Source organism: Scardinius erythrophthalmus (assembly GCF_964197995.2).
Source record: "Scardinius erythrophthalmus genome assembly, chromosome: 10".
In the NCBI taxonomy this organism is placed as follows: Eukaryota; Metazoa; Chordata; class Actinopteri; order Cypriniformes; family Leuciscidae; genus Scardinius; species Scardinius erythrophthalmus.
In genome coordinates, this window is record NC_138230.1 from 28,334,234 (window position 1) to 28,406,322 (window position 72,089).

At 38.8% G+C, this 72,089-nt stretch overlaps 4 protein-coding genes across 6 annotated transcripts; all 4 read left to right on the forward strand.

Annotated features, from left to right (window-relative positions):
* The first annotated feature begins 72 nt into the window (after positions 1-72).
* Positions 73-6,050, forward strand: paqr7a (progestin and adipoQ receptor family member VII, a). 2 transcript variants are annotated; one of them, XR_014030962.1, is made up of 3 exons: positions 100-189; positions 2,186-4,326; positions 4,852-6,050. XR_014030962.1 is itself a non-coding variant. In XM_081376987.1 (2 exons), exon 2 carries the CDS (start codon positions 2,281-2,283, stop codon positions 3,361-3,363), a length of 1,083 nt encoding a protein of 360 aa, XP_081233113.1. In that variant the 5' UTR covers positions 73-189; positions 2,186-2,280; the 3' UTR covers positions 3,364-3,500. The 2 variants fall into 2 exon arrangements, 1 of the variants encoding a protein (XP_081233113.1); XM_081376987.1 differs by lacking the exon at positions 4,852-6,050 and having other exon boundaries at positions 73-189; positions 2,186-3,500.
* Positions 6,051-6,780: 730 nt separating this feature from the next.
* On the forward strand, positions 6,781-13,238 carry sh3bgrl3 (SH3 domain binding glutamate-rich protein like 3). The gene is made up of 3 exons (XM_081376988.1): positions 6,781-7,217; positions 9,506-9,673; positions 10,510-13,238. Exons 1-3 carry the CDS (start codon positions 7,173-7,175, stop codon positions 10,573-10,575), a joined length of 279 nt encoding a protein of 92 aa, XP_081233114.1. The 5' UTR covers positions 6,781-7,172; the 3' UTR covers positions 10,576-13,238.
* Positions 13,239-22,156: 8,918 nt separating this feature from the next.
* trnau1apa (tRNA selenocysteine 1 associated protein 1a) lies at positions 22,157-25,948 on the forward strand. 2 transcript variants are annotated; one of them, XM_081377125.1, is made up of 9 exons: positions 22,157-22,625; positions 22,751-22,848; positions 23,012-23,111; positions 23,253-23,305; positions 23,871-24,002; positions 24,078-24,197; positions 24,905-25,076; positions 25,251-25,281; positions 25,484-25,948. In XM_081377125.1, the coding sequence occupies exons 1-9, from the start codon at positions 22,602-22,604 to the stop codon at positions 25,660-25,662; spliced, it is 909 nt and encodes a 302-aa protein (XP_081233251.1). In that variant the 5' UTR covers positions 22,157-22,601; the 3' UTR covers positions 25,663-25,948. The 2 variants fall into 2 exon arrangements, with proteins under 2 accessions (XP_081233251.1, XP_081233252.1); XM_081377126.1 differs by having other exon boundaries at positions 25,579-25,719.
* Positions 25,598-40,773, forward strand: stx12 (syntaxin 12). The gene is made up of 11 exons (XM_081377127.1): positions 25,598-25,669; positions 26,403-26,498; positions 28,160-28,348; positions 33,038-33,107; positions 33,198-33,297; positions 33,462-33,599; positions 34,285-34,328; positions 34,455-34,560; positions 34,816-34,888; positions 37,163-37,245; positions 39,794-40,773. The coding sequence occupies exons 3-11, from the start codon at positions 28,252-28,254 to the stop codon at positions 39,884-39,886; spliced, it is 804 nt and encodes a 267-aa protein (XP_081233253.1). The 5' UTR covers positions 25,598-25,669; positions 26,403-26,498; positions 28,160-28,251; the 3' UTR covers positions 39,887-40,773.
* The last annotated feature ends 31,316 nt before the right edge of the window (positions 40,774-72,089 follow it).

Here is a 72,089-nt window from a genome sequence, read left to right on the forward strand (position 1 = left end):
CAATGTGAAGAAATATGTTCTCGGACTGACAGCGTTTTTGTTACGTCCCATTGCTCGCAGTACCGCCGACACAAAAGGCGTGGCTAGCGAGAAACATATGAGGAAGAGAACAGCTAGTCACTTAATATCCAGTCAGTTTCCACTCGGGAATTATTTGCGCTGCCAGATTTGCGGAAGACACCAAAGAAGGTAATTACAGACATGTGTGCTTTTCTATTCTCTGTTCGTGTTAGGAGCTGCTCTGTGGCGCATCTCATGTGCTTGTTTGTGACTCACCGACACTCACCGAGTTATCTTAAGATTTCATTTGATTGTAAATTAGTAAGTTCGGCCTCTTTTTCACGCATGAATGAAATGCTGGAATACACTATTTACGGGTGTCAAATCGTTTCGTTTTTTTACCGCAAGAACCTATGATTATAGCCTAGAACTAAATGATTTCCATCAATATGAAGAGACTTGACTACCTGTTGCTAATGTCTAGAAAATGGCATGCCAGGCCTTATCTAATGGGTATGTCATTTATCTCCAAATGTTTTTTTTTTTTTTTCTCCAAACGGTTGTCATTTTCTTAGTAACACTTTACAATAAGATGCATACACATTAGTTGATGAAAACTTAAAGTTTGGATCTACTCTTTAGGATTTTCTTCAGCAGAAGTGAAGAGCTGGAAATGTGTTCAATGACAAGTTACAGACAAGACCATGACTCTGTCTGTGGACTTATTATTCATTTTAGTTTGGCCTTGATGGCAATTTTCTTTTAGGTTCAATACCATTTACTGCAAATCACAGACTCTATTTTAAATGAATCCATGGGTTCTGTAAAGTTGCTACAATACTACACATAAAATGTCCACGCATGAGGTATTATGAACTAGCATTTATTAATTTTTCATTGTTAGTTCATTATACCTAATGTATAACTAATATTAATTAATTTAATCGTATTGTAAAGTGTTCAGTCTATGTTTATTCTTTTTTAAGTGGAACAGAAAATATGTTTAGTATAGCTCTTTTCCACACAGAGAAAAAAATGTAAGTTCATATTACTCATGTGCTATATAAGAACGAGTATTCTGAATACATATATGGGCAAACACACGTGTGTGTGTGTGTGTGTGTGTGTGTGTGTGTGTGTGTGTTGTGTGTGTGAATGAAATTTAGAAAAGTTGTGGTAGATGAAATAACAATTTTTCGGTAAATAACAATTTTTGTTGTCAGTCAAATTGTTACAATGCTGACATCAAAAGACTTGGAATAAAGTACCCGAATCAAATGTGCTACCTTTTCACAGCTTAACAGTCTGTGGTTTTATTTTATAGAAAGATTAGCCTGAACAAACTTCCTCTTGTTTTGTTCGGTTTGAACAATTTGATGGTGAGCAAACGGCAGTATATTCAGTTTTGGATGAATTTGAACCGTCATTAACTCATGATAAGAGCTTTAAACACTAATTAAAGTAAACAATTATGTAGGTGACTTAAATGAGATGTTTCCTTTCACCAAACCCCTTAGCTCTTTTACTACAGAAACTGGGAGGGATTGAGTGTCACAAATGTGGTTTCCTGTTTGTTTTTATTTCACCATGACAACTCTCAAAATATTTGTATCACGTTAATGAATATGACATTGTTAATGTATTTGGTCTTGGTGGACTATCTACTTTGCAGGCTGCAGCTGCAGAGCAAGTATGGACTTACTGCCATTAGATGACATGCTGCTGTGAGCATGTAAAATATGCTGCTGCTGGATGAATAATATAAATTCCACAGCAGATCTAGACAGGCGGAGCTGGAGGAGGTCGAGGAGTTCAGAAGACTAGCGAAAATGATTATATTATTGGAGATATTATTGGTCTACTATCCATTTAATATACTTTCCAAGGTCTGTTATTACCCAATAATGACCGTCGTCAGTAACAACACTGTATAACAGACTGCTCATCCATGTATTTGAAGCCAGCAATTCTTTCATGTTTTTCTCATCAAAAAGATTTTTCTTGCAAACTCGTGCTCTCTTGTTTCATTCGAATGCAGCTGGTGCCATCTCGCATTTCTGTTATTATTGGTACTGTGTAATATTGCAGGTTTTATATTTTTGGCAGATCAATTGTTTTAAACACTGTAATGGTGTAAATATTTTTTCCCCTTCACAGATAATTTTTTTTTTGATTGATTTCCCAGATACGCAAGTGTGTCGTCAGTTCTGGCCTGGACTATTGTGTGGTTGTCGGTATCTGGAATGTAAATTTCTATTCCCCGGTTCTCCAGAGATTACCATGGCAACAATCGTTATGGAGCAGATTGGCCGGCTCTTCATTAATCTGCAGCAGTTGAGGCGAGTTCCCCAGATGCTCTCCGAGGCCCTGCCTTCCAAGACCGACACCCTGTGTGACACGGAGGTGCCCCAATTTTTCCGTGAGCGCTACATTTACTCTGGCTACAGGCAGCTCCACCGGAACTGGCGCTTCTACTTTCTGTCGCTCTTACAGCGGCACAACGAGACTATAAATGTTTGGACGCACCTAGTCGGAGCACTAGTGGTCCTCATAAAAACTGCCCAGTTATCGGAGACCGTAGATTTCATGAACGATCCTCATTCCTGGCCACTTCTCATCCTTCTCTTGTCGTCAACAGTCTACATGACCTTTAGCGCCGTGGCCCACCTGTTGGCAGGAAAATCGGAACTCTGCAATTACGCCTTCTTTTACCTGGATTATGTAGGTGTGTCGCTGTATCAGTATGGAAGCGCAGTGGCACACTACTACTATGCTATTGAAGAAAGTTGGCATGCATGTGTCCGAGGATTTTTCATGCCTATTGCTAGCTTCTTATGTTGCCTGTCTTGCTTCGGCTGCTGTTACGGGAAGTATCGCAATTACAGCCTTCCTCCCTGGGTTCGTAAGGTAGGCCAAGTGGTGCCTTCAGCCGTAGCCTACAGTTGGGATACCAGCCCTGTGTTCCATCGTTTTATCACCTGGTTTCCTTCCTGGAGGAGAGGCGATTCCAGAAGCAGCCCTGCTCTGCTCTTTCACTTTGGCCAAGTGGCTTTCTTTCTTTCCAGTGCTTTTTTCTTCACTCAGCCTGTTCCCGAGCGCTGGTTCCCAGGTCACTGTGACTTCTTAGGTCAGGGTCATCAATTGTTTCATGTGCTGCTTGCTCTGTGTACAATCTGCCAGATCCACGCTTCATTTTTGGACTACCTGAACCGCAGAGACTTCTATGTGAATCTCCATGCTGATGGCGAGGCATTGTTCTTTTTTTTGCTCTTTATTTTAACATTCGTCATGTCTGCTCTTATCGCCTTGTTTATGCTGGTGAAAGTAAAAAGATTGGTTGACTACAGGGGAAAAACTAAGTAAAGAATAGGAATAGTTAGGTTTAGAATAGGCCATCTTTTGGGCGCTGTCAAGGAGCATTACTGTTATGATGGAAACAAGGACATTTTCTGAATGCAAGGTTTATGTAAGAAAGAACATATAGCTATTAGCTAACAGTGATTCTGCACATGCCTGGATCAATATTTTTGTTGGTTCTGTTAAAGTTAGGGATCATGCTTTCATGACCGATGCCAAACAGTGCGGACAATCGCCAGATTACAGTATGTCCTTGAACTAACCCTTTAATAACGATTTTGTAGTGTACCTTACTTCTTTTACACACCAGCCAGCAAGTAAACGCCAACAAAGCCAGCATACAGTATTTGAAGAAATGATGTAATATTTGTTGTATAATTGTAGACTTGGTATTGGTTTGATTTGCTTGATGTGTTATTTTACTTGAGGTATTCTAAACTGGAGATTTTGAGTAAGGTCTTTAACAACAGCGTCATATTTGTTATCGGGTGGTATAAAAATAACAATTTGTCTAAATTTTGATATCAGTGATAATGAGATTTTTCTACAGTAAATGTTCTATAAATATGGACAGTATTCCCAATGCATTCCCAATGCTGTGCCTTAATGAGCATTTTAGAAGAACCTCAGTGATTCTTATCACACACGTCTATAGTAGATAATAGTAGTACTGTATTATTGAGATTGCTTGTATTTGTTTTGAATGGCCAGTGCACTGATTTTCTTGATAGCGTTAATGCACTTACTGGCCCCTTATTTTATTGCATTTAAGTCAAACAAACCAGAGTCTAATTACAGCATAAACCAGTATACTTAAGGGGTTAGTTCACCCAAAAATGAAAATTCTGTCAGTAATTACTCACCCTCATGTTGTTCCAACCCCGTAGGACTTTCGTTCATCTTCGGAACACAAATTAAGATACTTTTGATGCAACCTGAGAGCTGGCTCGCTCCTTCATAGGCTGCTAGGTAATTGCATCTGCCAGCCCAGAAAAGTTTATCAAGCGACAAGAATACTCTTTGTGCGCAAAAAACAACAAAAATAACGACTTTATTCAACTATTCATTTTCTTCCGTGTGGGCCTCTGACGTGAGTTCACGAGAGCGCCACGACGCATGCGCGAGAACTGAGAAGATGACACAGATGGCTCTCAATGTAGTGTTTAAAATGGTTCTAAAGTGTGCATTTCCTGGATGTCCGAATCGTGAGAAACCAACGAGAAAACGTAAAAGTGCCTTACCAATGCCGCAAAATGAATGGCTTACCTTTCACACTTTCCCATCAAATGTTGGTGAGCGTCATCTTCTCAGTTCTCGCGAATGCGTCTTGTGAACTCATGTCAGAGGCCCACACAGAGGAAAAGAATAGTTGAATAAAGTCGTAATTTTTGCGCACAAAAAGTATTCTCGTCGCTTGATAAGATTTAAGGTTGAGCCACTGTAGTCATCTGGACTATTTTAACAATGTTTTTACTAACTTTTCTGGGCTGGCAGATTCAATTACCATGCAGCCTATGAAGGAGTAAGACAGCTCTCAGACTTCATCAAAAATATCTTAATTTGCTTTCCGAAGATGAACAAAAGTCTTACGTGGTTGGAACAACATGAGGGTGAGTAATTACTGGCAGAATTTTCATTTTTGGGTGAACTAACCCTTTAATTTGGATGTTAAAGGGAAAACAAAACAGAAGCACATTTATGTTTTCACCAGATCAGCATTTCTAACTTTTGTTCTCTTCTCCCAATTATTGTTCTCTTCTCCCAATTATCCTCACCCAGTGATTTGGCTGTCCCGATTGGGATCCTTAATTAAAGCACTGAATAATGTTCCACTGTGTAATACTGCCTACTGTTTTAACCAGAGGTGTAAAGAGTACCTGAAAACCATACATAAAAGTACAGGTACCTCACAATGTAACAAGATACAAGTCACCAATTACAGTAAAAGTTATAAGTCTGGATTCACAGACATGGCTTAGATTAAGCCAGGATTAGGCCTTAGTTCAATTAGGACATTTAAGTAGCTTTTATAAGCGTGCCTTAGAAAAACATTACTGTGTGCATCTTGAGGCAAAACAATGGCATATTTTAAGATATCTCAGTGCAAGTTGCTTTCAGCTAAAACAGCTCAAACATGCATTTTAGTCTGGGACTAGCTTAAACCTTGTCTGTGAAACCGGGCGGGGGCTAGAGTATCTGATTTTCTACCTGAGTTCAATAACTGTGAACATGAAAATGTATTGTTAAATGATTGAATTACTATTAAATACAGAATTATTTGGGAATCTGTGCACTCTAGAAAAATGGGCCCTATGTACTGTGTTAATATGAGGAGATTTTCTTTCTATATTGATTTTTCACCAGTGTTTTACTTGTAAATTGTATTATGTATTGTATTGTGTTAAGTTGTGTATAGGGTTAAAGGAAACTTAAACTTAACGGAACGTGTCCTGTTTTCTTACAGCATGGCATACACTTTTGCTGTTACTGTTTAAAAAAATATATATGTATTATGAAACAATGCACATTTTAAATAGAAGTATGCTACATACTACTGCACATTCTTAACCTATTTCTATCAAAAGTTCTGTAAAGGCTTTCATATTTTCCAAACTCTTTGGGCCTGACTAGAACATTTTATGAAAGCAAGGCCACCTTTTTTAGAGATGGTCATGTGGTTTGATTAAACATTCAAAGTGATGCTGTACTGCCCTCTTGTGTTTTCATTTGAACTGTCATCTTTATGTTAGTTTAAAATAGTTTTGTTAGCAAAAATGTGGAAAGATCAGAACTTGCAGAACTTGAATGTCCCATGTGGACTGTAAAACAGGAAACTGTTGACAGTTTCCTGGAAAATTTCTGCAGGGCTGCATCTGGATTGGAGCAAACTCCACTGCAAACACACTGATAAACTTTATCTGAGGGAGGAACTTCCTCTTTAAGAATTGTTACTTGGGGTATTTGGGTCATTGTACCATACTGTGGGATTTGCATAAAATTAAACTATAATCACACATTAATGTACTATTATGAATTATTTTATCTATTTTTACTCAATTTCATACAAGGCCATTCTAAATATCTGCAAGCTGCTCACCTACTACATAAGTTGATTGTTCACCTTTTTTATTGATTATTTATAATGTATTTCGACAGATTATATCTAGGAATTTTGTAGTTTTCAATGATCAGTTGTTTTTCGGATGGCTATTTAAAATTGCTACCCATTGACAAAACTAACAACATATAAGATGAAGTGATAAATAAGAGAAGACTTTAACTTCACATCCATTATAACAGATATGTTGTTTATGGAATTGGAATGGAATTAATTGTAATAAGGGGGGGGGGGGGGGGGGATATAACAGAGAATATTGTAAATTACAAAATACAAGTCTTTATTGTCCATAATACAGCAAAGTTGGAAACATAGGGTTTGAGAACAGAATTATCTCTCATACACTCTAAAAAAAGGTGTATGATAAAAAAAAATTCACAGCGATGACATTTTTGATTCCCTAAAGAACTAAGTTAAAAGAAATCTTATTGTAAAAAAAACCCAAATCATTCTAATAATATAAAGAAACATTATCCACTATAAAGAACCTTTTGTTCAATTGAAAGGTTACGCATTATGTTCATGAGGAAGCCAAAATGAGACAGCATTTCCTTGTGTAAAATAAGGCGCTGTCTCTTTAAATGAGTGAATAGCGGGTGTCAGTGGTGAAACCTGGGTGAAACGGCGACTGTAGAGCAAGAGAACGGGAACTGATCGCCTCCAGAAACACAAAGGGACATTACGATTCAGCATCATCATGGGCATCAAACTGTATTACACCACCGTCACTGCATCAAGAGAGGTGAGAATAAACTTGTGACCATGTGGATTCAGAAAGTAAGCACTGTATCTGGAGAATGCAGAGTTAACGTTAAATACATTTGAAATGGAGGATTAGGCTTCTAGACACACCCAACTGCTACGTTTACATACATCTAGCCACATTTAAAGGCTATTGCGACATAATAACGCTTATAAATGCCTTACTAAGACATTGTTGTTGCACTCAAACGTTTTAAGTGATTGCAAACCGTAGTTATTTGTAGATTCCGGATGTGAAGCGATGAAGGAAAGATGTGCATTGCATTGAGAGCGGAAGTCATGTTGTCTGTCTGTGTTGAATGTAGTTGGTCTCGCACTAATGGTGTATGAAGTAGTAACTTGTTTTGCACGAGCGCCCGTTAGATGTTGCACATAAAAGATAAACAAACAAAAAACGTTCGCTCTAAATTGTTCACGTCATTATGGCAAATCAGATTGAAACGATGCATTGAGCTTCTGCAAGTTACATTTCTGCTTCGTTGAGTGCGCACATCTGTTATGAATAAAGAAAGAATGCCAATGATTTATGGCTGATTTTGCTGCATTTTCATAATCGCGGGCCTTCAAATCACGTGAAAAGCAGAACATATTGATACTCTGTCATTGTTTTGCTTAATAAAGTTTTACAATCTTTTAAATGAACAGTACTTTTGAGAAATGTTATTAAAATGAATTAGTCTACATGGAGTGGGTCGCCCCTCATGGGTGCCACCATGTTGGGATCACATGACCTGCCATGTCAAACAAATTACTTGCTTATTACACATGCAATATACTGCTACTAATAAAAAACAATAAAAATAATGACATGTTAGCACTTGCAGCCTGCAAGAGTGTTCTATACCAATTGTAAATGGGGGTTCAGTGAAAGGATTGAAACATGTTTAATGTATGAGATATGCATTAAAGTCCCTTAATCAGCACTAATAGTATTTTTCCATTTTAATGTAGGTTCATGTTTAATTTTTAACTAGTGAATTGCCTAAGGTGTGGTTTCTGCAGATAATACCCAACTTCCTTAATACAGCCTCGTTACATAGTGTTTCATTATTAATAATCAACTCAGCATTTTGTAGTGAAACCACTGGCTGTTAAAAGCAAAGTACACTCTACACCTATTCATGCAATGTATGATTTGATTTGGTTGGTAAAAAGACCAGATGAGAAGAGTTTCTACTGTACCATTTTAATGCATTTCCTGAATTGGTGCAGTAAATTAACTTCCCCATTGTTCTCACATGATCATGTGACTTTTCAGGAAGTGTCAAGATGCATTCACATTTTTATCACTGTTGGCCTTTTTACGTTTTAATGGGCTTGTAATTATTTTATCGAAGAGACACTTGCATTATATTAGACTGTGAATCTTGTATATATTTTGTAATTTGTTCTCTTAAAACCTTACTTGAACCTTGAGCTAAATTTGAATAATTCTAGTGGTGGCTTGAAAAATGCAAATTAGATGACAGCCTGGTTCAGTTATTTAAAGGAACACTCCACCGTTTTTTGAAATAGGGCTTATTCACCTTCTTTCCTATATTTAGATAGGTGGGCAAATGCATTTTTGTCTCAGTGCATGCATTGTTTTTGTTTGACAGGGTCGGCGCTAGCTTAGCTTAGCATAATGAATGGAATCCTTTGTTGCCAGCTAGCATGTCCTGAGTAAAAGTAATATAAAAAAAACAAAAAAACCCCACCTAATTACTTCTTGTGGCCTGCGTATTCACAATGAGTACAAATAGTGATGCAGATTAACACTTTTTCCTAAGCAGATATTGACTTGGGACTATATTAGGGGGAAGCACAGGCGAAGCACTGCTACTTGGGCGCAGAGATATCACGCCCAAGTAGCAGTGCTTCGCCTGTGCTTCCCCCTAATATAGTCCTTAATATATAAGTCAATATCTGCCTAGGAAATCGCCTAGTGTTAATCTGCATCGCTATTTGTACTCGTTGTGAATACGCAGGCCACAAGAAGTAATTAGGTGGGTTTTTTTATGTTTTTTTATATTACTTTTACTCAGGACATGCTAGCTGGCAACAAAGGATTCCATTCATTATGCTAAGCTAAGCTAGCGCCGACCCTGTCAAACTAAAACAATGCATGCACTGAGACAAAAATGCATTGCCCACCTATCTAAATGTAGGAAAGTAGATGAATAAGCCTTATTTCAAAAAACGGTGGAGTGTTCCTTTAACAAATAGGCCCAGGAAAGAGACTGCACAGTTATTTACTGCTTGGCCTTGATAGTTCTCCTTGTTTCTCAGGTCAAGTCTCAGCAGGCGGAGGTTATGCGTATTCTGGACAGTAAGAGCATCAAGTATGAGTTAATTGACATCTCGGTGGGCGGTGCCGTTCGGGATGAGATGAGGAGTAAATCAGGCAACCCCACAGCAATCCCACCTCAGATATTCAATGAAGACCAGTACTGTGGGGTAAGGAGGACTGGCAACGCAACGGGGTGTTTTATGGTTTGAATTTAGGATTTGAAAGGAATAGTTCCCTGAAAATAAAAATTCCTCACCCTCTTGTCAAACCCTCATGACTCTCTGCTGTGGAAATGAGGTGCGTCTTTGAACAATATTTTGGCCGTTTTTCCCCACATTAAAATAAATGGGAAATGGAAACAGAAGTACCATAAAACTAGTCTTTTGAAGTCATATGATAGGTTTGTGTGACTAACTGACCAAAATTCAAGTCATTATTTACTGAAATTCTGCCACATCACATTTTAGTGAATAATGTCAGAATTCAAATTTTTAGACGAACTCTTCCTTTAATGTTGCCTTTCTTCCTTTAATTTGTCTACCCAAAAATGTCTGTCATCATTTGCTCACCCTTATGTCGTTCCAAACCTGTATGACTTTTTTCCTCTGAACACAAAAGAAGATATTTTGAAGAATGTTGATAACCAAATAGTTTTGGTTCCCATTGACTTCCTTTCTTTTTTTAAAATCCGTGCAATGGATGTCAATGGGAACTGAAACTATTTCGTTTTTATAAAGAGTTCTTTAAAATATCTTCATTTAATGTTCCACCGAAGAAAGAAAATCATACATGTTTGGAAACAACGTAAGAGTGAGTAAGTGATGACAGAATTTTCATTCTTGGGTGAACTTTCCCTTTAAATATAATTCATTCATTTTATACAATATGTCTTATTGAGAATGAATGTAATTCAATAAATAAAATAAATAATTATTTTAATCAGATTAATTTAATTTCAGAACTACATAGACACTCATACTGTGTGTGTTTCTCTTTCTTTCAGAACTACGAGATGTTTTCTGAGGCAGTGGAGGCAGATACAGTGGATCAGTTTCTGAAGATTGCATGAGAGCCAAACCTGGTAGCATCCATCATCCTCTTCTCTTCCCTGGTCCATGTCCACATTCCCAAAGGGAGGCCTGCCTGTTCCCCTCTGCTCCGCTGGCGGTGCCTGCCTTATATGTCTCAATGCCATGCCACATGCCAAAAACAATCAACAGAAAAGCACATATTCACTCTGATAATTTACCCTCAATCTGAGACACGGTCACTCATTTACACCTTTGTGCTTTTGTTTTGATTATCTTGTTTATTTCCTGTCTTGTGTCCTCTTTGGTTCTGACGCTTAAACACCACTAATTTGTCTTAATCTTGTTTGGATCAGAGCGCTTGGATGTATAGTAATTAGGTCAACTAATCTGGGCTGCAACCCCATGTTTATTCCAGATTACACTAATTCACAGTCCAAGAAATACAAGAATCCCTTTGGGTCCAGTAATTGAATCACTTTGCCAATTTGCATATATTCCCATCTATTGTACTGATAAATCATTTGGAAATGTTTAACTATTCGTAGGCTGAAATGTTATTGTGTTGGTACCTTAAAAACACGCCCTAATTTCCAACATGATGTGAACTGGCTCTATTGGATTCTATATTAAGCAACACACTGCTTTGGTTTAGCAAAGCCACATGCATGCTCTCAGATTTCCATTTAACATTCCCAAATTCAGGGATCGAAAAATGTTCCATTGCGTTAAACTGTGCCAATATATTTCTGTATGTGTTTTTCCATTTAAGCATATTCCTCTATCCTCTGACAACAGAACTTGAGCTGTGGGTACAAACATCGGTCCAGAGACTGAAATATCGAAGAATCGTAAAATCCACCAATTTACAGCAAAAGGATGAATCGCACGATAACATGTCTAGGTCATAAGAAATCATATTTTGCATTAGGAATATGAAGCGTTTTTTTTTTTTTTTGGCTTTGTGATATTACTTTCATCACAGTTAAACTTATTTTATATAATGCATTTCTATAATGATAATTGTGCTAAATTGCTGTGAAAATGATGTCAAAATGGAAGAACAAGTAGGCTTCATGATGCAAAATAATTAGCTCCTTTTGATTTTTCAGTGAAATATAACGCAGACACATTCTTGACAGATTCCGAGATGCAAAGATACTAGCAGAAAAAGGAATAATGAGAACAGTCTGCTTAATTCCAACACATTCCTGTTATACCACAGAATTTCATCTCATTTTATACTGGTAATGCACTAAATGTTGGTGTTTCTGTGATCAGCAATGCAAACATTCCCTAAGCTTTTAATTAGCTCAGTACTTCAGCTGCAACCACGAAATTCATCATCTAGTAGCCGAATCAGTCCCCACGGCATAGTTCACATGTACATGCTCTTCCATCAAGTGTCTATCAAATGAGTTCATTGGAGGTTGTAGCATTGACATTTCCAGCAAGTTAGGCTCTAGCGTGTTATGTTGGTCATATTGGTACTTAATTTATACTGTATACTTGTCACAGTCTTACAATCTTGATGAGTCGTGGTCCCACATCTTACTAATTAATTTCATCTGGCATCCGTAATGTCTGCTGCTTCCAGTTAGTCTTACAAACCTATTTACAGTGTATGCCACTATTGTTCTTTGCGGGCAAGACAGAGGATGTGGGACCTGCTCGCACAGATGATTGTGAATCTTCCTCTGTCGTTATTGTTTGTAACGATTTCTTGTGGTCTCTTTGTGCTGTACTGCTTTGCTATTGGACCAACGCCCTTTTTGGCCAAAATAAAAGAATGATAATTAGGGAAAGAAATGTTGTTGTCTTCCAAGAAGATGGTGAAATTGTGATGTATGGGTCAAATAAAAAGTGCAAAAAAGAAAAAAGAAAAAAACTTTTTAATATATTTTTTTTCCCCATATTGCTGGCATTTTTACATTTCTCTATTTGGCAGACATTTGTATCTAAAACTGCAGGAAAAGAAGCAATTTTCATAATTCATGGTAATCAAATTGACGTACAGTAGGTTAGATGAGTGATAATTGTAATTTAGATTTAGTGTTTATGTCAGTCTTTTAGGAGATGCTGTGTTATGTGAAGAGAACAGATTATGGAACAATCATCATTTTATTTGTTTTAAATATACAGTGAATATATAATTGGGAGACAAAACAAAACCCTTTAACAAAACAAACACTTATAGGAATTTTTTATTTTTTTTTTAATTGTAAAACAATTTCTAGGTCACTAATAGAAGGACACTGTAGGCATTGATCAGGTGAACTCTGTCAGATGTTCTTGCTTCCACTTGCTCTTTGAATCATTTTAAATCATGCATGATTATCAGGACTGAAGACATGAATGAAGAAATACTAGCATTGCTCAGTGTAGTGTATGTACCGTACCTGATAATAACTCATTAGAAAGACTGACTTACAATGAAGACTGACATTAAAGAGTCTTATACTGCTGCACTCTACGTGATTTGTTTGTACTTTTTGATATAATCTTTGAACCTGAGCCTGAAGGGAGGATATTGACACATGATCAGGGAGCTGTAGTTAATTATTCATCTGCACTATCAGCTCTGCACTCTCACTACATGAAGTCGCCTGAGAAGGCCTATAAGAATAGTTAGATTCACATATTTGTGGATATTAAATGTAACTTTGTGATGTAAAATCTGTTACAAAATAAATGTCTTAAATTGAGCAAGGTTTATATATATATATATACATATATATATGGTTCCTTTGTAGTTCCATAATCTGTCAACATGAAAGATGCAACTTCTAGTTATCTATAAACAGTTAGGCCTATCCAAAGCTATCTAGTTACTTAAAGCTCCACTGCCTTTCTTCTGCTGTGTTGCTTCCTCCAGAAAATTAGATGTCAAAACGTAAACTCGCGAAATTTAGCCACGTTGTTTAATTTCAACATGTAAAAGTAAAAGTAATTTGTTGTTTGTTTTACCACTTACAACTTTACAGGCCCTTTATTTTAACATGATAATATCCATGTATTTCCAGCATGTTTTGACCCAAATAACTAACATATACAGTTAAGTAGCCATTGTAATTTCCGAAACGTAGGTTGATAAGGGGGGTGTAGCTACATTCATCTGAATTTAAAATGAAAGCGGTGTCTGTCGCCCTCATGTGGTTTTGAAAGGAAACACAACCACTTTTCCACTTTCTTCATGCGAATTACCATCCAATGGCCAGTGAGCAAATTGTATTAATGAGCCAAACAAAGAGAGAGAGATAGATTATAGAATAGGACATTTTAAAGCTGAAACATGATCACATACTTCTGAAAATTGTCAGAAACATTATGTGGTGTTGTAGGATGTAAAAGAATGAAAACAAAAAGCTAACTCCGAACGTCTATTTAATGTAGCAAACATCAGTCAACAGGGCATTATCTTCAACCACTTCACTTCTTCATCGTCTCACTCACTCACTCACTCACTCACTCACTCACTCACTCACTCATAGATATCATATAAAGGCTCTTAAGGCGGAGTCACTTCCGGCATCACCGGCGGCCATCTTACTACAGGGCTTACTACTGAGGGGGGAATCTCACCTAATGCTGTAAACATACAGAGAACCTTATCAGCTGGTAAAATTATTTAAGGTCAAAAATAACTTTATTTAACAAATTAAATATAATGCATTTTTTTATTATAATAACAACTTTATTTAGCCTAATGATAAGTAAATATAATAAATATGTAATATTATGTAAAAATACTCTCTATAGCTCTTTTTTTTCTAGCTAACTAACGTGCTATAGCCTATTATGGTCATCAAATGGTTTTCCTGAGGTAAATGTTATGTGACAATTGTTCTCCAGCTGTTTTATTGACCCTTTCCGCGGTTGAAAAACACTGATTGATCGATATTATGTATGATGAATTTCGGTAAGTTGTACGTTTTATTTTAACATTGTTCATTCGTGTTTATTTACTATTAGCTAGAGGCGATCAGTTCACGTGCCGCTAGGGATCTTTCACGTCACATTTACAAACGCCAAAACGGTGTTTATTGTTTGAATTTCGTAATAAAATTGACAGAATCTGAGAGCTGAGATTTTTTTTAGCGCAATTTTCCACCGGACAAAATTGTGCTTGTTAACTCATGATTTCTGTTCTGTCTGTGCGCACCAATCTTGCACTTCTATCTACTCCTCAACCAGACCACCTGACTTCGGGTTTTCGGCATTATGTTAAGGAAGGTCTAATCTCGGGAACGCACAAAAAAAATCCAGGAAAAGATTTACTATCTCTTAGTGCTGTGATCCCGTGAGGTGAGAAAATTGCGCTAAAACACTCACTGAGTTTTTATTACTTGTTTATATCATAAGTAACCTGCTCTGTCTAGTCTGTCGGTGTCCGTGTCCTCTGTGCTTCGCGATTTTTCTGTGCCTGAGAAGGGTTAATTGCGCATGGCAGCTCTGCAGTAACAGAAGGAAACGGTTTGAAACCAGGAAATTCTACTTTAAAAGTACATTTTAACAAAAAACGGGACAATTCGTGTCCCGGGAAAGAATATAAATTTTCTGGGACTGTCGCTCAAAAAAGAGAACAATCCCTGGAAAACCGGGACGGGTGGCAACCCTAGATGGCCACCGTGTGCGGTCGTCGACCTCCAATGGCCAGCAGCGCGGACGAGACATCTAGCCTTTATATGATATCTATGCACTCACTCACTCAGTTCCTTTATTAGGATTTCACTGCCCCCTAGCGAACATACTCAGTATCATACTCACAATAATTCACAGAACACAACATATTCCCTCTCTTTTAAGAACACTGCTTCAGTAAATAACCACTTTTCATATTATGAGATTATTGCAATAAAGGCGGCAACAGTAGTTACATAAGAAGGTGCCTTTTGAATTAACATAACTAACATCTGGCAGTCAAAAGTCTTTAACAAAATTCCTTACCATTCAAATTAAATGATTCCACCTTCATGAACTCAAAACATTTTTAAAGATTATTTCTTTCACAGTTTGGTTCAACCAAAAACTTAACCCTACCAATCTCGATCAGTTACATTACATAGTCTTTGTGCCACTTAGGTTTGGATCCAAGACGTGGCTGTTTTGAAGTACCCTGAACGGGTTGTGTGTACGTTGGTGTACCATCTTGACCTCTACTCTCAGGCACAGAATGAGAGTGAGCCAAGTGTGTGGCATTCCATCTCTTCCCATCACTTAGCAGAAAGGTGTTTGGACTCACACGCTTTTCCACTGTTAACGGACCAGAGAACCTGGGGTGTGTTTTAGGGACTAAGCAAGGAATTCTGACCCTCACTCTCTCCCCTTGAGCAAAAGACGGAATACATGCATGCCGCTTAATGTCTGTGTACTGTTTCATCTTGGCTTGTTTCCTCTCCACAGTGTCATGGACAGAATGTTGATAACTTGAACCCAAAAATACCTTACAACAGGGTTAGAAATTAACAGGGACTCAGGGCAAAAAATGTCAACAAAATGAACAAGACTAGGTACATTTATTAAGGTAATCATAAAAATTACCTCACAAAGGTAAAAAATGGCCCTAGAAATCAGTAGAGCAGTTCGTAGTGTAAGGTTGAGGTAGTGGCATGGGGTGTCGCGCGATACACTTGAAGCCAGTTGGTCACAGCGTCCTTCCACGGCTGTAACTGCAGAATGGCTGTCTGTATGCAGCCCTTCAGAGCACGGTGAAACCTCTCAATAGCTCCATTGGCTGCAGGGTAGTACACAGGTGTCTTGTTATGGTGTATACCCCGGGTCTTAAGAAATTCAGCGAAGGCGGCTGATTTGAACTGTGTCCCATTATCAGTGACAATGCTTTCAGAATTGCCATGATGGCTGAAAACGGTGTTCAGAAAAACTAAGACACTGTCCGTTGTGGCAGATGGACAAAAGGCAAGTTCAGGCCACTTTGAAAAGTAGTCATCAATGTCACAGCATACCGACAGGCAGGAAAGGCCTAATTTTTTCCAGGGTCCGTCAGGGAGTGGAACAGGTTGTAAGGGAGCCAGATGAGTGCGAGCTGTTTTGTCGTTAGACTGACAAGGGGCACAGGCAGATATGTAGGTCTGAACCGGAGCGTCCATACCAGGCCACCAGTAAAGGTCACGCAGACGCTGTTTAGTGCGTACAATCCCCTGGTGGCTTTCATGGGCCAGGGTGATCAGTGTGTGACGCAGTGAAACAGGCACCAGCAATCTGCCAGGACACTTCACCAGCAGAGGAAGAGAAATAAGTGGCAAACTTCTCTCTCACAGCCAGGGCATCTCTGGAGGTGTGGTTGCTGCCAACCTGGGTGATACTTTGCATCCCAGCTGATGGCTCAGAGCACAAGGCTGTGCTGCTTGGGTCCTCTTTATCAGCAGAGTGCCAGCAAATGAAGTTGTGCAAAATGCATGTTGCCTTCACCACGACTTCAGCAAGAGGTGCATCTGGTGGGAGGTCGAAAGAGTCACTCATGACGGAGTGCTTGGCCAAAGACTGATGAGGAAAGCGTACCTCCATCACTGCTCTTGCCATATGCTCCCACATCAATCATCCTGAAGCGATTTCTGGCATCCACCACAGATCAAAATGGAGAAGGAGCCTTTGTAGTTGTGGAACTGTGAGCCACTTTTTGCTGGGGCTTGGATTGTGACGCGTTTCCCGTCAATTGCTCCAACACAATTTGGAAAATTCCACAATTTCTGGAAGTCCTCCGCAATGGCCTTCCACTCCTCCGTTCCAGGAAATGGCATGTATTCTCCAACCATACATGACCAGATTGCTTCACACACCTCTTTTACAATGCCCACCACGGTAGAGAATCAAACCCTGTAGCTGAATGCAATTGTTCTGTACGAATCTCCAGTAGCTACAAATCTGTAATATAAAAGGGAGTAACAGTGGGTAGTGCAAGAGCCTACACACTTCATTTTCAGAATTTCCAGATATCGGTTTATACATAGCACCAGCCCTGGGTAGACTAATAATTGCACATAATTGCAGTCTGCCTTGAGGTCTAGGTCTGTCTATGCATAATTTCAGAGATAAATACTGTGCTTTTTACTTTTACTACATTTGTCTGATACTTTTAATTAGTTACTTTTCAGATTTTGAGTACTGATACAAAATATATTACTAAATATTAACTAATAAATTATGCTGTACTATCACAGGATTTACCCAGCAGGATTTAGACTAGTAATTAAAATGAACTAATGTTGCATCTTTACAACCAACAACATTACCTACCGTAAACAAATGCTCAGCCGCTCGGCAGTACTGATGGACTCCTGTAGTTGGTTATCATTTTTGTGATGCTAGGCCTGACGATTGACAGCAGGTTGTCAAACTGGCCCCGACTCATCTTAAAATAAGCCTTGAACCGACCATCATCAAGTCAAAGCTCCTGGATCAAGTGGTGGTACTCCCTGCGGTGTCTCCTCTTTCTGAGGGTCTCATGTACCCACACGGATCTCTGTTTCCCTGTTTTCTGCGTGTTTGGGCACCTTTCACCCTCGAAGGTCAGAGCAAGCGCTCTCTGCTTGTCCATATTTTTTTTAAAGTTTCTGCTAATATGACAGTTTCCTTAACAGCAAACCAAAGATTCTAGAGCGCTCACGCTATAATCCTTGATTAGACTGACAGGACAGCTGTTTTGGTGGTTGCCTAGCAATAAAGTCAACCAAAAAAAGGCAGTGCAGTGCACCTCGTGTTTTCAGACCTGAAAACGCATTCTGTCTGATCGGGGCCTAAAGCTCTTTCAGATGAGTTTTTGTCATAAACTGCTGCTGTTTGCTATGATCACCAGCCTTTTCTCAGACAGCAGCAATATCAGTTTGATGGACGCTGATGTATGGTTCCAGCCAGGCTTCTCAGATGGTGAGGACTTCATTAGGACTTCAAAAGGACAATTGCAATTCTTAATCATACAAAGTTTTATAAAAGACGGCATTATGGATAATGCAGGAATCTTTCACGGTTTTACAGCTTACAGAGCAGGTGTGAAGTTGAAGGCAATACTAATCAGACATCTCTCCCATCTTTCTGCACAGAATTCTGCTGTTTTATTTGGGGTTGCCTGAAGAGCGACCCAGAGCAGAGTCTTCATCTGGAGGAGATGCTGTTCTATGAGTGGTTCAAGGTACTTAGTATAAAACAAGCCAAAATTATTTTGAAGATATATTGGCATTTGGGTGTTTGTTTATTTTTTTGGTTTGGTTTGATGCTCTGAATGTGGACATCAGCTTCCTTGCTTTACCATTCAATACCTGCAGCAATGATCATATTAGTCAATCCTCATTCACTGCACAGATTTTTGTATCTTATGAAATACAGTATGTTTGTCTAATTTCTACAATTTCAAATTCTGTTTCAGGTCCCCTGTAAAAGTCATGGAGAAGAGGGTCAGCCTTGCGTCTGGCGGGCCGTCACGAGTGGCTCCTCCCTTCCCTTAGCCTTTCCCCGGTTCCCTCTGGTGCCTTGGCTTGAGGTGGTAGTTTTAGCATCTTGCGTAACTACTCGCCTAGAGATGTGTATTTTAAATAGTTAGTTTAGCTTTAGTCAGTTAAGTTTGTCCCTCCATCCCTCCAGCCTTAGTGTATTGCTGGGCTGGCAGGCCTTTGGTTGCGTCTGGCGCCTTGGCTTGAGGTGGTAGTTGTAGCATCTTGTGGAACTCCTTGCCTAGGGATGTGTAATGTAAATAATTTTGTTTTATTTTTAATAATGGAGTCACCCAGAGCTCACTGTCAAGCCCGTCCCACAAGTTTCTCGCACTGCCGCCCCAGAGGTGCTTGCCAGGTCCATGTCCCAGAGATCCATGTCACAGAGGTTTCAGTCATGGTCCGAGCCACAGAGCTCCTGTTCTCAGTTGACTTGGGCCTAGAGATCCTGTCAGGGCAGCTCCAGAAATCCCTGTGAAGGCCACCCAAAAGGTTCCTGATGCTGCTGCTCCAGAAGAAGGTCAGAGATGTCATATAACAAGTCCCTGTCCCAATCTGGAGATTCCTGCTATGGTTCCACAGCTCAGCAGCTCGAGTTGCACAGCTTGCCAGAGGTTCCTGACATGACTGACCGGGTCACACTGATGCCATCATGTCCACCACAAAGGTTTCTCTCACGACGGCTGCCAAATAAGTTCCAGCCAAGGCCTCCCCTCCCCATTGTTCGCTGTCACAGCCTCAGATGGAGTCCCAGAGCTCATCTCTCATCCTCCCTGGCCCAGAGTTTCCTGCTAAAGCTGTTCTGATTCTTGTAGTTTCTGTCTAACTGCTCTTGATCCTCTCTCCAAGTGTTTCTTGTTACTGTTGTGATTCCTCCATAAATATATTACACCTGTGTACCACATTAAAAATACAGTGTTTTATTTATGTAAAAACAAATACAAAATGTGTTGTTTTATTGGGAAAACATGATATTAGATCTGGATCTGGAAATATTAAGCATATTATGCTTCAGTTCTAGAGAGGTAAAGACTAATTTTGGTAGTTTATATGTATTGAAAATAGCCAAAGATACAACGTAGTTCCACAGAAAGTTTTTTATTACTCCACACTCTCCATTCTCCCGCAAAAAAAAAACAAAAAACATAGAAGAACAACAAGTCTCGCCGACTCTCGCGATAATACATTCACTCGCACCAAGGAGGAGCAGGAGGAGCACTGCCAGAGCCCTGCAAAAATGACCTCCAGCAGGCCAAAAATGTGCATGTGTCTGCTCAAACGGTCAGAATAGACTCCATGAGGGTGGTATGAGGGCCCAACGTCCACAGGTGGGGGTTGTGCTTACAGCCCAACACCGTGCAGGACGTTTGGCATTTGCCAGAGAACACCAAGATTGGCAAAATCGCCACTGGGGCCCTGTGCTCTTCAAAGATGTTGTAGGCAGCAGAACGTTCGCCATGGCGTCTCCAGACTCTGTCACGTCTGTCACATGTGATCAGTGTGAACCTGCTTTCATCTGTGAAGAGCACAGGCGAATTTGCCAATCTTGGTGTTCTCTGGCAAATGCCAAACGTCCTGCACGGTGTTGGGCTGTAAGCACAACCCCCACCTGTGAACGTTGGGCCCTCTTACTACCCTCATGGAGTCTGTTTCTGACCGTTTGAGCAGACACATGCACATTTTTGGCCTGCTGGAGGTCATTTTGCAGGGCTCTGGCAGTGCTCCTCCTGCTCCTCCTTGCACAAAGGCGGAGGTAGCGGTCCTGCTGCTGGGTTGTTGCCCTCCTACGGCCTCCTCCACGTCTCCTGATGTACTGGCCTGTCTCCAGGTAGCGCCTCCATGCTCTGGACACTACTCTGACAGACACAGCAAACCTTCTTGCCACAGCTCGCATTGATGTGCCATCCTGGATGAGCTGCACTACCTGAGCCACTTGTGTGGGTTGTAGACTCCGTCTCATGCTACCACTAGAGTGAAAGCACTGCCAGCATTCAAAAGTGACCAAAACATCAGCCAGGAAGCATAGGAACTGAGAAGTGGTCTGTGGTCACCACCTGCAGAACCACTCCTTTATTGGGGGTGTCTTGCTAATTGCCTATAATTTCAACCTGTTGTCTATTCCATTTGCACAACAGCGTTTGAAATTGATTGTCAATCAGTGTTGCTTCCTACGTGGACAGTTTGATTTCACATAAGTGTGATTGACTTGGAGTTGCATTGTGTTGTTTAAGTGTTCCCTTTATTTTTTTGAGCAGTGTATATATATATATATATATATATATATATATATATATATATATATATATATATATATATATATATATATATTAATTATTTGCAATTGTAGCTCTACCCAACATAAAATACAAACTAAATCATATTAATCATATTATTAATTATATTAAATAAAAATTATTATTATTTTGGTAATCGGTTGATTATTTGGACAATCAAAAGTAATCAGATAATGTTTTTTTGTGGTAATAAAAATAGACCTATTTTTGAACAACACCCTTTTAAATGACTTAAAATACATATAATAACAATGAGGCAATTTAAATTGGTATAAATACATAATATAAATATTTGTAATATAATATCAACTTATGTATTACATATTATAAGAAATACTGCAGAGGTTGCCAATGGCCTGGTGATTGTTGTGACACTTACAGCATGATCAAATCCTCGTTTAATATGGGCCAAAACAACATTTAAAAATGTCCACTTAATCTTTAATATTTGGCCACTTCTTTGCGGTAGAAATACTACAGCCACTGTATTTCTTGAACAAAAACATGTGGACATCAAAACATGCAAACTCAGAGCAAGGGTTTGACTGTATTGATGCATTCTCCTGTTTAGGCTTATAAATAGCACTGGTCTATGCTATAGCCTATTGATTTTTACATCGTGCCTTAGAAAACGTCTAATGCAGTTCGTGGACTCTCACCCGTGGTCGTGACTCGTGGAATGCGCCACTTCCGGTATTGTAATCCAGGATTTTTTCTTTTCTTTTTCTTTTTCGAAATTAATCGAGTAATCGTGACAGACACAGCTACAGTAACTTACATGACATAGTATTAAATCAGGCAAATGCGTGGTAGTGACATCAAATCTCACCCATTACCCTCAATAGACAATATAAAGTTTCACATGTTTGTGAACATACCTGAAAGTGATGCACATAATTCATCTTGGACTTTTTTTTTTTTTACTTTCTTTTACGCTCCTCAGTTTTCTCGGGCTTAGTTGTTGTCGATCAGCCAGCCACAAACAAACATGGGGCGGGGCGGGAATGTCGCACGCACGTACTGCGTCGGTTCAACGAAAAATGCATATTATGAAAAAAAAACAGTCTCCAATACCTTTAACTTCAAATTAGACAATTTGTCTCCGTCTTACTTACTGGTCTGTGCTGGTTCTCGCTTCTAGATGGCGCCGTCTGACAACAGGACAACTTCTTTATAAACATTTGCACGTGCTGCGAATAACCCAACCTGGCTTTACTTAAGAAAGAAAGAAGCGACTGTTTGGAAATAAAAATGCAATAATTCTACGGTAATGTAAACACACTTTACAAAAAATAACAATAGGAAGAGCAAAAATTACACGAACGCAAAATGAACAGCCTCTGGATGGGCAACGTGAGTTCAGCAAATATAACATCTCTCTCTATAAGTGTTCTATTGCGTGTTTACAGTTTGTACTAAAACGAGGATGTTACGCTAAAAGTATCTGGCTGTAAAGTTCGTGGTGTCTGTGTTGATAGCTGGAGTCCTACATGGATGAAGAGTTCATACACAGAGCTTTTGCTCATATGGGAGAAACAGTGATGGGAGTCAGACTGATCCGAGACAAAAAAACAGGGTATCTATCTATCTATCTATCTATCTATCTATCTATCTATCTATCTATCTATCTATCTATCTATCTATCTATCTATCTATCTATCTATCTATCTATCTATCTATCTATCTATCTATCTATCTATCTATCTATCAAAGTGTCAGGATGTTGTTGATCTCTCCAGGAAAATGGCAGGATATGGATTTGTGGAGCTGAGAGATGAGACATCAGTAGAGAGATGCCTCCGCAAAGTGAATGGAAAACCTTTACCTGGTGCCACTCCTGTAATCATTCACTATTTATTCTCACTTGAAGTGATGACCAGTTCATATTTGTAAAATATGAGACTGCAGAACATTTCATAAAAAATAAAATGTTTATTGACTGTTCTATCATAACCATAAATTAAAATGCAATCTTTACAGCCAAAGAGGTTCAAGTTGAGTCGTTCCACTTACGGGAAACATGGTGAAAGCTGGTAAGAAATGCTTTTTTTTTTTTTTTCTTTTGAGTGGACTACCATACAATGTTTTGCCTTTTTTTTTTAATGACAGGTTCAATAGTGCTGCAAGCAAATAACTATTCAAAGAAGATCCTGTGAGAACAAAAAGAAGCACTGAATCATTACAGACTCTGTTTGTGGAGGATGAGTATAGAATAGTGTTCAACAAAATCAGCTTGAATAAACCTACAAACATAATTCTTAATTTCAGAATTAATAGTAATTCTGTTTAAATTTTTTGTGCTTTTTATTATTTGCAAATTCAAAGCAAAATAATAGCTGTGTAATAGATTATATGATCCCTGAAGTATCTTGGGATTTACAGTTAATTTACAGTTCTCAGGAATATCAAAGTCAGTCAGGGATTATCATAATGAAAATGTCCAGTGCACGCACAAAGTGGTCAACAGTAGACTATCAATGCGTGAAAATAGAGTTCAGACAATTAAGTGAAAGTTAATAAACTGCTATAGATGTGGTGACTCAATGCGATTCATTAAAACAGAAGCTCTCAGCACTGTCTTACTGCTGTTCCCTGCAGCTCTACTTTCTCCCTCTTCGTGTCGGATCTCACCCCAGACGTGGATGACGGCATGTTGTATGAGTTCTTTAATTTTCATTTTTCATCCTGCTGCAATGGGAAGATAGTTCTGGACAGCAATGGATACTCAAAGTGAGACCTGATGGATAAGTTCCTGTCAAATGTTTTCCTCTTCGTTTCCTTCTGCTGATTCGTGTTGTTTTGTAGGTGCTGTGGCTTTGTGAGCTTTGAGAGTGAGAGAGAGCAGAGACAGGCTCTGGCAGAACTCCAGGGTGCTTCTGGACTCGGGAAGAAGCATTTACGCCTCAGTCTGGCTGCAAATAAACTGTGAGTATTTGTTATGATAGGAAATTATGTGATGAGGTTGTTAATCTGGACACAAACTTCGCTTCTAATAAAAACACACACTGCCGTTTAAAAGTTTGAGGTCAGTAAGAATTTTGTTTTAAAATTTGGTTTGAATTTTTATTCAGCTTTTATTCAGCAAGGACACATCAGTAAAGACACTTATAATGTGATAAAATATTTCTATTTCAAATAAATGCCGTTCTTTTCAACATTGATAATAGTAAGATATAATTCTTGAGCATCAAATCATCATATTAGTATGATTTCTGAAGGATCATGTGCCACTGAAGACTGGAGTAATGATGCTGAAAATTCAGCTTTGTCATCATAGGAATACATTTAAATATATTATTATTATTATTACAATACACTTTACAATATATTACAATAGAAAACAGGTGTTTAAAATGTGAACAATATTTCACAATATTACTGTTTTTGCTGTATTTTTGATCAAGCCTCTGTGAACGTAAGACTTCTTACCGACCACCAACTTTTGAACGGTATATGAAAAGAAGCATTACTCAATGTAAAGTGTAGCAAGGTATCGTTAATGTCCGTAGCAAAATAGGCTTGCGTGCCAACGTTTGTAAGTTCGTGTTTTGATCAAATCTCAAGTACTGTATAAACAATGCTGTTTTCGCAAAAAAGTTTACATTAATGTTTCGAATCCTTCCCTCCTCTAGGAAGAAGAAAGTGTCGTCTGAGAACCAAAATGGGCAATTCCATGCAGACAGCTATAATATCCATAACTCATATCTGAACCAGTACTATTACCCAGGGTTCTCCAGCTACTCGTATACATATGACTGGAACTATGATTACAACTACTTAAATCCTTCCCAAAACATCCTACAGGTACAGTAGATGTGATTTAATTTTTAAACATTAATTTTAATTTTTAAACATTCAAAAATTTTTTCAGGACATGCCAAATGTTAAATTCTATTCCTATTGTTTATCAGATTGTATAAATTGTATTCAGTATTTTGTTAGCCTTAGTGTCTAATAAATTTGTTTTTGTAATCACAGGGTGAAGAGATGGAAGATGATGACCTAGAGTGTAAGTTTTTATTTGCATATTGGACATGTTACCTAACTCATTTTTTTTTTTTTACACTTTGGATTCAATATTCCACAAAAGCACTAATCACAGCTTTTAATTGTAAACCGATGTCATACAAATTACAGTTTGCACTATATAAAAGCCTTTATTCCACCACATGGGGTGTATTACACTTGCATCTTGTTTCTCTGTGTTGTAGATCCAGACTCTGAGATAAATGTGATGGAGGCAAATGAGAGATTTATGGACCAGAGTGAGGAACTTTACAGTGCTCTGATGGGTTGTTTCTTCCAGCCTCCTGAATCATGGGACGGGGTCACCTGTAGTGTTACCTGTTACCTACCAGAACCAATTTATCAACATGAGGATATGGACTGAGTATACTGTATATACACTTGTTTGTTCACATTTACCGTTTGTTTATATTACAAAGAATCCATTATTAAGGTAACTTAGGACGAAGATTAATTAAAATAACATTAGTTTTTTTTTTTTTTTTAAGAATGCAGCTTTTGCAGTACTGTATGTGATTTATAATGTCACTGTAGAAGTGTATAAATTAAATGAATTCAGGTTTGTTTGTGTTGCCATGTTCTTTTGTTTGGAAGTGTACAATAAACAGTAAGTTTAGTAAAATAAATAACTTGAAATAAGTTTTGGCTTAAACAGCAATGTCTGGTTTTTCCATTAAAAGATGGTTAAGGTATTACATTTTATCCATCTAGCTTTATGCATAAACCGAATCCAAATAAATCCAATAATAACCCAATAGGGGTTTGCTAATTTGGCACCAAATGTTGATTACTGACTTTATTTATTTTTGTTTTTAAGCCTAAGTATAGACAACAACAACAACAACAACAACAACAAGAAAACATGTAGGCTGCAAGAAAATACAAATAAAAATACAAAGAGATTGATAAAATATCAACAGTAAAGTATCAGTGGTAATAAATAATGATAAAAGATTCAATAAAATAAGGTCGTTTATATAAATTTGAAGAGATTGAGAAAACGACTTGTACATTGGTTTCATTAGCTTAGAGTTCAGCTATTTACTGTTTATTTCTTTAAATCCCAGTCTAGTAGGATATTGTTGTGTGTGTTTATGTACCCAGTTGTGCTATCACGTGCTCTTGAAGGCTCTGCCCCTTAGCGGAAGTACAAAGTGCATCAGACCGGAAGTCCCGAGTAAGGAGCGGCCCTGAACTCAAGTAAGATCATTATATTTATTCCTCAGAATGAATAAAAACAACGCAGTGACTGGTTTAATATATGTTCGGAATGGACATGAAAGCGTCTTTAGATGTCAGACTAGGCTAAATGTGAATGGTATAATGCAGCATTATGATGTTTTTGTGTCAGTGTATTTATGCTAATACTAGGGTGTTGTTTTGTGCTTTAACGGGTTTTTGTTTGAATTGTAATTTTCTGTGGTATTTAAGAGTAAACCAGTCTGTTGACCTTTTCTAAATAAAACCTAATCATTTTACCATGGAACAAAAGTTTCCAGCGGTGTTTTACGTCATTAATGGTGTTTTAGTTAGTTAGCTCACCAGCTTAGCTTTCACTGTTCTGGTGTCAGTTTCTCTTTAACATAGTTTTATTTTCACCTGAAAATAAATAAACGGCACATATACTAGTAAAATAACGTAAATGACCATCAATTGCTAGTACCGCCTCTTTAAGTGTTCTGTGTAATATTATTCTGGTTATTTACATATATCATGATCTTATTTAAGTATTTAATCGTTCATAAATTAACGTTACGTTACTCATCTGCCCAAAGTAACGGTAATAGTGCTATAAATTGACTTTTACTGCATGTTTAACTAAACTGAGTGTGATACTGGTGAAACATAGGCTACTTGTTGACTCTGCAATATGAGTAAGCAGTTTAACACTAACGTTACATTGTGTCTAAATCGTGTTTTGAGATGAAACTATGAAAATTTAATATCATGATAATGGAGACAAAAACGATCACAGTATTATTGCTATAATGTGCTGTTTATGTTCATTCTTATGCATTTTTTGTTTGCATTAAACATTAAAGTAATAACGTTTACAACGACGGATGAATTTTACTTTCATTAAAACAATGTTGGTGGGGTGACTAAACATAACTTCTAACATACTGCATCTTTAAAAAAGTGACAAATTTATATAAAACCATTTCAGCCTTTAAACCATTTAAAATAAAAGGTATGATAAATGATTATAGGTATTTTAACTGTGCATAAAATTTCAGCTCGGTTTTCGCATTGGTCTGAACAAAAAAGTCAAACTTTTCTGAAGAGAAAAACAGAGAAAACACTAATATAATTTATTCATTCATACATGCATTCATTCATATAATTTCCCCCAGAACTCGCAGGTAAAGGTTTTCAAAAGTTGTAGAGGTTGTACATGTTTTCACACAAAACAAAACAAAACAAAAAAAAACAAAACGTAAAAAGTATTTCTGTGAATTTTTCAAATTGTGGAAATCAAATACGGTTTTAATGATAATTAAAATAGGAACGGATAACCGCTGGGAATTTTTTTTCATAGTTTTTCATCAAACCAGTAACAGTTTTTAATCCCTAATCATGTTAATGTGTTTCACGTGTGAGACTGTTAATTTAATTCTTCGAAAGTTATTCAGGCAGTATGTACTACAGTTTGTAGGCTTTAAGGTACACACTCGTACTGTGATCTGGGCTGTTTAATATCATGTTGTGTTTTATCTGGTTATCTATTCTTATCATCACTGCCACCGAGCATGTAAGGTGACATTACACACTGTTCCTTATACTAGTTAAAGGCACAAGGTGGCTGCAATGATAAGGCATTATACCGTGTAATGTTATAATTGTTGTTTCTCTGCCCTCAGCATTTTTAGGCACTGACATATACTTCCTGCTGTAGTTTCATCCGCCCTTTCTCCCAAGACATCCATCGGAGCCAGCAGAATATCCTGCAGTCATGTCGTATGGAAGGACAGAGCAGCGCGTCCCACCAAAAGACTTCATCAGCCTCATTCAGACATGCAGCTCCAACATTCAAAAGATCACACAGAACAGTGAGTGTCTGGAGATTGCTGGATCTGTGTCGGTTATTACTGTGTGATGTTGATCTGAAAGTGCTAGTTAGTAGCAATTAATCTAAAGATACCACCAGGGAGTATATCAGATACATTTGACAACATAGTGAAAGGTTCATGATGATTAAAGGGTTAGTTCACCCAAAAATGAAAATTATGTCATTAATGACTCACCCTCATGTCGTTCCAAGCCCGTAAGACCTCCGTTCATCTTCGGAACACAGTTTAAGATATTTTAGATTTAGTCCGAGAGCTTTCTGTTCCTCCATTGAAAGTCAATGTACGGCATACTGTCCATGTCCAGAAAGGCAATAAAGACATCATCAAAGTAGTCCATGTGACATCAGTGGCTCAATCTTAAGTTTATCAAGCGACGAGAATACTTTTTGTGAGCAAAAAGTAAACAAAAATAACGACTTTATTCCACTATTCATTTCCTTCTCTCTAGGCCTCGAGTGAGTTCACGTAGTGTTTTTGTGTAGAGCGTCTTTGCTGTGCGTGACGCACAACAAAGACGCTCTACACAAAAACACTACGTGAACTCACTCGAACGCATCACACATGACCAGCGTCGGCCAATAGTGAGCCTACGTATGGCGTACAACATAGACGCGCTGCGCAAAAACACTACGTGAAATAGCTCGAGGCCCAGAGAGAAGGAAATGAATAGTGGAATAAAGTTGTTATTTTTGTTAACTTTTTGTGCACAAAAAGTATTCTTGTCGCTTTATAAACTTAAGATTGAGCCACTGATGTTCACATGGACTACTTTGATGATGTCTGTAGTGCCTTTCTGGACATGGACAGTATGCCGTCCATTGACTTTCAATGGAGGAACAGAAAGCTCTCGGACTAAATCTAAAATATCTTAAACTGTGTTCCGAAGATGAACGGAGGTCTTACGGGCTTGGAACGACATGAGGGTGAGTCATTAATGACATAATATTCATTTTTGGGTGAACTAGGTCTGCATAAAACCGTTAAAGGATGCATGTTGTGTATAAAGGTAGGGACACACCAAACCGACGGCAAAGAACTAGCGCTGATGTAAGCCGACTGTGTTGTCACCTCGCGTCACATGCGTCGGGACAAAAAAATCTGTGCTTGAACTAGGGCTGGGCGGTATATCGAGTTTGTACGATATATATCGATATACTTTTTTGAACCTATGTGAAATGAGGCAATACCGTTTATATCGATACAGTAGTTTGATACGAGCACAGCTGAAAAATAGCAGAGGACGCAGTGTGAGCTGCTGCAGTGAAAGTACATAGTACAATTTGTCCGAAACAAGCTTATATTAAGGGCTTCAAAATAACTGGTAAGATATAGTTAACAAGTTTAAAGCAGCTTGCCCTGTCAGATGCTCTGACAGATACTGTTGCTGACTGACAGATAAATACTTGCGCTGTTTAATGCGTTTGAGATGTGGTGTTTTTCGCCAAACAGACGGAGCACAATAGAATAGTAAGGCAATAATTCTGACTAAAATATACATATTGCTGAAATATTTGTTGTTGGAGACAATAAATGTGCCATATGTGGAATTTTAAACCTACAAGTATATTTTTATGAACGTGACCATTATAATGGGGTAATCAAATGCAGGTTAATATAATTAGTTTGTGCTTTTGTTTTATTTTAATTTTTAGTTTAGGCTTTAGTCAATTTAAAAACAAAAGGATTATTTTTGTTTTTAGATTGTAATGTTACAATGTTAGAATGTAATGTGATTTTAACCACCTTTTTGCATAGCCTACTTTACGTTCACTATATTTGTTTCCATATCCTTCAATATCAACATTTTAAATGAAAAACGTAGAAAGATATATTGTATATTGCTATTTAACCAAAAAATACTGAGATATGATTTTTTGGCCATATCGCCCAGCCCTAGCTTGAACATAACGAAAGCACTACAGCCAACTGTCAGCTTGCACGCACGTTCTGCGCCTGCGTTTAAAGGAGATAACTGTCTATTTAAGCATTTATATTGGTCTATATTTGTCATTCAAAAAGGGAAAGCAAAACTAAGACTGCAGGTATACAAACAAAACCATAAACAAAAACAGTGCTTGCTCACTCCGCTCATGTTATTATGAAAATATTTGCCCATTGGAATTCTCAGGTAAGGTGACTTAAAATTAATTGAATCAGCCTTCTGTCTGTGCGTCATGATTTCGTCACTTTTTCTCTTATTCTTGTGCACTGATTTGTTCGCTAAACTGAACAGCCAGTCAAGAGTTCGCTCTCTCACTGACGCCGAATCTACATGAAAAAAACCCTGACTGCATCTGACTAGAGTCAACTGTGCAGAACACACTAAAAATCGAAGTTGGCCGATGCTCAAAAATGGCCCGACGGCTGACCATCGGCTTGGTGTGCCTCTGGCTTAAGAATGAGAATGAAAATTAAGTGGAAAATAACAATTAACTGAAGTGGAAGATGATTATGAAGTTGAATTTTTTTTTTTTTTTTTAAAGAAGTCTTATGCCAAGGTATATGCTTATAACCAAGGTATTTTTTTAATCAAATAATAGAGAAAAAAAAGTAATATTGTAAAACATTATTACAATTTCAAATGATATAATTTTCTATATGAATATATTTTAAAATGTAATTTATTCTTGCAATGTCAAAGCTGAATTCTCTTCAGCCAGTCGTACAAAGTATAAATGCATTATACAACGGGGAAAAATAAGTATTGAACACGTCACCATTTTTCTCAGTAAATATATTTCCAAAGGTGCTATTGACGTGAAATTTTCACCAGATGTTGGTAACAACCCAAGGAATCAGTACAAAGAAACCAAAACAAATAAGCTTAGAAATTAAGTTATGTGTAATAATGTGAAATGACACAGGGAAAAAGTATTGAACACATGAAGAAAGGGAGGTGCAAAAAGGCATGGAAAGCCAAGAAACAGCTTAAAACTATTAGTAATTAAAAAGCAATCCAGCCCCCTGTCAGTGGAAATTAATAACAGCTGGTTCAGTCCCAAATGATGACCTACAAAAAGGTCTCATTGCCAAGGTGTCACACAAGACACATCTCATGATGGGTAAAAGCAAAGAGCTGTCTCACGACCTTCGCAACCTATTTGTTCCAACACATAATGATGGCATTGGTTATAGGCGCCATTCTAAGCTTCTGAATGGTCCAGTGAGCACTTTTGGGGCCATAATACGGAAGTGGAAAGACAATCATTTCATCATAAATTTGCCTCGACCTGGTGCTCCTCGCAAGATTTCTGATAGAGGAGTAAAAAGAATAATCAGAAGAGTTGTCCAAGAGCCAACACCAAGGTGTATGGCGTTTTTAGGGTAATGTGCAGTGCCATTTCTCCTCCAAACATGGTGTGTATTATGGCATCCATTATGGCATCCAAATGTGCTCTCATGTGACCACACTAAATTCTCCCAGTATTTCCCTGGCTTTTCCAAATGTTGTGCAGCAAACTTTAAATGAGCTTCAACATGCTTTTTTTCTTCAGTAATGGAGTCTTGCGTGGTGAGTGTGCATACAGGCCATGGTGGTGGAGTGCATTACTTACTGTTTTCTTTGAGAACACAGTACCTGCTATCTGCAGGTCTTTTTGAAGCTCTCCACAAGTGATCCTTGGCTCTTGGACAACTCTTCTGATTATTCTTTTCACTCCTTTATCAGAAATCTTGTGAGGAGCACCTGGTCGAGGCAAATTTATGATGAAATGATTGTCTTTCCACTTCCGTATTATGGCCCCAAAAGTGCTCACTGAACCATTCAGAAGCTTAGAATGGCGCTTATAACCAATGCCATCATTATGTGTTGGAACAATTAGGTTGCGAAGGTCTTGAGACAGCTCTTTGCTTTTACCCATCATGAGATGTGTCTTGTGTGACACCTTGGCAATGAGACCTTTTTGTAGGCCATCCGTTTGGACTGAACCTGTTGTTATTAATTTCCACTGACAGGGGGCTGGATTGCTTTTTAATTACTAATAGTTTTAAGCTGTTTCTTGGCTTTCCATGCCTTTTTGCACCTCCCTTTCTTCATGTGTTCAATACTTTTTCCCTGTGTCATTTCACATTATTACACATAACTTAATTTCTGAGCTTATTTGTTTTGGTTTCTTTGTATGTACTGATTCCTTGGGTTGTTATCAACATCTGGTGAAAATTTCATGTCAATAGCACCTTTGGAAATATATTTACTGAGAAAAATGGTGACGTGTTCAATACTTATTTTCCCCGCTGTAAATGTTTCTGTCACTGTTCACTGATACAATTTAATGCTTCCTTGATGATTAAAAATATTAATTAAAAAAACTCTTGCTGACCCTAAACTTTTGAATGACAGTGAATCAGTCATTCTTGAATAATCTCTGAACTCTGAACTAAGAATTTCAAAATTAATTGTGAATTTTTTTAAAATTGGGATTTAAATGGGATTTCATTTCTTACTAATTGGGACTGTTGGACTCATTTTGTATTTTGCTTTTAATTTTTTTTTTTTCTCCATGCACAAAATAATATTTCTTCTTGTTTTGTATTTCTGTTTTGATGTGAAATTTGATTTATACATTTGTAGAATAGATTTACACCATTGTCCCTATTTGTCTTCTGTGAGAGACCTGCATTGACTCTACACAGCCTGATTTTAGAGTAACTTTGTGTTTTCTACATTAGCGGCTCAAATCAAGAGCATGGTAAACCAACTGGGAACAAAACAAGACACCAGTGAACTGCGTGAAAGACTGTGAGTGTTTAACTCTTGATTTAATTATAGCTGTGCACTTCCTGTTCCTCTTGTGCACTTGTATTCTCAGTATTTGTGATTTGTATACAGTCAGCAGGTGCAGCACTACACAAACCAGCTGGCCAAAGAGACCAACAAACACCTGAAAGACCTTGGCGTACTCTCTCTACCTGTCTCCCTGTCTGAACAGGTGCGTTTGTATGTGCAGGCTCACATTTTAACCTTCAGAGTAATGTTTACATGAAGCCTAAGGAAATGAAAATGAAAATGAGAAGGTCAGTTAAAGGAGTTGTTGTTGAATAATCTATTTTCTGAATCGTTTGGTTAAAATCATTGATTTTCATCTTTAAACAGAGACAGCAGAAAATCCAGAAGGACCGGCTGATGAATGATTTCTCCGCTGCTCTCAACAACTTCCAAGCAGTGCAGCGTCGAGCCGCAGAGAAAGAGAAGGAGTCGGTGGCCAGAGCCCGAGCAGGGTCTCGCCTCTCTGTAAGATATACTTATCGGTCCTTTAAGAGTAATGTTTCCACATTAGCTCTGATCCAAAACCTTGTGAAACGTCTCCATAGGTCAGAAATAGTCAGGGCAGAAACCTAAGTGACACTTTCATTCATGATCGCCATGCAAACACTGCTCCACATGTGAATTGCACAAGGCTTGACTACATTTGCATTTGTTTGCAATAGAGCCTGACGTTAGAATGTTGATAACTTGAACCCAAAAATACCTTACAACAGGGTTAGAAATTAACAGGGACTCAGGGCAAAAAATGTCAACAAAATGAACAAGATCAGGTACATTTAATAAGGTAATCATAAAAATTACCTCACAAAGGTAAAAAATGGCCCTACAAATCAGCTAATTTCTTGCCCTACACACAAATATTTTATTGAAATGGATCATTTCTGTAAAGTCTTTTACTAAATAAAATATAATATTTGAGATCAAGCATTGTGAAATCATTCATTGTGGTATAGTACACCTACTTTACACCATTCAAACAATACCCAGTGGAAAAAAATAATTCTGCCCTTTTTTGTGTGTGCAGAATATACTGACTCAGTAAAATGAGTTGCTGATGCTGACCTATGTTATTGATGTTTAAAATATTAATAAAGTATTCTTCAGTATGTATTGTTGAGTTGAAGTGCTTTTGTGTTGTGATTTACTTTAGGCTGAAGATGGAGGTCATGAAGAGCAACTCGTCTCCTTTGATAAGTATGTCTCAGATATTCCCTGATTATGAGCTCCCAGCACTGAGTCAAAGCATCGCAGTTGAAAACATTCTGTGTGTGTGTGTGTGTGTGTGTGTGTGTGTGTGTGTGTGTGTGTGTGTGCGCGCAGTAATGATGACTGGGGTAAGACCACCATACAGACAGAAGATGTGGCCATAACAGAGGAGGACCTGGAGCTCATTAAAGAAAGAGAAACTGCCATTCGACAACTTGAGGTTAGTTTCCTCTTTTCCTGCCAGCACTACCTGTTTTTTGTTTTTGTTTTTTTGCCTATTCAGTGTCAGTTTAAAACTAAAGATGCTGCACATATATATGCAAACTAACCTCTTAAGACACTTGGACAATCTGTAGCTGTCATTATACACTACATTTACCCTGTTTACACCTGCTGTTAACGTGTTATTTTGTGAAGAGTTACGTGTTTGTGCTGTCATCTGTAATTTTGCTCATTACCTCGTCTGTCATTGCAGTCGGACATCTTGGATGTGAATCAGATTTTCAAGGATCTTGCTGTGATGATCCATGATCAGGGTGAAATGATAGGTGAGGACAGTCTGTCTTTAATCTATACTTCTGAACACTGCTCTTATTTTAATGGGGATATTCAACCAAAATTAAAATTCTGTAATTTATTCATGTATTAATCACACAATCTGTATGATTATTCCATGGAACCAAAAGGTGAATTTTTGATAAACGTATTGGCTGCACCATAAAAGTGTCAGACCTGATGTCATATGGGTTTGGAATTACATGATGTGTGATTAAATGATGAAAGAACTTTTAGGATATTAGCCGTGAAATTTGTTGTGAAATCAACAGGTTAAACCTATACATTTCTAAGGTTTTGAGTAATGTTTATTTGTACATATCTCTAACATCATTAGATTATGTTTTGACCCTTACAATAAAACCTTCTGAGCTATGATCATAAAACGAAGTAATTAAATAACCTCTTAAGACATACAGTCATGGCCAAAAGTATTGGCAGTGACATAATTTTTGTGTTTCGCAAAGTTTGCTTCTTCAGTATTTTTAGATCATTTTTTCAAGTTTCTAAGGTATACTGGAAAACAATAAGCATTTTGTAAGTTTTAAAGTCTTTTTTTTTTTTTTTTTGGCAAAAACATTCAATATATGCAAAGGGTCAATATTTACAGTGTTGATCCTTCTACTTCATAACCTCTGCTATTCACTCTGGCATGCTGGAAATCAGCTTATATGTCAAATCCTGACTGATGGTGATGCATTCTTGCCTTATTAGTGCTCAGAGTTTGTGGACTTCTGCTCGTCCACTCCCCTTTTTCAGGACTGACCACAGCTTCTCTGTGGGATTAAGATCACGGGAGTTGCCTGGCCACGGATCCAAAATTTCAATGTAATGATCTCCAAGTCATCTGAGCCAACTCTTGCCTTGTGATATGCTCCATCATGCTGGAAAATGCATGGATCATCACAAAATTACTCCTGGGTCTTTAGGAGAAGTTGCTCTTGAGGATGTTTTGATACCATTCTTTATTCATGGCAATGTTTTTGGGCAGAATTGTGAGAGTGCCCACTGTCTTGGATGAAAAGCAACCCCACACAGGGATGGCCTCGGGGTGCTTCACTGATGGGACGACACAGGACTCATGGTAGCATTCACCGATTTTCCAGATGTCCCAAACAGTAGGAAGGGGGCTTCATCAGAGAAAATAACTTAACACCAGCCCTCTGCTGTCCAATCCTTGTACTTCCTGCAGAATTTCAGTCTGTCCTTGATGTTTCTCTTGGAGAGAAGTGGCTTCTTTGCTGTCCTCCTTGATAACACACAATGAAGCTCTTTGCAATTATTTAAAATGCATTTGATCACTCTGCACAAAAATCTAGAAACAGTGTTAAAGGTATAGCGGAGGATTTTCTTTTTCCGGGTGGGTAGTGTAAACTATTGGTCCACCTAAGTGTCAATCATTCTGGTGATTATGTAACGTAAGGCCGTCGTACGTGCTCGTCCCTTACTTTTCGCTTTCTGCGCATGCGCACTTTCAGGTGTTTATGTGTGGTGGTGAGCTAGAGTTACGGTTTAAGCCATTCATTGAAGCTCGCCGTTTCACCGGGTCCTTTGAAAATGTCTGAGGGTCGCAAGAGAAAAAGTTTGTACGAACTGTATGAGAAGAAGAGAAAGGCCTCAGAAGAGAGAAACAAGATCAGAGTGTTTTTGGGAGATTGTTTCACACGATGGCGTGCGCTGAAAACACAGGTTGGGCTTCCCACTGATGCCTCAGTCGCGAAGTTTCTACTCGACAGGTAAAGTTTGGCATGCTATTTGGTGAAAAAGTGCAAATCTTCTTTTGGAAAGTAATCTTGTATGAGTGATGCCGACAGCAACTTGTAAACAGAGCGTGCACGAGGAGAACCTCGCACACGTTTAATAGGCGTTCCCTCTCGGGAGCATGTAGTGTGTTGCGCATGTGCATTTTTTCAAAAAGTGGAGAGGGCGGTTCTTATCTAAAATTCGGAAAGATCCTCCGCTATACCTTTAATCAACACACAACAACTGAAACACAAAATTTGTGTCACTGACAATATGCACTGCCACGGCTGTATTATTGGGCGATATAGAGTGACAACTAGTTTTTACAACTGCAATTAGTTTTTTTATACTTTTATAAAGATCTCATTGATTTACATCAACCACGTTTGTGCCACTGTCAAAGCATCTGAATCATGAAATACACTTATATCTTTTATGTTAATTATGGAAACTGAGTATGTTTAACATCAGGTTGTCAGCTTGTAATCTCTAATCTAAATGCAAGTAAATGTGTGTGGTTACAGATAGCATAGAGGCTAATGTGGAAAGTGCAGAAGTGCATGTGGAGAGAGGAGCTGAGCAACTACAGAGAGCAGCTCAGTATCAGGTACAGTAAAAACTTCAGCATTACACTCTCTCACACACACGCACGCACACACACGCGCACAAGGACAGCTATGGCATTTTTTAAATATCATACATGCATTCTCAGTTAGAACACCTGTGTCTTTGAGTTTTTCAGCATATGCACTGTCAAGTCACTTTGGGAGGACAACACAGGGCTCCACACTGTGACCAAATGGTTGCATTTTGCAACCTTATTACTGCCAGTGCGACTAAATTTTGTTAGAGGTCACACTGGCGCGACCACCACGTTGCCCAACTGAAAAGAGCTTGCATATAAGAAACAGCAAACAAAAATGAAAGCGGAACAAAACCACGCTACTCGTTTGAGCTGCGCAGCCAGTTTATCAGATTGAACCAATAATAGACAGCGCAGCGCGAGCTCAGAACAGGTACTCGCGGGCTGATCTCGATCACGTGACACTGTTACTACACAGTGCTGGGAGATCAAGTGAGAAAGCGTTTGAATTCTCCGCAGTATTATTAACACTGCTACTGCCAGACCTATTGAGAAGCATTCAAATTGAGTGCAAGTCTCTGTTATAAATCATAAAAATCAGATCAAATAGCACTGACGTGGAAACCATGAGAAAGATTGTGCCATGAATGAAAGTTAAAGAAGCCATTTCATACCACAAATCACCAACATTCGCCATGGATTTAATGTAGTAATGCTAACTGTAACCATGGTATTGTGGCCAAAATAGTCCAATGTTTTTATATTATTTATTTCAGGGTTCGTACGACCTTTTGAGAGTGAAATTCAAGCACTTTTCAGGGACTTTCATATTGCTCCCTGCGCTGTTGCTTCTTCATTCTTATGTGAAATAAGGCATATAAAAATCCAATGAACAAAATAAAAATCACCACTCAAATGTACAGTAGCAACCTGTCTAGTTTCAGTAAATGGGTACATGCATTAATTGAAAGTGGCACAATCTAATGGTTTAGAGTAGAATTGTCTGAAAGTACAGTATGTGAAGAAAAAAATATGTAAAAACTTAATATTTTGTGGCAAAAAAAAAAAACTGTTAGAGGAAAGATGTTGCTTTAAGTCTAGCTATATTCCATGTGCTGTTTTGCGGTCATTATACTGTAGATGTTAAAGGTTGACTGTGTAGTTCTTACATAGTGTGTTTCTTCATTTATTAGTTAACCATAAAATATTAAGTTTTTACATATTTTTTTCTTCACATTAGAGGTGTTTCTCAATGTCAAGGATACTTCCTTGGCAGGACTGGTCCTTCCAAGTCACTTCCTTCAGAGGCTAGCCGAGGCTCCTCTTTAGCATTCGGAGAACACGTAAATGGAACAGGCTAGCAAGTGCACGTCAGTGCGTCATTACGTCAGTGAAAATGAAAAACAGAGCGTTGCTATGGACGCAGTTCTGTTCACTCAGGCAATATAATCGTTTTTAAATTAATAAACTCCTTTTTAATCATATTGATTATTTGACTGTCAAGTGTGTTTAAACAGTGGGGGACAATTTGATCCATAACATAATGGATGTAATTATTTTTTTAAAACAAATGTTTGGTAACGTAAATATATTTACATTTGAAAGCATATTGACCCGTTAACGCTCCGACTCCGTTAACGTCCAACATTTGAATTTTTTGAACAAGATAGCAAAGCTGCGCGCATAGGATTGTGGGTGATTTGAGAGCGCGAAGGCTACACATATGCATCCTTTCCTGTATATGGGATATTTTTCGAACGAAGGACTCGACATTGGAACAGTCCTTAGACGGATGTCGATGACGTAGCATCCTCGAAATTCTGGCTTCCGAGGATCCTTCCTTGACATTGAGAAACGCCTACTGTACTTTCAGACAATTCTACTCTAAACCATTAAATTGTGCCACTTTCAATTAATGCATGTGCTGAATGTACTGAAGATATTGGATCGCTTTCAGAATCTGATTAAATCAAAGCCCTAAATATTATCAAGTTTAAATGTAATTTTAATGTGATAACCAAATAAATTAGGCCTATAACCAGTAGATGGCAGCAGAGGAGCACGTCTTGACTTATTAGCCCATTTTTCCATACATTATGCTTTTAAATTTATATTTAGATATTATGAAATCTATATTATAAAATATCAAGTCATCAAGAAATAAACTTTTGATAAGGTTTGCCACTTTTGTACTGAAGTATGAAGTAGGAAAAGTCACAAAGTCTCATGAAAAGCAAAAACTTCTTCAAATTGCAAAGAATTACACAAAAAGCAAGTAAAGAGTGCTCTTTTTAGTGATTAACAATCCCCCCACCTCCCTCTGCACTACCAAATCAGGTGGCTCTACCATCTGTAGAACTAAGTGGCACCAGTGCTAGTCTGGAGGCCTGCAACGTCTGATACAAACTTGAATGTAAATTAGAGTTTTGATTTAGGGCAAATGGATTCACTTATTATTGACTGTTTGTTAATGTATAACAAAATATGTAGCAACATGGCAGGATCTAAAACTATGCATGTTGCATACATTCTATTTGATGATAATGACAATATTTTCTTTCCGTCACTGTAGCAAAAGTCTCGTAAGAAGATGTGTATCCTGGCAGTGGTCCTTTCCGTAGTGATCATCATCATCAGCATTGTTATCTGGCAGTACTCCAAATGAAGATCCTTCCTCTACCCTTCCCCCTTTTCTCTCCTTTCTTTAATTTATTTTCTTGCTTGCAAATCCAATACCATCCACATGTGAAGGGAGGTCAGTGGCTATCAGCAGCACCTGTAGGTCCATCTCTGTAGGTTTGCAGGGTTAGATACAGTATGAAGTGGCTGAAGCGAATGTAACATTCCCTAGCCTCTCTATTCCAGCCCTTTAGTTCGTAATGAAGAAGGAATTAGCTCATGGATGTGGTGGAAAAAAAAGTGATATAAGATTATATTTAGATTCTTGTGATACATTTCTAGCACTAACACTACTTTACATTTCTTAATAAAACCAGGTTATTTCATTTTGAGATAAGGTGTAAACTGGCATTTAATGACTGAATTGTTTGTTTTTACATCTTACTGTAATATAATTTTGGCTTTAGATGTCTTGTATAATGTACATTTCAAATATGTCAAAGGTTTCAAGTCACTCCAAAGGTTAACAGCAAATTGCTTAGATGAGCTGCAGAATTAATCGTGCATTGTTGTTGATACCATATAACAGTAGACCAGATGAATTGCAAGTATGAAGCAGCAATGATACCTAAAGCTCAAACATCTCTGAACTTCAGTTTCAATACTGTTACTGATGTAAAAGCATAGGTTTATTATACAGGTCTATTAACCATATAGCTGTAAATGTGTTGTATAAGCACTTGTAATCAATATTATGGCTGAAACAGATTTGTATATTTCAACATGAAAAGTCTGCACAGTACATTAAACTTATGTAAAAAGAATTGCACCCATACTTTTAGAACATGCAAAAATGAATGTCTTTTTTCTTTTTTTAAAATTGATTTATATGACTGCTATGAGTACATGAGTAAAGAAACATGTCTTAATCAAGTCTGCCTTCCTGATTCTCTTTTATAATTATTCTAGCCACATTTAGCAGTGGTGAAATGAGCACTGTGAATGTGACCAGTCAGGACATGCTATATATTTCAGAAAGTACACAGTGTACGGTATATCAGCCCAGCATTCACTGCAGTCTTTTGATTGGCTTTGGTTGTGTGGGCTAATTAAAGTTTAGGGCTTTTATTACCCTTTAGGCTTACCTTTAAAAATAGCAGAATATTAAACTTTGCCGGGCAACTAGAGTCCCACATTGTTTTTGCTATGGACATGAGGATAGGTTTCAATAAAAAAAATAAAATAAAAAAAAACCTTTACTTTTCCTTTAATCCTCCCTTTTCGGGCTTATGCGTATTTTGAGCACTTTTTGCGTTGTTTTTGCCTTTTCACAATGACTCGCTGAATTTAGTCCTAAATAATAAGTCACTTCGGAAATATGAAGTGCTTAAAACCACTCCGACCACCATGGTAACCTCATATCAATTCCCTGATCTTGTGTCAGCAAGGATTCGCTAAAAAAGATTTAGTTGCTATGTACAGTCAGACATGCATGCTTACGATAGACATATTAGACTCGACAGCAGATGTCAGTGTTAAACAAGTTTTTTTGGGTTTGAGACATTACCTCTACTGAAGCTATATCCCTTAGTACTGGCTAAGTCTTTTGTTTGTGTGTGTGTGTGTGTGTGTGTGTTGAGCACTCTTTTATTTGTTACTTTTATGTATGTGTAGTTTGTTACAAAGTAAACTGCTACCAATGTGATGCTTTTAGAACTCCTTCCAACAAAGTTCATCTTTCATCTGGGCCTGAAATAGTCGCATCAGCATAACTCTCAGAATTAAAAACACATGCATAAACCGTGGCATTTAACAAAATGACTAACCTTTAGTTCTCCTCATCATCTGACTCGATATTAGTCTGACTGAGCCTCTGCTTGAACCCAGAAATCATGATGGATGTGTTGCTCACATTCTGTGGTGGAACAGTCAGCGGTTAATGCCAAGGAGCAGCTTGCCCTTTGCAGACAAATAACTGATGGTTATGAAAACACTCAAGAGTTTTATTATATAAATGCTGTGTTATGCTGCTCTTTGTTGTCAGTGAATTATGACATTCACAAACAAGTAATAAAATCTCAGTGAGTGTTTTAGCGCAATTTTCTCACCTCATGGGATCACAACACTAAGAGATAGTAAATCTTTTCCTGGATTTTTTTTGTGCGTTCCCGAGATTAGACCTTCCTTAACATGATGCCGAAAACCCGAAGTCTCTAGGTGGTCTGGTTGAGGAGTAGATAGAAGTGCAAGATTGGTGCGCACAGACGCACAGAAATCATGAGTTAACAAGCGCAATTTTGTCCGGTGGAAAATTGCGCTAAATAAAAAAGAAGTAATTCATCTGCAAACTATCAGTTTATGTATGTCCAATGTGATTATTGATTGGATGAACATGATCACAGATCGAAGAGCATGGCCATATGTCAAGTCATGTAAAGTTAGCAATTATGAACGTGGTAAAATAATCAAATGGGACAAAATACTGGGCCTGTGAAGGGACGGTACAGCAGGGGAAATTCTTGGTTACACACCACTGTCTGCCATAGGGAAGACTTTATTCAACCTTGTATGAGATTTCCCATCAGTACTGCTCATGTCCCTCATTTCATGCTCCCCATAGCTGGGCTGCATCCTCAAACGAATCCTGGAAATGGCGTGGGATTCATCATGCTGGATAATGGGTATGGATACGGTTCAAGACTTTGATATTCGGCTCTCCTCATGGGCATCTGTTGCTTAATCTTGCTCCAAACCTCCAGCTGAGCTGTCACCATGAGCCCAGAGTGCTCACTTTTTTGATCTTTTTCAGTGAGTGGACCAAGAACATCAGGCTTGTCTTTTCTGGAAGGTCAGTACATAGTATTTAGGACCGAGTAGTTCCTCTAAGGTGGTAAACAGACAAGGGCTGCTTTCTCCTTCACAATCCATTCTAGTTCAACACTGGTATCAAACTTGTCCAAATACTATGTATGATAAAAAGATATGTTCTTCACGTCTGAAAAAAAGAAAGAAAAAGTGGTTGGGTTGTCGCAGTAGTCTTACCGCTTTTTCACTGGGGCTGGTACAGAAGTCGGTTCCTCTTGTACCGAGTTGTGCTTTTCAACACAAAAACCCTGGAAGGGTGCCCAAATCCTGATTCTGAACTGGCCACAAAACATTGCTGGTCTCTAACAAAGGGGACCCGTGACCTAGGTGGTTAGAGCTTTCACAACCAAATCAGAGGAAACATGAACCAGTAGTATGTTGTGTCATAAAGTGGCATGAAAGAAAATGGGTTCTTCAGCATTCATTTAATTTGTCTGGTCACCATCTTTCTGATTATAATAATGGCCAAGCACATCTTATGCGAAGTCCACAACGTAATTTCGGGAGGAGTGAACCCATCTAATCTTTCAATTAACTGCCAGAGCATATAAGCAGCCGCTCACCTTTTGCTGTTTTTTGCACCATCAGCTGTTTTGGCATCCCTCCACCTCCCCAACTCCACCAACATCATTTAGGCATCTTGTTACCATACTCATCATCCGAGCATTAGTAGTCCCACTGGGGGGGTATATCTAAGCTCGAGTTGAAGCTGCTTCCTCGAGCCCCTCCACTGCGGACAGCAAGCCAAATACGCTTAACCTTATTAGCTTAAAGATTATAGATCTGCAGAGTTTAGCTTCAGCCCTAATCAAAGTCACATGGCTCAAGGTCTTGATAGTTACTAGAAAATGACAGATAGGTAAGTTTGTTCAGTTGTTTGAACTAAACTCCCTGCGTCGGACCTTCTGACCCTGCAGGTTTGGATTTGAAGAATCCTGCTATAGGTTGCAGGCTGACTCTGAAGGGTGTTCAGGAGTGCCTTGTTTATGGCTGCTATGCATCCTCATTACGGCAGACAGACTGCTAGTCATTTCCTCAAGTTAATTTGTGTGTTTGGGTACACTGAGAAGCTAAGACAGATCAAGAAGGATATTTGGGAATCTTATCTATAGTGGTTGGGATAATTGTTCTACCTGGTCGATAATGCGACGTGATATGGCAAATATCAGCAGTATGCACGTTACAAGGTTGTGATCAGTGACATCACTTTACAGTAGAATATCTATATTAGTAGGACTGATTCTGTGCGATATAATTAAATCTAGTGTATGATTAAAACAATGAGTGTGTCTAGTGATGTATTGCGTGACCCCAAAAGGGGTTTAGTAAATCTGTAAACACAACCCCTTATGCATCATTTGTATTATCTGAATGTTAAAATCTCTGACAATCAATGCTTTGTTGACGTTGTCCAATAGGTGTACTACACACGCACTACTATCTTACTAGTCATAATGGTCTGTAGCGTCTCGGAGATATTGTCAAACAGAAGATCTGCTCCGATTCTGCTAGAGTGCAGGCCATCAGCACGATAGAGCCTAGGTCACTCCCAGAAAAGATTCCAATTATTTACAAAGAGCAGTTTCTGTTCATTACACCATGACCTTAACCATTCATTTAGAGCAAATAATCTACTGAACCTTTCATGTCCTCCTTGGAAGCGGTCTGGACACAATGATCCTCGTCGCGAGTGATGTGCAGAATACCCTCTCAATCAGTCTCCTCCCTCTTCACAACCTCCGTCTGCCGCAGCCTGATGTCGTTCACCCCCATGTGCAGCATGTGGTTCCGGGAAGAGATCTCGAAGATTGGGGTAGAGTTCTCAACGGGTCGGGTCGGCCTGGCAAACCCGACGGGACCTGCTGGTTCGGGCCGGGTTCGGGCTGAAAATACAAGCAAATGACTCGGGTCGGGTCAGTCAGACCTCGGGCTTAATCTTTTCCGCTCAGTGAAAAACAAAACAAAACAAAAAACCATTTATTAATCATCGCTGCTGTTCACCGTAAAGAAAGTCTGGCTGCTGCGTGCAACGTGCATCATGGAGAGGGGCGGGCTGGCCGAAATTATCGTCGGGCCGCGGGCCGGGTTCGGGCAGATAATTCATCATGATGTGTCGGGTTACATCGGGTCCGGGCTTTAAAAGGGTCCGGGTCGGGTTGTAATTTTCAGGCCCGTTGAGAACTCTAGATTGGGGGCGGCAGAGGGGGAGAACTTCTTGTCCAGGCCTGGCTCGCACCTTCTGCTGCTGAAGCACCCAGGGTCCATGGTGTGTCGATGCCGGAGTGAAGGAGACCCGTGACCCAGGATGATCGCGTGACAGAATGGAGAAAAAAAAAAATCTTGGGAGAAATCAGGTTCAGTTGAAGGGCCAGCCATCAACATTAGTTTCACAAGAAGCAAAAAAACAACAACATGTGAATAAAAATATTTATGAGTGTTAAATAAACGGACAATCGAAATTTGGCATTGAAATTTTAATTATGTAGATTATCACAAACTGCAGCCAATCAGCAAACAATTCATTAATTAATTTTTCCAATGGAAAAAAAGTACAAGAATATAACATGTTGTGACTGAATGCTAGAACCCCCTAAATTGTTTTCATTTGAACTTCATCAGCTGCAATACAGAAAGCTGACAGAAACACTGAAGTAAATAGTCATTGCTATGGAAATGATAGTACACTGTTGATTCTCGTCGCATTGGTGTAAACTGGGAGGTTACACTCTGTCTACACCGAATGTGAACAGCTGAAAGTCACAATTCTTGCATGATTCTCTTTAATTAGGAGAGGTATCATATTACCTCTCTTTAGTGAAGAAGGTGCAGAAATATCTGGATCCAGCAAGGGTGTGACTTTTATAGACCTGTAGCATTGCAGCATGACATCACTTCCAAATCTTATTGCTTTTGAGGCCTTTTTTATGGTGTTAGGTGATGAGGATATGGTCACAATGACAAACTACGGTAAGCTTTCTAAAACACAGCTACATCTTTTGAACAATAGTGGTGTTTGAAACCTGTTTTAATAACAATCATTGCAATTCATTTTTGGATTTGAAATAACACACTTAAGCGATTTCTGAGAAACGCAGTTGAAAGTGGATCGGACCTAGCACCAAAACACACTTGTAGCCAATCAGCAGTAAGGGGCGTATACACTCGTTAGGGGGAGGTGAAATTCTGTCCGACTTGAGAAAGCGCAGACGCCACGACTGTGACAAATGCCATCAAAGTACCGCAAGAGCGATTCGAAAGAAGCCGGCTGATTCATTCTGCGCAGCTTCTCCAGAGCGGCTGCACGAGTTCTGATGACGACACACAGCTGTTTCACGATTGGCCGGATTCACAGCATGACAACGATCATGTGGGTTTCGTGTTTATTCTCACACCTTCAGTTCCACTAATGCTCACAAATCTGTTTTTTATAACAGTAAAATCTCTTTTCATGTAGTCGCGATGTTATATTTAACATCGCATGTTTATTAAAAATAAAACTGATAAAAAAAAAACGTAGACCCCAATTCATTGATAGTAGGCTTATGTTGAACTTTATTCTTGTACAAACAGATGCTGTAATAAGCAGTACATAAAGTATTGAATGAAAATGTCTCTGAAAAGTTTGTGTATGTGACAAATATTGCATTTATTTAACTTCAGCTGTGGTAAAGTATGCAAACACAGTGCGAGCGTCACTACGGGAAGCAGAAAGTGTCTGACTTCACGTCTCCATTTTCAGCTCCTCCACGCTTCCACACGTTGGAAAAAATTGTTAACTGCACCTTTAACCTCATTAACTTAGCATTTAGCAAGTCTCATTTAACTAACTCCATGCTTTTTTGCCTGTTCCTTAAAGACTGTTGCAATATTTTGACATTACACATTCTCTGTCATCTGTATCTTGGCCAGCAGTGCGTTCGTGGTTTTGTTTTGGCATTCTCTCTCTCTTTAATTGAAGTTAGTGCAGAGACTAACAGTACAGCTGCACACATCTCCTGCTGCAGCGTTACATAACCAAACCACAAGTGACTTTCAGAAGTTTGGTTTGTTGTCCAGACCTTTTCATTAGAACGTTTATGTCTTGTTTCTCCCTGCGCTTTTTATTGGCACATAAACTGGCTAAGGGCATGCATTTTTGCAGCTCTGACAGGTCTTATCATGGACCCACTGGAAGATGGGACTCCATGTTTCCTCAGTCAAGGACTTTCTGATGTCCTCATAGCTTTTTTTGCAGTGGATTGTTGTGAGCAGAATATGGCCATCAGGACAGTAGCACATGTGATGGGTTTTATACCAAAGCAATTAGATGTCTTGAATTAAATCACAGTTCCCTTAACTACACCATCACTGAAAAATCTGGAACTAAAGCATTAGATGCACATATAGGAAATATACTGTGCATGAATACATAACCTTCATTGGGGATTGGCACAACTGATGAAGAACTGACTTACAAATGAGGAAAAACGCATGCAATTTATGATAAAGTAGCTAAGTAACAGTGTAACATTATCAAATTTCAGGAGAAGAGGTTAAATTAGGTTAATTAGAAAAACAATTATGCCGAAATTCATGTCAGGATGTCTCTGATATTAATAGAAATGACAAAAAGCATCTATATCAGAAAAAAAGATCAGTCCAAACTGGATGTTTAATAGCAAACATGTTGAAGATTAGCAGACAGACTGTCAGTTAATTAAGTGATTAGTGTCACAAAAACAATTTATTTAGCATAATGAAGCATCTCCTCCATTGACATCCATAAAAAAGACCTCTTGTCTCCTCGCCAAAGTGCAGCAGCATTACTCTTTTTTTGTTAACCTTGAAGGATACCCCGAGTAGAGGGGCTCTGTTCAGGATCACTAGATAGTTAGAGACAGGTGAGTTTGATCAGCATTGGAGCTAAACTCTGCAGGACAGTAGACCTTGAGAGAGTCCAAAGTCAACAAACCTTACCATAGGGTCATAGATATATGTAAGTTGATTAATTGGGAAATATGTGAACAATTTACATTTTAAATACAAATATGAAAATAAATAAGAAAAATCTTTATTAATGAACCAGGGTTAAAAGCATTGCTAACTACCTTTCAAAATAAGTGTAAAATATTACTTGACACAATGTTAAGACAACAATCTAAAACAGACCCTAACAATAGAAAAAATATTAACTGAGGAATAATTGTATTGGGTGACGTCACTTGTTGACGTTCGAAGTATTGTCAAACAAAACGGAGGCTAGCTCGACCCTCCTTCCTCCTCATCCCGTTAGTCATTGTTAGGACATCTCTCCTCTAGCTAACTTCCCTCTTCATGCTTCTTTCTCCTCCACTCCCCACAACCCCCACACCCCCCCTTCATGTGCACACGCACTAACCCCCCAACCCCCACCTCCAAATCATTCCTGTCGGTTATTGGCTGGAACACTGTTTGTTATGTTTTGTGGTCCAGGCTGGGCCAGTTTGTTTTTCTTGCCTTTTGTGGAGCCTGGGCTGTCTACAGAGACCCCATTTTTTTACAGTGTGTTCAGGGGACAGGCAGCTAGCGGATAGTGAGGAGATGTTTGCTGGACGCGACAAATGTTTTGGCCTAAAAAACACGTGACATCGCTTAGAGCACCTTTAATTACTCACCCTCATGTCGTTCCAAACCCGTAAGACTTTCGTTCATCTTCGGAACACAAATGAAGATCTTTTTGATGAAATCTGAGAGTTTTCTGTCCCTCAATTCACAGCTACGCAACTACGACTTTGAAGCTTCAAAAAGTTCATAAAGAAATTGTAAAATTAATACATGTGAATTGAGTGATTTAATCCAAACTTTTCTGAAGAGACACAATTGCTTTATATGATGAACAGGTTGAATTTTAGGCTTTTTTAAAGCATCAAAGAGATAGTTAGCTATCAATGGAGGGACAGAAAACTCTCATATTTCATCAAAATGATTCATTAAAGTAATTAATGACAGAATTTTCATTTTTGGATGAAAAAACCCTTTAACCAAAACGTACTACCTGTCTGCCTAATAATATTGTTTTCTTTTTTGGGGAATGTTAATAGGTTTGTTTATTGGTTACACAACACAGTCTAGTCAAACTAAACTGATTCATGATGGTTTCTCACACCCTGTCAATACACCATAATTGCTTCAGCATTTGGAATCATTAGGATTTGCAGAATCTGGTATGTGGAGTTTATTTGGATTGTTGGGATAAATCTACCGGTGCCTGTGAGATTGGTAGGTCTTTAAAGCCTAGACCCTCACCGGAGACAGCTGGGCCGCAGACCTGTGGTGTGACTTCAGTGTGTACGCAAACATGTGTTCACTGTTGTGGAGAGTTTCGATATTTTAGAGTCAATGTAGCCTGAATAGAAACACCAACGAAACATGAAAAGACTGCATCATTTCAACTGTTGCAGTAACTGGCACTTCCTGGGAAAACAGGAGAGAGTGAATCAGGTACTGCCTGCCGAACAATGGAATGATTCTAAACATAAGATTGATACTTATGAAGTATAAAATTGAAACATGATTGATAATTGCAATGGGATACATGCTAATGAAAGGGATTTGTGCTGTCTATCTACATTAAAACGATTACAGCCAAGAGCAAAATGAGGAAAGGAAGAAAAACAGAACAAAATAGAGTTTGCTGCTCACGCAAGAGAGAAAATAAATGGGAGTTCCCATTGGGTTGTGTTTACATTCCAGCTGGTTGTGTCGTATTTTCCATGAGGTTCACCCGAGGATAATTGGGGGTGCAATGGGTTGCAGATGTTGGTTACACCTTTATCCTACGGGCCCCTGGGTGCCCACTCTGGTTTTGTCACTCGGCTCCACCACGCTTCAGAGGATTTAACCGACGACCTCTGACATGTCCTTCAACTGCTCCCATGCAATCCATTCACCATGTGATGATGACATAAAACACGGTTTAATCCAGTACAATATAACACTAATATGTCACAACTCAACCACCCAAACAGAAAACTGCTCATTACCTCACAATACCATATGGAATCATTTGTAAATGGTGAAGTGTTTCTTTCAGTAAGGCGTATTCACACCGAATATTAATTTTTGTTGCAAGGAAGCCGGTGAATTTTGATTGAATTATTTTTTGTTTCAGTCTTGTCATAAATAAAAATTTCAGATGAGATTTGTCTCACATTTGGTGTAAGAAGGTCTTTGTCTTGACAAACCTCACAAGTTGAGGTATTTATCTTTGGATGTGGATCATCAGTTCAGATGTTGGAGCTGGAAGTATCCATTTTATAAAAACAGTTGAGCTTAGAGATGTTCACAAAGTTTGGTGTTAATGTTACAATGGTGCGGGTTTTAATGTAAACAGTAACATCACTCTTATAACAGTTCATGACACTGGTATATATAATATTTATTTAATTATGTTATATAATATTTATAATATTTACTGCAATGCTTCTATAGATGTCAACTTTAATTTAAAGTTTAAGAAAGCAATAAAGCTACATATTGGTGCTTGGTGCCTGGTCTCTTATATAGGACTCATTTTGTAGTTAAAATATTGCTGACTATGTAAGATGTATTAGAACCACAAAAATGCTTCTTGTCCAAAGAGTTGTCATCACCAGTATTTTTAGGAGAAAGTATAAAGTTGGTTGTCAGACAAACATCAGCCACTCCCATGTGTCTTTCATGAACAAATGCCAAAGAGCAACTTGATTAATTGCTGGGTGGTAAGAAGCTTGACATTGGGAGTTAATTCACTTAAGTCTCTGAATCCATTGCCTCATCAGCTGTCACGAAGTTAAGTGCTTAGTGTGAGGTTCTCAGTTTTGTGTCGGTTTGGCCCACTGCTGCAGGAACTGTATGAATTACTGTTGAAAAAAAGTGTTGTAACGGTACCATAGTCCAGTGATGGTATCAAATGGTAAGCCCATGATACTTTGATATATACCATAGTATTGAAGGATTGCAATATTCATGCACCATGGTATATGCTAGGTACTTAAAAGAAATATGTGCAAAAAAGTATTGCCATGGTACTTTTTGGTGCTTTTCGTTAGTGTACATTTTACTGCTGTGAAGAGGACAGAAGGGCATGACACAGCATATGCTGGCATTACATTGATAAAGCTTTTTTCCGAAGCGAATAATAATAGTGAGCTAACTGGAATGCACTAGGGAATCCTAACCTTAGGAATAATGACATATTTGTCTGATCCCTCTATTAAAAATAAAACAAGGTGCAGACACAATGAGGCCTTTGGATCTAAGCTGTTATTAGGTCGTCTGTTGCTATACCCGAGCATCAGTTAGGTTAGAAATCGTCATTACTGTTTCCAGCCTTTACCGTGGGGAGATCAACTGTACTGAAGTGCTGATCCTCCCAGGGTGATGCCCTTTTTATATTTGATCTCTTTTGCCATGACCCCATTCTATCTATCTATCTAGCTCTTTTCCATATCCCATTCCATTGCACTTTAACATGGATTCCCCATGGAAGCTGATCTTTAAGCTGTCATTGAATATTTTTAACCTTTTTAACCCTGCCACAACCTTTTTGTGGCAGGGGCAGATGGAAACCCAGCTATAATTTGAATACATGGGCAGCTGAATCATCTCTCTCTTTATTTTCTTCTACTATATACGGAAAATGGATGTGTGGCAACATGTGTCTAATGTTTCCATCAGAAGGTCACGATTAGTCTTGCACATGTACCTTTTTGTCTGTAATGTCTAATGAAGCTTGAGTGCACATTGTGTGAAAATAGCGTCTTATCCAGCAGGACATTCCCCTCCCTTTTACTGAATGTACTTAAACATGTACACACCTAATAAGATACTAAAAAGTTGTAGAATTATATTGGCTAATGTTTGCCAATACAGTCATCGATTCAGGAACCATTCCTAGATTCTGTTCTGTGTTAGCCTTCAATCTATTATGAACAGATTATTGAATGCAATAGACCACCGCCTGAAATGGGTTTGGGTACAAACATATGCAAGATTGCAGAGGTATATTCAAGACCACAGCAAAAAGAGCATTTAATTCATTTCTACAACACTTACTTGACCTTGTGTTCTCCTGAAAACATTACAGGTATCAATGTACTTGAATCTTCATGCAGTATAGTCTCATGAGGGGGCCCACAAGGGTAACAACGATAGACAGGTGGGACCAACACCCTGCTAAATATTTTCAAGAAACCAGGTTGAAGTGTGTTTGATTAGGGTTGGAGCTGAACTTTGGAGTATGGTAACCTTCAGGAGCAGTATACTGATAGCTACTTACAGAAGGCCTATCTCATGATCATTCTTCTTTTTAAAGGGTAACTAAACCCCTGGTCAGAGCCTGACTCCACCCACTGGCAATATTTGAAAAATGCTGGAAAAGTAGGCAGAGCCCAGTGGAGAGGGGGCGTGCATCTGAGACCTATCTCTCTGCAGGCAAGGGTGTGGTTAACTGGTACCCTCTGACGTCAGAGTGTACCACAACTTCCAATAGGAAAATTCAACTGCAGTAGCCACTGTTCAACCTGAAGAGGGCAGCACTCAGACGTTTTTACACCATATTTTGTAAAATTAAAACACTTTAAACACAAATGTCTAAAAAATTACTTGAATAAATGAACAGCACTAATAAAGCCCCATTCTTACAGATCATTAACTAAAAAAAGTTGGTTTAGGGTTTAGTTACCCTTTAAGCTCTTACTTCGTATTATACCTGCTCAGTTCTAAAACCTAGTGAGCTGCCTTCCTGTCTACTGCTTACAAATGTAGTAAATAGCTGCTTTTCACCTGTTTTTACATCATGTGCACTGCTTTGTAATACTTCTCCTGACCTACAGAGTTGTGTCATCTTTCTCGACTGCAAAGGTACTTTCTGACCTCCTGGCATATCTTTTTTGTTGTTTCCACATTTGCTTTTTGTTGAGTTTATTTGCATTTTTGACACTTTCTTTGAGTTGTTCTTTAATGCACCAGCTTTACTGTGACTGTTGCCACCTAGTGGACTCACCGTTAATTCCAGGCATGAGTGCAGATGACTCAAGTGGACAACTGAACCATACTTTTGGTTTAAGGCAGCCATGCTGAAACCACCTCTGTTGGCCACCAAGCTTGTTCCCAGTGGTCAATCTTGTTTGTTTTGATGAACTTGTCATGCTTAGAGACAACCTGTTTAAATATGCTAAGACCAGCACACCACCTCTATGTTGCCTTAGAGTTTTGCTAAGGTATCTCGATTTCAGAACTGAGAATGGTGTGCCTCATGGCCTTCTTTCCTTTGTTTCCAGACGCCAACACCCAGTCCTCACGTTTTTCAAATAACATCAGTGTTAACTTTCAGTACAAGGTCTGTGTCAATATTCTGGCAGTTGTACAGCACCGCCCCGGCTCCTCGCTGCTTATGTCAACTCCTCTGTAGACCTCACCCAGAAAATACTACAGCAGCCCAGTTCCTTTGGAAAGCTCTCAGAGAGCAGGGCCACTAACATGTAGAAGAAACCCATTAATCTTGAAGATGTTTCTGAAAAGCATTAAATGTGCTTAATCTGATCTGGCAGTCATTTTGATTGATCGAGGGCCAGCTGGCATGGGCGCCTGATATTTTGGCCCTTGATACAAAGGAAGTCTTGGGAGAAACATCAGAACGGAGAAGGTTAAGAGGTCTTCCAGCGTTCACTTAATCATTAGGCTACAGTAAGCTGAACTCGAGAACCAGATCAGTATAATTCAGGAATGATTTATTGAGACTATTTTTATTAACCAATTCAAAATGTACCTCACAAATCTAAAAACAAACTAGGGTGAACTGTCCCTGTAATACTGATGGCATCTTAATGACTACTATGTTTGACATTAGATCTAGTGTGGAAATATGTCCTCATTTTGAGAGAGTTGTTCTCCTTAAGAACAAGGGATTGGCTGTGAAGGTGGAACAGGGAGAGATGGTAACGAAAGAAGAACCTAATTCTGATGGGGTGTGTCTCCCTGACTCCGGGAAAATTGGTCCGACCATCTCGTCCACCTCCCCCACCCCTTAATTCCTTCCAGACAGACTGAATGTTGAAGCTGGAAGGCCTTCAAGGGCCTCTCCTGTCTGGAATGTGTGAACGCACTTTGGGGGGAAACAGTGAGACGGGTTATTGGGCGCTGGAGAGAACCAGGGCAATGTGATATGCCACCTCAGCCACTGCTGAGCACCTGTGGGATTTAGTTTGGAAGGAAAAAATTCCCCTGCTTTCATCCTTGAGGGCTGTCATCTCTCTGAACACTCGCTGTCCACCACCTCTACCCTTTCTACCCCAGCCGATATACCCCAGCCTCCCTCCCACTTTCAGCCTCCAGCCCTGGTGCAACATTTCATCCATTCGGCTCAATGGAGACCCACCCCAGAGTCAGCCTGGGCTGTGCCAGAGGTATTTCCGTGCAAGAGTCTTTCCAAGTCAAACCTCTGGGGACGGAATAGTCCCTGCCAGCATGGAGCAGTCAAAACAACCCTCTATTCTGAACAACTACCCTGTGGGTCTGCACTAACAGTGCCTAACTAAACCAACTGCTCTTGCTGTTTACCAATAGAGCAACGGCTGGGTTGTCTGTTCTGCGTGTTTTATAACTTTCCTCGTTACCAAATGGGATAGTAAATATGTCAGTTGAGAATATGTCTGTAATAAGGTACAGTATGTGATGTAGAATATTTGCTCTAGGTATCATAGGGTTGTGTAAGATGATGAATGGTGCAAAAGTTGGTACAATTCTTATTTCCTCCAAAGATCAATGCACCCTTTGTTCACCATCAACACCTTTCAAGTCACTCACAGCATTATATAATATCTAAATTTCTTCTTGAATAACCTAACCAGTTGTAGAAAGCAAAGATTTGTGATTATTATTCCAAATTTATGTTACCACATGAGTTTTGAAAGGGGGAAAAATATGATGCAAATTTTTCCACTGAGAAAAAAATCGTTAAAAGATAATGCGAGTTGCAATAGATGTTTTCTTTAGTAGATTCCTTATTGTATACTGTGTGTGTTTATATTTTAATAATGCAACTCACTTACATGGGGGGAATACTATGTTGACTTAAATGTCTCAAAGTTATTAAACATTTAAAGACTGTTTTGGGACTGATTTGTCCAGTGCAACCTTTCTGTCAACTCTGGTGTTGTATACAGTGTATTCACCACAACAGTTACTATTTTTCCCCCTGTCTCACACACGCTCTCTCTCTCTCTCTCTCTCTCTCTCTCTCTCTCTCTCTCTCTCTCTCTCTCTCTCTCTCTCTCTCACACACACACACACACACACACACACACACATAGACAGGCTTGTGGAAAACCATGTCTGCTGCAGTGCTTTGCATTCCTGTGGTTTGACTGGCTTTTCCTGCCTTGAACGCGAAGAGCGGCTGCACTGAAGAACATTCCATGATGCTTTTTTCTCCATGTATTTTTTATTAGCTCAGTTTGTCTTTGTCAAAACGCACAAAGTCCACGCAAACCCAGAGGCAGTGATTGTGTGGCCATGCAGGATGTTTTAGCTTTGCTCTGGCCATGAGAACAGCTAACACATCTTTTAGTCACCATTCGCTGCTGATGCTAGACTGATAAAGATGATAACAAGAGTTGCGAGTTGACACAGACGTCCGAATGTTCTCATATCTGTCTCATATCCAGCAGTGAGAAGGAGGTCTTTTAAAACTGTACAAACAGAGAGAGGTCTTTTAAAACTGCAGCCAAGGATGCAAATTCAAGACCACATGTTTTTCTAGTTGGTACATAGTGCAATGACTGAAACCGACAGGACAGTTCATTATGTTATTGAGAACTATGGTGGGATTTCGAGACATCATAATATATTTGTATCCCACCCTAAAGATCTTCCCTTAGCCTGGCGTTCCGGGAAACCATAAGTTTATTGAAAAAGCAGCATGAGTTACATATGATCTCACTGTTAAAGCACAATCCTGGGGATAACCGAAGCGCAACCCTTGGGCCTTTTACTCTGTGAACAACAGTCTGTTGTGTTTAATAATAACTTAGAGACTTAACAATAGTAATTACAATTAACATTAAATAAAAAATCAACCTATTTACTTAATGCATGTTAATCAGTGCACAATATTCCAAAGAAAGAAAAAAATGTTTTCCTCATAATCTTACATTAAGATGTAAAACCTTTCTTTGCCTTTGAAAAAAACTTTTGCTCCATTTTGGTGTATGTAATGTTTTTTTTGTTTTTGTTTTTCAATCTAGCCAGTTTCTGAAGGACAAAATCAAGTCTGGCCTACATTTCTTCATATAATATCCAGTTTTCCTCAGAAATAAATAAGATTATGGAATGAAAACAGGTTGATAATGGCATTTGGTCATGTTGACCAAATTGTAACAGTATGAGTAACAAAGCAAAAGTTACTTAAATGTTATTGGTTGTTTTTATGACATTCTGCATCAGTTTTTGAAGTAGAGTCAGAATGTTTTTGATGTCTGCAAAATGAACTTAACATAATAGCTATTTTCTACCTTCACCCGTGTCACTGAGTAAATGCTGCTTTCCTTTGTCTTACTGTGATTTTTCCGATGCAAACGTCCTTGCTCTGATCCATTCATGCAGCTCTTTGCACACTTAAATTGGCCTTCCAGCTGTGCATTTCTTTGGATCCCATTTCCATTGAGCTTTAGCCAATCTCTTAATGGCTAAGTTTAGTACAGTGTTCAACAGTGAATGAACAATGTAATTCCCAGCTGAAAAGTCAGAGCTGATTTGGTTGTTTTTCTTTGACTCTGCTTTTGAGAAATGAAAAATCATTTTATGCTACAGATCTCTGATGCAATCGAACACACCTCTTTGGTAGCAAATATTGTGGAATTTTTAGATATTTAATTTGAAAAACATTAAAATACCTCAGTCTAGTTTCATAGTGTTAGCGTTTGGTGGATATAAAGAGTGCATGGCGATGGAGTAGCAAACAAAACAGGGAAATGCGCAGGAGATAACTTGAAAACACAGAATAGCACAACCACTTCAACATAAATGATACAGAACAAATAACTAAGGAGAACTCAGGGCATATATACAAACAGGATAAATGAAACAGAACAGGTAACATCCATAGAAACAAACCAGTGGCAGGAAAATGAGAACTAACGAAACAGGAACTAAATTAAACCAAAACAGAACATTATGTGACAATTAGACTGGCCACCAAGAAAAAATCCTAGCAACTATATAGCAACATGCTTAATACCATAGAATTGTAGTGGCAACTTTTAAAGGTTACATACTATGCCCCTTTTCACAAGATGTATTATAAATCTATGGTGTCCCCAGAATGTGTCTGTGAAATTTCAGTTCAAAATACCCCCCAGATCATTTGTGACCCTGGACCACAAAACCAGTCTTATGTGTAATTTTTTTTTAAATTGAGATTTATACATCATCTGAAAGCTGAATACATAATCTTTCCATTGATGTATGGTTTGTTAGGATAGGACAATATTTGGCAGAGATACAACTATTTGAAAATCTGGAATCTGAGGGTACAGAAAAACCGAAATATTGAGAAAATCGCCTTTAAAGTTGTCCATTTCTATTGGCGATAGTTCTGCATCCATTCACAAAAATAAATGTTTTATATATTTAAGGTGGGTAATTTACAAAATATCTTTATGGAACATGATCTTTACTTAATATCCTAATGATTTTTGACAGAAAAGAAAAATCTATAATTTTGACCCATACAATGTTTTGTTGGCTATTGCCACAAATATACCCGTGCAACATAAGACTGGTTTTGTGATCCAGGGTCACATTTATTATAGCTTGTCAAAGTTGCCCCTTTTAGGGTGTGACCAAAATCGCACTGTTTTTGTGTGTGTCCCTTTAAATGCAAATGAGCTGCTGCTGCCCCCCGCCTTTGTTCAGAAGAGAGTCGATCCTTTACACAAGCTTCGGATACTCCAGCAATAACAAACGCGATTTCAGTCAAATCTCAGAAATAACCCGTTGCGGAGTGCAGCCTTACAGTAAGAGGTTCAACTTTTAGATGCACATGGACGTTTCTGAATGGTTAGTGGATACATTTATGTAGTTGATGTGGAGTTACATTGATTAATCTCATCGACTTGCATGTACTGTCATGTTTAACTTTTACACAAGTTGAGAGTTCCCTGAGGTCTTTATAAGACAGCTGTGACATTTTTTGGTCAAACATTGTTCTGTGCTCGTCTGTGCAGCAACAACAGAAAAGTTTGCATGCTTTGCTGGAGGAAACATGCCGTTTAAGGGGCTGTAATATTATAATAAGATCCCCTTCCTACTTAAGAAGATTTCAAGATTTTTGACATGCTTGCAGAGAAAGGCTAGCCTGACTTCGTCATACTCAAATTCTAGTCAGAATGTGAGTCTGATACTGCTCCATAGAGATTTGATTATGGGGCGTGTCTCAACCGAACTAGGAAAAAAAAAAACTCTGCACTCAATTGGATAGACCTACAACCAATCAGAGCAACGGAGTAAATGACGCATGTTCTTCATTCATATTTTCAACCAACAAAATGTCGCGGCTCTCTGTTCCTCTTTTAAAATGAATGCGCTGTGGATATCTTCTATAACAGACGCGATGGCGGAATCTACACATGATGTTTCATAAACAAAGTTCGAGAGGAGCACGTACAAATAATCAATCCAATATCAACTTGTCATCAAACAATACCATGTCTAACGTTACCCTATCTATCAGCATGAGGAAGCATATTCACTCTGGCAACTTACCTAACACTCCTTGACAGTTTTTCAGCATCCCTCCACCACCCCGAATCCTCACTCTTGTCTTGTTCTCTCACAACCAGGAACACGGGGGGAGTATGGCTACCGAACCCACAGCCCTCTCCTCGGACAGCACGTCATATACGCATTTATTCTATCGACTTATTTGTGTGAAATCTTATATACGCATTTATTCTATCTGACTTATTTGTAAATGTGAACTCGTGAAATCTCAATTCTCCAGCTGCAGTCGTCTTTGTTGTAAACATTCAAATCAAGCGCTCTTTGGAAACGTGGATGATTACGTTACCGTTGCTCATCTGTCCATCATCGTATAAAGCCCGCCCTGACAATTTGATTGGTCCGAACAATTTTTGTTCGGGCATAATAGCTCCTCAATGGAGCGAGTCCAGACCGAACTTCCCGACCAAAAAATGTTGTGGGCGGGGTTCGGGCTGGCACCCAGGCTAGAGAAAGGCTTACCAAAACCAAGTTAATGGGTTGTCACTTTTCACGTTTTGAGGGTTGGTAGATGCCCAGGGGACCCAATTATAGCATTTAAACACGGAAAAAGTCAGATTTTCATGACATGTCCCCCCTTTTAAAAAAAAATACACATTCTATTGTTTTTTTCCTTTTAGAAAATGTACATATCTAGTATACTTGGTTAGACAAATACTCACACACGCACAAACTAGCAACAATTAATTGTTTTGTTTTTGTAAATGTTAGAGACATCTTGCCTTTATTAAACATCGGAATAATGAATAATAATAAGAGTTTGCAGAAATAACCCAAAAGGGCAAAACAGCAGAAGACTCATTTCCAGGAAACAGACCCCAAGCGAAAATGTTTGACCTTCCTGTGTCTGTTATTCTAGCCTCATTACCAGGTCATTTCCAAGGGTCAGCTAACAGCAGCAGATGCGTGTTACACTGGTTGTTATATTGAATATGAACTCATAGCTTTCAGATTTGGTTTGATGGTTGACCAGGCACAAAGCAAATGATGAGGAGGGTGACTGTGGACGGATGAGGATGAAGGAGTCATGAGACTGAGATGTTGATGAGCATTCAGAAGCTGAACATCATAACATTCAGTGAGCACATGCAGCCACTCATCCTCAAGAGCAGAGTAAGTAACAATTTATTAGCATGAGAGAAGTACTTTTCACAAGTCTGGATAAACATTTTCAAGTTTAACGCTATAAACTACATTACCATTCATAAGTTTGGGGTCAGTGTTTTAAAAAGTCTCTTATACTTACCAAAGCTGCATTTATTTGATCAAAAATAGAGTAATATCGTGAAATTATGGGAAACTTGCTGCTTGTTGTGAAGAAGTTCACATTGTCATTACTGTTGGTGGTGTAGATGCATACGTATACAGGCTAACCTGAGTGATTCTCACTCCCCTAGTGCATTTACCAGTCTGCAATTGAGAATGCTCTTCCACAGCCAGATTTTCCATAAATGCAACCCCCTGGGATCTCACAGCAGTGTCGTTATGTCATCAGAGTTTCCACAAACATAACTCACATAACTGTTGTGCATTTTGTCTCAGAATGGAATGAACAGTCCTGTTTGACTCATCACAGCACCACGTCAGCAATGCTAAGATGTATTAGTGTATTATTTAATTTTAAGTCTCCAAAACCTCCCTTAAAATGTGTATGTAACCCTTCCACCACAAAATGAGTCTTCCTCAATACAGCAAAGGCAGACCTCTGTTCAGAAAATAGCTCACAAATAGAGTCCAGTATGATAATGACAGGAAAAATTAACAGTCAAACCACAGTTGGGCTGATACTAACGTTGGATATATTTTTTTGCCTCTGAAAATACACAAGTTTGGGATGAGACATCAGACCACCCCGGAGCTTTGGTGGAGTTCCATTCTGGGATAGAAGCACAAATCTTTAACTCAATATTTCATGGAGTATATAATTTTGAAACAGCAGTGCTGCATATCTCTCCCTTACCTCCCACATAAAGTGTAAAATTGTGTGGGAGAGCTGAACACATGCCAAATGAACAGCAAGAAATCAGCTTAGTTTGACATTAATCATCTCAATGTTTGTAATTAGCACATGGTAATGGTTTTCATGATGCCTATAAAGTAAATGTTTTTGATTACGTACTGAACATACTGATGAAATTCTGAGCAAATAATTTTCATTACAAATAACTTTCACACTCTTACTGTATATAAGTTGTGTTCCACTTGACATACTATACACTATGCACTGTACTCAACAGTCTAATGTATGAATTTTATAGGGCCCTATCTTACACTCGGCGCAATGCAGCGCCAAGCGCGACCTAAGTGTTTTTTGCAAGTTTCAGTCCGACGCAGTTATCATTTTCACGTCCTGCGCCATGTTGTTTAAATAGCAAATGTATTTGCGCCCATTTGTGCGCCCATGGGCGTGTTGGTCTGAAAACGAGGTGTGTTCTGGCGCATTGTTGGCACGTTGGCAACAGAAATAGACTGCGCCATTGACCAACTGAAACCTGGTCTAAAGTCAATGGGCAATATATTTTTTGTTATTTAATGAGCGCGTTAGTAATGTGCGCCTATTGGCGGGTCCACAACGCGCATACACTCTGCTTATTCAACTCACAGGGACACACAGCAGCACACAAACATGCCAAATATTTAAAATAAAAGGATTACAATGTAAAAGATTATTGTTGTGTACATAAAGATGGTGGAATCCGGCTTGTCCCGTAGATGGCCTGCTTGCGCACTTTTACCTTGCACATGAGCAGCTCCGTTTGCGCTCTGGAGGCGGCTTCGGTCTTTCCACTATCAAATTTCGTCATGTAAATAGCGAATCTGCCATGGCGCGAGCGCAACTGGCATTTAAAGGGAATGGGAGATGAGACTCTGATTGGTTTAACGCACGTAAATCCCAAAACACACCCATTACTCATTATGAGAATGGGGACAACCCTTTTAGACCATGTGCCTGGCGCGCCGACCATTTTTCCCGTCGTTAAACTAGCAAAAGTGGATTCGAACATGCCCTAAGTGAACTTGTGCCGTGCGCTTTAGACCATGTGCTTAGATCATTAAAATAGGGCCCATAATGTTATTTTGTAATCTAATATCTATAGAGTCTGAAAGCCCCTCCACCTCCATTACAGAAGCTGCAACTGCTGAGTGCACGAAGTGTCCAACATGCATCATCAGGGTATTTAAGAATTTGCAAACACACTTCTTCATTTTGGAATTTTCAGTATCAATACACTACATTTACAAAATAGCACAAAAAATATATTGGGACACATATAGTTTTAGGCACAAAAATGCTAAATGCAAACTATTGTGGCTAATCTAACACCAGAGCTGTCAACACACTGATCCAACTTGAAATCCAAGGAGTCCATTGCATAAGACAGGAAACATTTCCATTACTCTTGCTACATTGGTCAAAATCAGCAAGAACAGCAAAAACAGTTCATGTCATATGAATAAAACCACCTGCTGTCAGGTAGCCTGCCTTCCAAGTGTACATATTTATTGTAATACGGAACCTGCTGGGGAAAAACTTGCCTAAACCAGACTAAACTTGTTAAGATGGTCTCCCAGCCTGGCCAAGCTGGTCTTTAGCAGTTCTAGCTAGTCCCCCAGAATGGTTAAGATGGTGTTCAGCTAGTTTAGATGGTGTCCCAGCCTGATCAGCTCAAAAGTACCCAAATCCCTCAAAAATACCAGCCTGACCATGCTGGTTTAAGATGTTTGGAATCCCTTATGAAAAATAAGTTTATTCAAGTGTTCTGTTAGTATACTTCTTTTAAACTAAAAATAAGAAAGTATACTTTCAGTCTACATTTGATATACTTCTCAAAAATATACTTTATGTACTTCTCATAAATATATTTAAAATTACACTTAATTGTACTTGAGAAAGTACTGAAAGAGTACTTGTACCAAGAGAAAAGTCTCAAGTATATTTGGCCTGTACTTGTACTCAATCTTTTGATCGAGATATACTTAAAAGTATAATTAAGTATTCAAAGTATACTTGGCTTGTAGTTGTGTTAACTCTTTTCATTGAGTAGCCTAAATATACTTTTTTTACATAGTTTTTTATATACAGTCTTATGAAACTTACATTGTTTGAAAATATTGATTAGAATATTGATATAAAACAGATATGTTTCTAATTCTGCGTATCTGAATTTTTGTGTAGGCTAGTCCACTGAAAGTGTACATAGGAATTTATTTTAATTCTACTTTACTCTTTCCCCACCATTGACTGAATTTTCCAGCTATCCATGTTTTCACTGTTATACGGTAGGGGGCGCTATGACACATCTTCTACTACAGAATCTCTGGATCAAAACACAGGAGAAGAAGAAGCTGAAACAAGTGATAGAAGATTGCTCACGCAAATATAAAATAATGTGATCGTCAAATATTAGCATGTAAATCAAAACTGTTTAATGTTACCAAATGAAATGTCGAATCCATGAAGAGAAAACGACTGTGAAGCTTTCGGGGTGTTGGACTCAATCTGCAGCAGTCAGGTGGTACAGGTAAGTGCTCTTTAAGTTGTTTATGTTCCTTATTATTGTAATGTTATGTGCTTTGAGATATGGGGTGTGGTTTTGCAAACTCTACTGTATGTGATCATGTGTTTTAAAGAAAGCGTAGCTTTTGAGAAAAGGGTGTGATATTATGCTTTTAAAGCTAATTTGCTATTGCTAGCTGCTCCAAAAATGGCCTAACCTACCTTTAAGTCTTGTCTGTGAAAACGGGGGAGAGTCTTTTGAAAATGATAGTCTTCGATAGTTGTTAGAGGGGGGTTTACCTTCAGATTCTCTGAAGCTTTGGGCTTTTAGCATGTGGAGATGCCCCATTTTTCTTGTTGAATTTCAATGTTTCATGATGACTTTAACCTTGTTCCCAAATGCATTTTTTCAGGTGCTGCTGAACTGTTACTGCTATTTAAGAACAGGGGTCTCATTTAGAGTTCAGAAAGGGTTGCATATGGTTCATTGACCTTAGCTCAGGGATCAACTATTAGTAAATATGTTTAGACCACCTGTTGGCTGAAATGGTTTACAGGTGTCTGTACATGCACTCTCTTTGGATTTACATGCTTTCAGTGTTTCTTATGGCAGTTAGGATTATCAGTCATGTGGCAGCTTTAAAATGTCAAATGTCTGTGTGAGATAGGCCTAGATGCTTTAGAGAGGCACATCTGGGCTGCAGACTTGAGATATTTCATTGGTAATATTGACATTGGTGGAATCTGGAAGCACAGGATGTTCCGGGATTAGTGGAACATTGAACATTTAAACATTCTATTTTCCTTTTCATGTTGGGGGCCGCCCGTGAAATCTCCACCTTTGCAAAAAGCAGGGCTTTCTCGAGTTCATGAGGATGCATTGATTCCATGCCAATAGCAAATCGCAACCCAGATCACCTTTACTAGCAGATAATATAATATTAATGAAGTAAAAGGCCACTTGAGTATGCATTCATGACTAGAAAGTACACTTATAAAATTGCACTTTATAATAATGTTTTGTACATTGTAAGTTATATTGTTTAAATTATATTTTGTCATACTTCAAGTACCTCATTCACTGTAAAAAATTTCTAACCCTCCCAAATCAAAAATTTCAAGTGACCGATAACATCTAAATTTTTCAATTGGCCCAAGTGAAAATCTGTAAATTTAATTTTATAATTTACAGAATTTCACTTGGGCCAATTGAAAAATTTAGATGTTATCGGTCACTTGAAATTTTTGATTTGGGAGGGTTAGAATTTTTTTACAGTGTTATAATTTAACTGTATGTTATTGAATATTACAGTACAAAGTTAAAGTTAATTTAAAATTAATCTTGAAACCCCAGTGATCAGACATTAATAGGACACAGACTTTTGAATCTCGTGTGTGTTTCATTAGTTCATCATACAAACCACAAGCATTGACAACTACATTGAGCTCTATTATACATGATTTAACAAAGGCCCATTTCCTTTAGCAAATCTCAGAGGTGAATTACAGCAGTCAGCAGTCTTGATTCTCTTCATCCTCAGTGTATTTATTGCATCATGCATCCAATATAAGATCCCAGGCCAACGCCAGAAAAAAAAAACAGATTCTAAAAAATAGAAAACATTATAATTTGAAAAAGAATCAGCTGTCTAAACTTTACTCATCACTAGACGATACAGCAGAACACCACAAAACCACAGGTATGGGACACAAAGTGCTTTTCAAAAACCATCCACGTTGAGACAGGAGGGAACGGGAAAGTGGAAAGAAAAAACAAAAAAGGATAATGATGCAGACAGGCCAAGTGTGTAAGGAATGTACCAGCAGCTTCAACAACATCCTGAGGGAAAAGAGAAAAAAAACTATTTTTAGCAGAGAACGATTCACCTCATTAGAGACAAGGTGCTTTTGTCATCACAGTGGGCTACAAGAAATTGTATTACATAAAGTCCAACAACGTGGGCTGCTAAAGAAATATTTCACCCAAAAATGGAAGTTGTGTCAGCATTTTCTCAGCTTCATGTGTTTTCAAACCCATTTGATTATTACTGTGTAGCACCAAAGGTGTTATATAAAAGGTGAATATTTGAAGAATATATTGGCTATATTTTCCAGTGTAATGAAAGTTAGAGTCTGTCAAGTTTTGCATGCTATAGCTTGTGTTGAACAGACACTTCAAATCTTCGTGCATTCATGAGAGAAGTGATTAAAGGAAAACTCCGGTCAATTTTAACATTGAGCTCATTTTTTTGTAAATTTGGAGTGCTGTCAGTAGAGAGAACAACGACAAAAATCGGTGTTGCCTACATCGTGTTATCCTCTTTTTAAAATTTGCACCCTGTTGACTTCAATGGGGCAAGTTTTAAACCTGCTTTTAGCCTCTTAACATCCTTGATGTGTCATTACAAGTGCCCAACCATGTGAGTGATTCCTTCAGAGTGATCACGGGTGAATCTGACTGCAGTAGATGTGAAAGATATGAATAAAAATGATGTTATTTCAGCCAGCGCACATACCTGTATTTACATCCTGTTTTCGGCTGAAGTCCACAGTAGTCGATTGTCGAGTTCACGCGCATAGGTTTAGTACGTACGATCATGCGCCCGAACTCGACAATCGACTACTGTGGACTTCAGCCGAAAACAGGATGTAAATACAGGTATGTGCGCTGGCTGAAATAACATCATTTTTATTCATATCTTTCACATCTACTGCAGTCAGATTCACCCGTGATCACTCTGAAGGAATCACTCACATGACCTGTGCACTAGTAATGACACATCAAGGATGTTAAGAGGCTAAAAGCAGGTTTAAAACTTGCCCCATTGAAGTCAACAGGGTGCAAATTTTAAAAAGAGGATAACATGGTGTAGGCAACACCGATTTTTGTCGTTGTTCTCTGTACTGACAGCACTCCAAATTTACAAAAAAATGAGCTCAATGTTAAAATTGACCGGAGTTCTCCTTTAAGTGAATTATGAGTCACATCTTCTCAGTCTCAGAAAGATCAGTGAATAATGACTTCTAGTCAAGTTTGCACTGCAAAAATAAGGCAGTCAGTTTCCAAAAATGTTTTAAACAAACTGAACTTGTTAGAATTTACGGTACATCCATTGTGATTGCATGGAATACAGAAGCCAGTACATTACACGGAGTAAAGAAAGTCACATGAGTTTGGAGTGACATGGGTGACAAAACAGAGATAACAGGATTTTCATTTTTTTAGTGAACAGTGCATTAATGTCCACACGTTTATATGGATTTTGTCTATTGGAAATGTTCGTCTACTATGAAACCTAACTTTTTAAATGGAGCCTATACTTTTTTTTTCTTCTCTCTTAGACAGTGTGCTTTTACTTTACTTCTTTAAGAGAAATAATTGACAGCAGTTTTTAGTGCACTTGTGTTCAGTCACAGATTGAATGGGCTCTTTATGTATGTTGGGAAATTACGTTGGTGTTGTTTTAGATGTTGAACATACTCTCTAATATTAAATTAGCTTTGACAGAATTGTGCTTGACCATTTCAGACAGATTGACATTTCAGTTATTGATGCAATTTATTACAGCCAACCAAAACTATTTGAAAAACACCGTCATTAGAGGGAGTATTGGATTTGTACAAGGCTGTCATTGACAATGTCTTACATAAAAGTTTTGGAGTTGGATAAAAGAAAATGTTAAAAGTTGGACTCCCTCCTGTTTAAAAGAATGTGCCCAATAAAATAGCAAATTGTTGGATTTCTTTAGATGGGTTTTGGGGGGAAATTTATTTATAATGTAACAAATCTGTTCCTTTCTTTTCAATATGTATGCTAAAGTTTACGGCAACCAGTGAATCTACTGTAATGTGCATTTGGCTTATAGATCAAATAGACAATAATAATGGATTCTATCTTCCATCATTAACATCATTATCCTCTTTAACTCTGCAAATAAATGAAGGTCCCAAAAGGGGGTTTTCATAGCGATGCAATTGGAGAACCACTTTTGGTTCCTCAAAGAACTTTCAGTGGACACTGAAAATTACATTTTAATTAGTTATTTTTATAGGATATTTTAACAATCTGAAGAACCTTTTTCCACTATAAAGAATATTGTACAATTGATAGATTCCATGGATGTTAGGTTCTTCATGGATGCGTAGATGCCAATAAAGAATGTTTATTATTAAGAGTTATATGACATGCCCATGCTCAGGCTCAGGCTCACAATAGGAGTGAAAGCAGAACATGCATGGGACTTACTTTACCTCACCTCTGAAATCCACCATTACTGTATGTCTCTTTCAAGTCTCTCTTTTGGGTTTCCTCTGAATAAAAATGGCACTACTTTTTATTTATTTATAGTTTTGTACTTCCTCTACTCCCATTTACGTATAAAAGGCGTCCATTCATTACCCCTGTTCTAAATCCATCAGTTCTACAGTAACTTCCTGAAAGAAATGCTGGTGTCCCCATCAGGCCTCTTAACTTGCTTAACCAGCAACACTTCCTTGGTCAGTCAGCTTCAGCATTCCACCTTTTGCACTCCTGAAATCCCCTACCTTCAGCAAGAGGATATAGCCATATAGTAATCAGATGGAGAGTAAACCAAAGGCAGGTGTAAAGTATGACATACTCATGAGAACAGGTGCTTACATCTGCATTAAATCAAAAGGGGAGATTAACTAAACCGAGAGCCGCCTAATGAAAGTACCTTTGGCATAAGCATGAAAATACACTCAAAGCTCTGCCCTGTCTGGGCGTCTTTGAAGTGGGAGGTAATGAACTGAGTACAGGATAAGTGCACTGATGCTGAATGAGAGATCTTTACAGACATGACATTTACCCTGCTGTCCTAGAGCACACCACCACCAGAAAATAAACTCATGGATCTGAACACCTCTGATCGAAGAAAGAAATGCACCGTGCTTTTTTCTTTTTAATTTATTTAGAATGTTGGTTCAGTAGGTATAGCACTGTTGCCTCACAACAAAAAGGTGTAAATGTGTTTTTTCGAGGTAAATGTCCAGTGATGTTTTTCTCAAAAGCATCATAATCTTAAGTGGATTGTATAAACTACAGGCACCAATGCTGTCTACATGTATATATATCTACTGATGTCTACTTAGGCTTACAATACTTTTGGCAAACAGTAGGTTCCAGCATACCCCATAACTAGGATAATGATGTACTGGATGGATGGATGGATGGATTGAATCTCATTGCAAAAGAGATGTTCTGCTCTAGCATAATTTAGAGATGTAAAGGATCTAAAGGTAAGCCTTGAGGAACCCCAATATAAAACATTTTTACCTTTAAACTGCCATTTTGTCTAATAGTGCTAAGTAAACAAAGGCAAATGCAAATTTTAAACAAGGTCTTCAACTGTTTATTGTCTTTCACAGGTCAGGAAGTCTTTACAGATGCACTTTACATTATGCTAACACCCATTATAACACCCTTTTGCTACAGTGGTGATTTTGCAATGTGCTGCATTATGAATTGTAGTCAACAAAATCCAGCTTGCTTTCATAAACTTCCATAGAGAATGTTTAGGGCCTCTAAACACATGGTTTTCTATAAGGTAACTGTAAACTATCCCATTCCTACATAGAATTATATGTTTTTTGCTCTCATGATAGCAGTGCTGCAAAGGTTACCAGCTGAGGCTACCAAGAGGGACCAAGATGCCAGGTCGGATCAGGGCAAACACCTCATGTAATGGAGACTGCAGAGAGGTCAGAACCCATTCTCATATCCTCCTCTCTCCACACCAAAGGGGGCCAAAATGCTTCCGTTAGACCACTTGATAGATGCATGTGATTCGGGTTGACAAAGTTAACATGTCTCTGGTGAAGGGTGTTACATCCTCCTGACAGTGCAAATGTAGTGGAATGTTTCTTTTCAAGCTGTGTAGTGTGATTACCGAAAGATTCTCCTCATAGTTAATCAGAGTATCATGGAGTTCACAGCTACAGCAGCTCTGCTGAATCACTGAGAACCAGGAAAAGACCACAGGGCTGCATCCCAGTTTGTATACTTATTCTCTGCAGAAAGTAAACACTTTAAATAACAAATATTTCATTATAGTCAATGTTTTCCCATTGAATGTTTTCACTGGGAAGGGCTGAATGAGGCTTAAAATGAATATTTTCCCTTTCTGCTGCCTTTGAGTCATTATTCACACAATATTTAAGGCTCAGAAACAACTTTGTTTCCTGGTGGACTGTTAAAGATCAACACACTATAATTTTTTTTGGAAAACCTGTAGAAGTCAGCCAATCAGATTCAGACTTTCGCCTTTGTGAAAGTGTTTCATAAGTGTTTTTATAAACTTCTGTGATCAAAACTGAAAGCTAAAGATGAGCAAAGATGACAGCAAGCATGTTGCACACTTCCATGTTGTCCTGTACCAACCAAGAAACTACAATTGAGATGAATGGAAATGCTAACAGATAGCTTTGTCCATCTATTAGACCTCCTTGGAACATACTACATGTTGTAAAATAGTGTATTGATACCATAAATCCCTTTTTGCATACACTTTAGAATCTCCGAGTGTCTGTAAGTAAGGTGTAATGCAACATACAACTGCACTTGTATCACAAATGCAGTGCTGCAGAAACCAAAAGCAGACATTTTATGTACCCATTAAATTGTGTCATTAATCTAGGATTTGGTGTACCAAAGGCTGGCAGTAAAGTTGTCCATATCGTGAAAGCACCACCACTCTGTATTCCGTAACAGTCGAGACAAGCAGATGGCAAAAGCTATTAAACCTGCGTACAACAGGTTTGACCACTACACGTTTGGTGTTATGTTTTTCAGGCAGCAGCTGTTTGTGTTTGTTCATTAATGAGCATGCAAACAAAAAACAAGGGTAAGATCAGATGCTGATGTTGGGTGTTTTTCATCAGGAGAGAATCTCACTTTTTGTAATGTCCTAAGAATCAATGACAGAATTCCATACATCTTCTAGATAAACACACTAATATTATAATGCCTAGCCTGCTAAGATCACTATGGAGAACAGAATAAGATTGTAATATTTTAGATTCAACAAGCTTATCTTAATTATGGAATTATGAATGTTATCATATTTGTTGCTTGGAGCATCTAATTATCACTCAATATCTGGGCAACCTGAAATGTTGTGTCCCATCCTACTGTAGTCTGACTCTGAAACTGGTAGAAAACTAGCACAGAGCAGCCACCAGTCACAGACATGACATAGACTGAGAGTACAGTTAGCAGCCTGTCCTGCAGCAACAGAGTCATGGCAACTCCACACTCACACAGCTTGAGGATATTTATGGCACTCCTTAGTTACGGTTCTGTTTTGAACTTATCATGACCATACCGGAGTATCCCGTTGTCAAAGCACAATCCCCATCCCACCACTCCGTAGGAGAGGAAAGAGTCCACGGCGCGCTGCCTGCTGTTGCATTCCTGCACCTCAAGTCCCCTAGCCCTGAGAAATAAAATTCCCATGAAAACACTACATCACATTGGCCTGGCGACTGCCTATAAAAGGTTGCCTGTAGTACACATTCTCCTCTTCTTTGTCTTCATGGATCGTTTGTTTGTGATGTGTTGAAGGCGACTGTGGATAGCGCTATTGTGAAGCATTTCAGGAAGTGTGTGCATACGTGTCAGAGCTATCTGACACCTGATGGCTCACACGACCTGTGTTATTTGCATGGGCAAGGAGCATGCTCACTTAGTCCTCAGGGCAGCTGAATGTGAGCATTGCAAGAGTTTCTCCATGAAGTAACACCACTCTCGTTTGTCCCTTTACTTGAGGGAATTGGGGCAAGCATCTGTGCCTTCTGCCAAGGCGAAGAGGAAACTGTGTTATTGGGGTTCACAGTTGGAGCTTGCCAAGGAATTTGAGAGAGGTATGGACTTTTCTTGTTCTTCAGTGGCTGACGAGGACGATCTGCTGGACGAGGATGTGTTATCACTCACATCCTCTGACCCAGCAGGCAGCACACTTTTGGCTTTGAGCCAGGAAGAGCAGGATGAGGCTGATGAGGGAGAAGATGATACTGAGCCCTCTTGGCTTGCCTGCCCCCAATTTGATGAGCTTCTTGAGGTTATGTCCCGTGCCACAGACAGATTAGATCTGCAGATCTGCTTTAGTGGCGCGAGAGATATAAACTTGCTCGTGGCAGGTTAGACGAGCGTTTTTTTATCCGGACGTAACCGCCATGCTCCTGTGAGCCTGCCGTTTCTACCATGCTGAGGTAGGGAGATCATGGAGGAAACCATATTAGGCTGGCATCCATCCATTTCAGCATGTATGTGTCGCTGCCCTCTGTGGAAGAGATGCTAGCGAGCTATCTGTAACATCTTGGTTAAATGGCAGAGCATTGGCTGGGGCTGCCCTGCACATGATGGCTGTGTTGTAGGCTCATCAGGCTGACCTGCTGAAGGACCTGGACCAGGGTCAAGATTTACCCCCTGAGGCAGTGGCTATACTGTTCCACACTACAGACTTGGCTCTCCGGGCCAGCAAATAGACTGCTGCTGCGACTGGCAGGCGGCGATAGTGGCCACGGAGTGGCATGTCTTGGTGAACTTGTCCAACCTTGGGGAGAAAGAGAAAAACTTTCTCCTCGATGTGCTGGTTTTCGTCTTTGGAACAACTGTTGAGACGGTGGCTGGAAAGTTCAAGGAGGTGAAGGCAAGGTCTGCAGCCTCTAAGGGGCCTGACCCATCTGGGTCTGGGACCATAGACAGGGCCAGAAGGTAACACCTGCCTCCACTCTAACTGAAGTGGGGTGGGTATAATAGAGGTTTTGGCACACACGCTTACATCAGGCCCTGAGGCTGGACCTATGTTTTGGCTGTGTCTCATTTTTTTTATTAGTTCTTTCTGATTTAACATTCTAACATTCTAGAACTGGTTCAGTTCATGTGAGTGATCTGTTTTCAAGCCTCCTTGTCACACTGCTTGTGTTTTTAGCGCAAGAGCATAGCTAGGCCTCCTCTCATTTTAGAGATTCTTCATGCTGAGGCATCTGCTCTATTGAGCTGAGTCTAGATGGTATCCCCAGATGTGTGTGGCTTTCTTTGAACTCCCTTGGTGAAGTTATTTAGAATAGAGTGTTGCTAGGCCTAATC

What these genes read in the sequence shown, in the direction of transcription:
- trnau1apa (XM_081377125.1), top strand. Translation starts at nt 22,602, where the DNA reads ATGAACAGCCTCTGGATGGGCAAC. An exon ending in GGGAAACATGGTGAAAGCTG is followed by an intron (nt 23,306 to 23,870) that starts GTAAGAAATGCT and finishes TGTTCCCTGCAG; the next exon opens with CTCTACTTTCTCCCTCTTCG. An exon ending in AGTCTGGCTGCAAATAAACT is followed by an intron (nt 24,198 to 24,904) that starts GTGAGTATTTGT and finishes TCCCTCCTCTAG; the next exon opens with GAAGAAGAAAGTGTCGTCTG.
- sh3bgrl3 (XM_081376988.1), top strand. Translation starts at nt 7,173, where the DNA reads ATGGGCATCAAACTGTATTACACCACCGTCACTGCATCAAGAGAG. An exon ending in CCGTCACTGCATCAAGAGAG is followed by an intron (nt 7,218 to 9,505) that starts GTGAGAATAAAC and finishes CTTGTTTCTCAG; the next exon opens with GTCAAGTCTCAGCAGGCGGA. An exon ending in ATGAAGACCAGTACTGTGGG is followed by an intron (nt 9,674 to 10,509) that starts GTAAGGAGGACT and finishes TCTTTCTTTCAG; the next exon opens with AACTACGAGATGTTTTCTGA.
- paqr7a (XM_081376987.1), top strand. Translation starts at nt 2,281, where the DNA reads ATGGCAACAATCGTTATGGAGCAGATTGGCCGGCTCTTCATTAATCTG.
- stx12 (XM_081377127.1), top strand. Translation starts at nt 28,252, where the DNA reads ATGTCGTATGGAAGGACAGAGCAGCGCGTCCCACCAAAAGACTTCATC. An exon ending in CTGTCTCCCTGTCTGAACAG is followed by an intron (nt 33,298 to 33,461) that starts GTGCGTTTGTAT and finishes ATCTTTAAACAG; the next exon opens with AGACAGCAGAAAATCCAGAA. An exon ending in CTGCCATTCGACAACTTGAG is followed by an intron (nt 34,561 to 34,815) that starts GTTAGTTTCCTC and finishes CTGTCATTGCAG; the next exon opens with TCGGACATCTTGGATGTGAA.